The sequence below is a fragment of the Ochotona curzoniae genome, unplaced genomic scaffold, assembly GCF_017591425.1.
Source record: "Ochotona curzoniae isolate NIBS_2020 unplaced genomic scaffold, NIBS_Ocur_1.0 scaffold_1037, whole genome shotgun sequence".
NCBI lineage: Eukaryota > Metazoa > Chordata > Mammalia > Lagomorpha > Ochotonidae > Ochotona > Ochotona curzoniae.
The window spans coordinates 30,200,128-30,268,352 of record NW_024467083.1 but is presented as its reverse complement, the minus strand read 5'-3'; the positions used below and the strand labels follow the sequence as shown (position 1 = coordinate 30,268,352).

Below are 68,225 nucleotides of genomic sequence, written 5' to 3'. Positions count from 1 at the left end.
GGGTGCAGGAGCCCAAGAGCTCAGGCTACCCTCAACTGCTTTCCTGGCTGTAGCATGGAGCTAGACTGAAAGTGGAGCAGCTGAAACTCAAACCGGCTTCCAAATGCTATGTTAGCACCACAGGTGAAGGCCCAACCCACCACGCCACAGCACCAGCCCCTCATTTCCAACATTAATAAGCAAAAATGATAGTGCCAAAGAGTGAATTCTAAATCCAGACATTTCAAGTTCAGATCCTGATTTCTTCTGCTGTTTGCGTCATACCTTTGGGCTAATTATCAACTTTCCGTTGGCAGCAGTCTCTGTGAAATGGGAATAGTCCCAGTACCTATGTCATGGAGTTGCTCTGAGACAGGTGGGGAGCATGCAGGCCCCTATCCAGTCCCAGCACATAGGGGAGGGCTCCTGTAAAGAGTGCACGCACTAAGCTTTGGCTAAGCACTTGTAACTGTGAGGGTGATGCTTTCCAGGCCATTTTTATCGTTATTTCTCAGGGAAGGTTCTCCCCTGCCTCTAGCTTTGTTCCTTGGGGCGCTCTTAGCACAACACTTAAATAAAGAGGTCCCCGTTTTTCCCTGTCTCACTCTTTGCAAGGTATGTCAAGATAAGCCCCTTGGACAGGCTAGGTTATTCTTTTCACTAAAGCTTTTCACCCTTTCACCTGCAGCCTAAAAGTGCCTACTGAAAGTTCCCAAAAGAGCCGCTGCGAGCACCGCACAGGGTCTAACATACAATAAATACCAAATGAATTTCTAGCTAGAACAGCCTAATTCCCCCCAACTCCACAACATTCTGAGCCCTCCCACAACCCCGGGTTTGGCTAGCAGCGAGGCCATGGAGGTTGCAAGCGGTAGTGGCGATGCGCTTGAGCAGCACTGCCGTCCTTTGGAACCAGCGATGCGCCCGGTGATGCGCCCAAATTAGAAGTAAATTCTGCAAACATAGCTGGCGCAAAACACACGTCCCCTAAAGGGCAACCCCACAGTAGTGACCTCTCTGATGCCAGCTGCAAAAGTTAGTTTTGCCCAGCAGGGTGTCTCCGTTACTTTCATCTGATTCACGCCCAAGAAAAAGTCTTCACAGGGTTCCGAACCCATGGCCTTAATTCTGGGCAATGTTCTTTGGGGGGTAAGAAGTTTCTGTGGGCAGCCAGCACCCTCTGAGGAAGGGAGCCCCTGAGCGCCGTGCAAATACATCATCAAGCAAGGTAAAAGAAGCACATGTGGGAGACACCAAGAAGCACTACTTCAGTTTGATATGGTGCAACTGATGCGGTTTATTCCACGCCAAGGAGGAACTAATGCCACCAGAGATGCAGGTCCTTCGCGCCCGCTTGGGAGGTGGGGGAGAAGAGCGAGGACTGGGGCGACGCGGAAGGGCTCAATCTGTTTAACTTCAGCAGGGGGTTGCGTGAGCTTCCAGCCAACGTCCATCACGGCTCCTCGTCCTTCTCCAGGGAAATGTTCTCATCCACGGATCGTTTCCTTCCCCCGCAGCTCTGACAACGTGTTTGCAAGCAAAAACCCAAACACAGGTAGACTGGGGACTCCAAGACGCGGGATCTCCCCGCGGGGAGCCGAGCGCCCGGCCTTAGGCCCCGCGGTCTCTTTAAGAACAGAACCTCTCGGGACCGACCGAGCCCCAACCGACCCCTAGTTTTTAACCGAAACCTCACCCGGACTTCCCCCTCTTGAGTCAAATAAGCCTAACTTTGGATTTTCCCTCCCGCGCTGGCCAATCAGATTCTGTTGCCAGGCAGACTTGGGGCAGCCGCCGGTGCGAGCTCCGGCCGCCTTCTGTATCCGGGTGGTGGCGCCGACCAATGACGGAGCGGGCCGTCCGTGTAGCTAGGCAGATCGCGGCTGCCGCGACCATTCAGAAAAAGGAAAATAAAAGCAACGCACGAGCCCGCCGGGCCGGGGCTGTGGGGCTGGGCTCGAGTGGAGGTGACTGCCAGGTAGTTTCTCTTTCTCCGCCCTCCCCCGCCACCCTCTCTAGTGGCCGGGGTCGGCAGGCGTCTGTCCTGAGGTAGGGAGGGGGGCGACGTGAGCCGGGAGGAGAGCAGAGGAGGCGACGTGGGCTGTTGTTTTCCACAGCTTCTCGGCCCCGCGTGCACGTGCCCCAAATCGGGGACCCCCTTCCTCCCTGCCCTCATCGGGCGGCACCCGGGAGTGGGGCTGGGGGTCGGGAGCTGGCCGGAGGGGGGCGCGCCGCGGGGCTGGCGTGAGGGGGAGATGACGTAGGGGCCGGCGCCGTGGGCAGGGGGCGGCGGCGAGGCCGTGACAGGGTCAAGTCCTGAGAACTTGGGCCCAGTTTTTTTTTTTTTTTTCTTTCCTGGGCCTGGAAGACTTGAGTGCTTTCTGACCTCCCCAGGCAGATGCAGTGGGTGAGGAGGATATTGGAGAGAACTTTGTTTTTTTGTTTTTTTTTTTTTTTTTTTTTTTGTTTAGGGATGGGGGTCCTTGGTTTTGAGAGAGAGGAAGGCCAGGGCGAGGATGGGATTCCGAGGCTGCGATGTTAGTGTCTGTCCCCAACGTGAGCTCCCAACCCCTGTATCTTCCTGGACAGTTTCTCCCAGATGTGGGAGACATATTAGAAGGGGGATGGGGGCGACAGAATAGCGGGGAGATGATAGAGAAGGGCCTGGCAGAGTCATGGATTGGTTTCGGATTTTTTCGGAGAAGGCTGAGTAGTGAAGCAAAGACCCCTGGGAAATTCTGCAGGCTTTGTTTCTGTGTGGAGACCCCCAGAAGTGCCCAGGGCCCCCCCCTTCCCCGGGGTGAAGGGGTGGAAAGCCCATGTGGGTTCAGTCTTCAAGCCCCTCTCTCTCCCTCTCCCCTCCAGCCTCCATGCCGGCATGGCAGAAGAGGAGCCTGATGCCAAGAGCCCCAAGCGGGGGGCACGGGCCCCACCTGGGGGAGCTGAGGCTGGGGAGCCCACCACTCTTCTGCAAAGGCTCCGAGGTACCATTTCGTAAGTAGCCTTCTCCAGATCCTGCCGCAGGCCTGCACGTAGACCCTACCCCCCACCTTGTCACCCTGCACTACCTCTGTGGGGTGCTCTGCCTGACAAGCCTCTGAGCAGGGAGCCATGGGTGAGCACCTGCTAGCCATCCCTTCCTAGCAGACTGACAGAAGGGATGGGTGAACAATCTTTTGTGTGTGACCTGCAGCTTTTTCCTCTCCCCCCACAGCAAGGCCGTGCAAAACAAGGTAGAAGGAATCCTGGTAAGTGTGTTGGACAGCAGGCTGGAGAGAGCTGGAGTTGGTGGGGCAGGACCACGTTCCTGGCAGGTGGAAGGGGTGGGAGAGGCAAGGCGGTGTAGCCCACCTTGTCAGGAGACACCTGGCTGTGCAGCTTGCTGCCCACTGAGGGTGTGGACATCCATGGCCTCTCCCAGGGACCACTTGTATAGGAGCCCACAAGCTCCTTCCCTGTGTGCTCCCGGAGGGCTCCACAGAGTACAGGGAGCACTCAGCCAGCCATCATTTCTGTGGGTCTTGTGTGGGGAGCAGCCTGGCCTTACTGCTTCTCCCCACCTGTATCTCCCTACTCCCCTTCCCCCCTAGCAAGACGTACAGAAATTTTCAGACAACGACAAGCTCTATCTCTACCTTCAGCTCCCCTCAGGGCCCAGCACTGGAGACAAAAGGTAGGTTTGGTGGTAGGGTTTTAGCTGCCATAGGCTCTGGTTCTTGGTGAAGGGCATGCTGGGGAGGGACGTGATGGACAAGGCAGATTCTGGCTGAAGCAGATTTGATTCAGGCTACTGCAGTTGGAGTCTGGGAAGAATCAGCTGAAGCATTTGGTTCTGAGGCGTGCTTGTCCCTTTTCTTTCCCCTGTAGCTCTGAGCCCAGCGCCCTCAGCAATGAGGAGTACATGTATGCCTGCAGGTGGATCCGCAACCACCTGGAAGAGCACGCGGACACCTGCCTGCCCAAACAAAGTGTCTACGATGCCTATCGGTGGGTGGAGGGGATGGACAGGGGTAGGGAAGTGGACTTGTGGCCATGGCACTGACCCCTCTCCCCTAGAAAGCTCCTTATCTGGCTTCTCTTAGGTTCCACACACTTGATCCCTAGGGGTGCTCTGATCCTAGCTATCCTCCTCTGAGTACGCCCCCACTTATCTATTCCCCACCAACCCCATCCCTACAGGAAATACTGCGAGAGCCTCGCCTGCTGCCGCCCGCTCAGCACGGCCAACTTCGGCAAGATCATCAGAGAGATCTTCCCAGACATCAAGGCCCGACGGCTGGGTGGCCGGGGCCAATCCAAGTATCCTTGACTGGCCAGGGTGGGCCTTGGCGTACCTGGGGAGGAACCCCCAGAGTGTGGAGAGCCAGGAGTAGGAGCAGCCTGGCTTGCCTTGGGTGGGGCTTGAGGGCACACCGTGGCTGGGCTGCTCCTTGACTCACATCAGATACTGCTACAGCGGCATACGGAGAAAGACCTTGGTGTCCATGCCACCCCTGCCTGGGCTTGACCTGAAGGGCTCGGAGAGTGTGAGTGACAGCCTTACCCTCCTCCAGTTCTGTCCTGCCCTCCTGGGTGAATGTCTGAGGACTTGGGGACATGTTTGGGGAAAGTTTTGGGAGAGCTGACTTGGTAGCAGGCCTTATGAGTGTGGGTTCTAGGTACCTTCCGCCTGCCCTGTGTGGAGGCAGAGAACAAGAGGAACTTTGGGGTTTCTGGGATGGGAATAGGTAAAGGTTACTTAAGGTCAGAGAGGGACTGAGGATCATGCGGTTTGGTGTGCGAAGGAGGGTGTGTCCTTCCATACTACAGCCGGAAATGGGACCAGAAGTCACCCCTGCACCCCGAGATGAGCTGGTGGAGGCAGCCTGCGCCCTGACCTGCGACTGGGCAGAACGAATCCTGAAACGATCCTTCAGTTCCATCGTTGAGGTCGCCCGTTTCCTGCTGCAGCAGCACCTCATCTCTGCCCGGTCTACGCATGCACATGTGCTCAAGGCCATGGGGCTTGCTGGTGGGTGCCCCCTCCGTTCCAGCAGAGAAGCCCTCAGCCACTTCCACTGCCAAGGGCCCGCCCACGAACCAGGGTAGACACACCTTGGGGTCTGCTTTCTCTTCCAGGCAGCCCTCCTAAGACACACTCTAGATCTCCCGCTTTCCCACATCCCTCTCAATGAGTCAGGCCTTCAGCACCCCACCCCTCACTAGATTCCCTCTCCTGGCCACCCTTGCAGATGAGGATGAGCATCTGCCTCGGGAACGGTCGTCTAAGTCCAAGAATGGTGTGGAGCACGTGGAGAGTGGAGCACAAAAGAAGCCAGAGAGGCCGGCCCAGGTAAGGGGGCTAACATGGCTGCTTTGGGCCGGGGGCTTAGCATAAGTCCACCCTCACCCTGGGGGCTCTTGGGGCCTGCACTGGCTCTGATGCTGTTTTCTGTTGTGAAGCCTCCTAAGGAGCTGGAAGCCCGGGCCGGGGCTGCAGGCCGGGGCGGCGGCAGTGGCGGCAGTGGCAGCAGTGGCAGCAGTGGCAGCAGTGGCGGCAGCAACGAGCGGAAGAAGAACATAGTTGAGAGCTCGGCCCCAGCAGCCAGTAACCCCCAGGTTAACGCCCTTGTGGCCCGGCTGCCTCTGCTCCTCCCTCGGGCCCCTCGATCACTCATCTCGCCCATCCGAGTCACTTCTCCCATCCTGGCCCCCAAGCTTCCTTCAGGCACCCTGAAAGTGGCTACCCTACCCTTGCCCAGTAGGCCTGGGGGACCCCAGGCAGCTGTGCCCATCATTAACATGATCTTACCCCCCGTTCCTGCTCTGCCCACTCCCAGGCCTGGGCAGGTGCCACCCACAGGACTCCCTCCGCAGAGAGGTAGAGAGGTAGGCATAGGTGGTGACCCAGGAGCGCATGATAAGGGTGGCAAGAGGACAGCCGAAGTCCCCTTGAGCGAGGCGAGTGGGCAGGACACACCTGCTAAAGCAGCAAAACAGGATCTAGAGGAGACAGCAAGCGACGCCAAAAGGAAACGGGGGCGCCCGCGGAAAAAGTCAGGGGGCAGCAGGGAAAGGAATCCCACCCCTGACAAGTCAGCAGCTGCTTTGGTGGATGCTGCCCAGGCGTCTGCGCTGTCCTGGGAAACGTGGGGCTCCAGGAGGGAAACCAGCTCTGCTGGAGGATCAGGGACAGCGGCAGCGAAGTCAGGGCCCAAGGGAGAGGCCGAGAAGGGGGCAGCACTCACGCCTGGTCAGGAAGACGCCACTGCCTCCAGAGGAGGAAGGGGCCCCAGTTCTCGGCATGCCAAAGGAGAAGACAAAACTTCCCATGTCACCCCAAAAGTCAGCGTCATCAAGGGCAGCCGGAGCCACAAGGAGGCTCTTCAGCTGGCCAGGGGAGAAGCAGATCCTGCACCCCAGGGTCAGAAAGACTTCAAGGGACACGTGCTCCAGAGTGCTTTAGCCCACGAGTGGAAAGACCCCAAAGCAACGCCCCCATGATAGGCGTGTGTGGGGAAGAAGCCCTTTCATTCTTGCATCAACTCTGCCCGTCTGCCTAGTAGAGGTCCTTATCTGCACTTGCTTTTTCTCATGGCTCTTCCTTCCAGAAGGGAAGTCCTCTCTCCTCTCATAGACACAGCCGGGTCACCCCATCTTACACACTGCCTGGGTCCTGCCTCTGACCTTTCCAGCTCAGTACTTCAGTGTAATAGCCAATCTATATTGCCCTCTAACCTGGGCCCCTGTGCTGTCCTGGGGGACAATAGGGATGGGTAAGTGTGATGAATGTGAAGGTTAGGAAATCTTCTGGCTTTAAGTCATAGAAAAGCCTAACTCAAACTAAACTAAAAATAAAGTTAAAATTAAAAAAAAAAAAAAGAATAGAAAATAAAGGATTTATTGGCTCCTGTAACTGGAAAGCCCAGAGGTAGGGCTGGCTCTGGGTGGAGTTTGACCCAGTGGCTTAATGTGTCTCTAAAACAATGCTCCTTCTGCAGTCACCCTGGGGCTGCCGGGACTCCTAGCATTACATATTTTTACCCTTAGTCCCCACCCCCATTTCAACCAAAAAAAGAGAGGATATCTTTGTGTACCCCAGGGGTCCTAGCATAAAAGACCAGCCATGTCCACACTTGAACAATCACTCTGATCCTTAGCCTGATATATGCACATTGGCTATTTTACAACAGGGACTGCACCTTTAGGGAACAGGGTGGGATCAAGCTCCTGAGAATCATGTAGATGTCATAAATGGAAAAGGAGGGGACATTTGATGGGGAAGCAACGGGCCCTCAGCTGCTCCCCTGAAGTGCCACTCGCTTTGGCTTCTGTGAGGCACAGGTAGATGGAGGTCTGCCAGCCTGCTTCCCTTTCCTCTCAGGCTTGCAACTCCCTTGCTGCACCTGTAACTACTCCCCTCTGTCTCGTGAGGCAGGGGAGGGCAGTCTCATTCCCTGATAGCCACTCCTCGGTCTCCTCCTTTTGTTCTACCTGCATCATCTCAGATGTAGAGCCCCTTCCTGTTCTGGATTCAGCTTTCTCACTCTGCTGCATCCTCACTTCCCTTGTCCTTCACTCTGTTGCCACTTTTCATCAACTAGAGCAACTAGGGCAATTCGATTCCCTAGTCGTTTTGCTGAATTCATTCTGTATCCACCAGGTGTCACTATCCTGTCATGCATATGCCAGGACTTGGCCAGCCCTGTGGGGCTCCGGCTTAGGTGGTGGTTCTGCAGGTCAGGGAGCACCAATGCGAAGGGAATGCGGACCCTCCAGGCATGTCCTGGGGAAGACCTTGTTTATTGAGGACTAGGCAAGCTCTGTCAGGGAATCTTGGTTCTCGCCAAGAAATATAGATTTGTCTTTCAGGGAGACTTAATGAATTTCAACAACAGCAAAGATGTTTTTTTTTAATTATAATATGTAATATTTGATATCTATAAATAAAATATAGCATGAATAAATTATGAAGCTAATAACATGAGTGCCTATGGCCCATCTCTCAATTTACACAGTGAAACATCAGAAATGCCATTGAGTTTCTATTTCTCTTTATCCTGTCCCTATCCCTCTTAGAGGTAATTGCTGTCCATAATTTTGTCATTAATTGTTTTACATATATATATACAGACACATATAGCCATATATATATGGATTCTTAAAAAAATGTGTTGTGCTTTATTTTTTTTAGCTTAACAAAAACATCACACTCTTAACTGTCCTCTGCAATTTGCATTTTTCTCTATCATTGTTCCTAAGACTCATCCATGTTAACAGAATGCTATGCTTTATTCATTTACATCTATATATTCCACCTAGTGCATAAGCCATAAGTTACCCGTTCACCTACTACTGGATAATCTGGGCTGTTTGCAGTTTTTTGCAATTATAAACAGTGCTACTATAAACACTCGGGTACGATAGCGCTTCTATGTTCACAGTGAGGTTTTTTTTTTTTCTTTTTAAGATTCACTTCTTTTTATTGAAAAGGCAGATTTTTAGAGAGGAGAGACAAAGATCTTGCATCTGCTGGTTCCCCAAAAGGCCGCAATGGGGCCAAAGCTAAGCCTATCCAAAGCCAGGAGCCTGGAGCTTCTCCCAGGTCTCCTACATGGGTGCAGGGTCCCAAGGTGTTGGGCCATCTTTGACAGCATTCCCAGGCCACAAGCAGGAAGCTGGATGGGAAGTGGAGCAGCCAGAACACAAAACGGCACCCATATGGGATGCTGGCACTTGAAGGTGGAGGATTAGCCAATTGAACTATCACACTGGGCCCTCAGATTCCTAAAGAGGCTTCCAAGATGGTCCTTTTGATCTATATACTCACTCTGACTTGGAGTTTGCTCTTGTCTTATCCCCTGGAAGTGTTTAAATCAGATCAAAATGAAGAGTCCCATGAGAGTTTAGCAAAGCATCCGAGTGTGATAAAGCTATCTAATCTTTATGGTTCCCTGTAGCAGCTTTTGTAAGTATTCAGATTTCTTTAAGATGAAGATTATTTGAGCTTTCTGTTTCTTTTTGAGTCAGTTTTGGTAAAATGTGGGGGGGATTTTTGTTGTTCTTTTTGCAGGGAGGGGAGAACTCTCCCTCTTATATGAAGTCCATAGATCTCTTTAAGATTGATTTATTTATATTGGAAAGGCAGATTTACAGAGAGGAGAAACCAAGATTAAAATCTTTCCATCCATTGGTTCACTCCCCAAATGGCCTCAACAGTCAAAACTGAGCCGATCCAAAACCAGGAACAGGAGCTTCTTCCAGGTCTCCCACACAGGTATAGGGTCTACAGCTTTGACCCATCCTCCATTGCTCTCCCAGGCTGTAAGTAGGGAGCTGAACTGGAAGTGGAGCAGGCAGGAAGAACTGGTGCCATCGTGTCAGCCCTGCTTTCTTTTTCATCTCTGCTATGTGGGTAGTCCTACTCCCTGTTTTCATTCTTACTATTTACTTCTGCTTTCTTTCTCTTTTCTTCTTTGAGCAGGTGTACTAGAAATTTATTTTTCTTGTGAATTTTCACATGCTATTTCAGACATTGTTAATCTTCCTGTATATATTTTTTCCACTTCATTAATCATGACCTTACCCATAGTATCACTTCTGTATTCTTTATGCTTAATTTGTAGGCTATCTTGTTTGCTTTGTTTTGTTTTAAGATATATTTTTATTTGAAAGACAGAATTACAGAAAAAGAGAATGGTTCCCTCCACCAATTCACTCCCCAAATAGCCACAATGGCTGGAGCTGAGCTTGTCTGAAGCCAGGAACCTCTTTTAGTGTCTTTCACATGGGTACAAGTTCCCAAGGACTTGAGCCATCCTCCACTGTTTTCCAAGGCCATTAAGCAGGAGCCAACCAAAAGTGGAGCAGCTCCACTTCCCATCCAGCTCCATGCTGTGACCTGAGAAAGCAACAGAAGATGGCTCAAAGCCTTGGGGTCTTGCACCCATGTGGGAAACCTGGAAGAAGTTCCTGGCTCTTCTGGCTTCAGACCAACTCATCCCAGCCATTGTGGCCACCTGGGGAGTGAACCAGCCGACACTCTATAAATCTGCCTTTCTAATTAACAATAAATAAATACTTGCTTGCTACAACCTGGACGATACCAGAATCAAGCAAGGAGTCAGAAACTCAACCCAGGTTTCTATGAGGGGAAGCAGGGACCCAAGTACTTGAGCCATTACCTGCTATCTCCCAGGGTGTGCACTGGTAAAATGTGGAACTGGGAACAGAGCTACGGCTTAAAGCTAGACACCCCAGTGTAAGATGTGAGAATTCCAAGCAGTGTTTCAACTGCCATGCCAAATGCCTCGCCTGGCCCAGGTTAAACTGTTTACAGTGCTGATAATGGCACCTGTCCTCACAGCAAATGTGTTTCTACTACTGCTTGTTTCCCATCCTGCATATAGGTTTCAGCATGTTACTTTTTTCTCCTTAGATAATGAGATTATGTTGCTATAATTTATCTAGGATCTGATTACAATTTAATGAAAGAGACTTGTCTCTTATCCGTGTTGCCAGTAAGAAGAGTCTGTTACTGTAGGTTTCTAAAAAATTGTTTTGGTCCCAGCATGATGATCTAGTGGCTAAGGTCCTCCCCTTGCGTCTGCCAGGATCCCATGTGGGTGCTGGTTCGTATCCTGGCTGCTCTGCTTCCCTTCCATCTCCCTACTTGTGGCCTGGGGAAAGCAGTTGAGAATGACCCAAAGCCTTGGGACCCTGCACCCATGTGGGAGACCTGAAAGAAGTTCCTGGCTTCTGGCTTTGGATACGCTCAGTCCCAGCCATTGCAGCCACTTGAGGAGTGAATCTGCAGAAAAAAGATCTTCCTCTCTGTATTCTCCTTCTCTCTGTATATCTGTTTTTCCAATAAAAACAAATTTTTAAAAATTTTTTAAAAATTGTTCTTTTTAAGATTTTTTAAAAATGATTTCATTTACTTATTTGAAAGGCAGAGAGACAGAGCTTCTACCTGCTGACTCATTCCCCAACTAGCCAAGGGCCACTTAGACTGGAGCCAGCAGCCTGGAACTCTTATCAGGTTCTCCCACATACCAGGGTTCTAGGTACTTAGGCCATTAGCAGGAAGATGGATCAGAAGCAGAGCAGGGAGTGGTTCAGCATAACGGAAGTGCTACAACCTGGCTCAGTAAAGCTGCTGCCTACAATGTTGACAACACATATGGGCACATGTTCAGTGTGTCCTGGCTGCTCTACTTCCAATCGAGCTCCCTACTAATAACCCGGGAAAATTAGAAAATGGCCCAAATGTTTGGTCCCTGCACCCGTGCAGAAGAGCCTGATGAAGCTCCTGGATCCTGGATCCAGCCTGGCAGTTGTGGCCATCTGGGGAGTGAGCCATTAACTGAAGATGTCTCCCTGACCTTCCCCACCATAACTTTCAAACAAACAAAACCAAAAAATGTGGAGCACCCAGACTCAAACCAGTGTTCTAATAAGGAATATGCTGGTGTTCCAGGCAATGGCTTAACTTGTTGCTCAGATCTGGGTGTTGTGGCCATCTGGGGAGTAAACCACAGATGGAAGACATCTCTCTCTCTCTCCCCCCCTGCAACTCTGCTTTTAGCATTAAAATATTTTTTAAGAAGTCAATATTGTACCGCAGAAAAGCTATAAATTCAGAGACATCAGTTTTTACTTACTAGTTAGGGAAGAATTCATGGGAAAGGTAGTAAGCTTGAGTTAAACCTTGAAGGGAAGTAGAGCTTGGACAGGTGAATTCTAAGGAAGGTATTTCAGGAAATGCAGGGCTGTGGGGATATGGCATGGCAGTGCAATCCAGTAAAGAGAGATATGTAGGGGTAAGGCATGGCAGTGCAACCCAGGAAAGAGAGAAAGCTGTCGGGCACAAGAGGTGTGTAGGAACAGTAGAATAGTGAGAAGTAAACTGAAAGAAAGACACCAACCATTATAGTTCCCTGTTGCGTGAATGAATGAATGAATGAAAGGTCATGGTGTTCACATTAGAGGACAGAGGAGCTGGAATCCAAGGCAGCAGCCGGGCAGCTGTTACTAGCATATGGAAGGAGACGAGGACCAGGTCCAAGCAGCTGAGAGAGGGGAGGTCAGAGGCACATGGGAAAATCGACCACTGGTGACAGAACAAGGGGGAGCTCCCAAGGAGATCTCACCACCACTCTAGTTGACACAGGATCTGTTCATTCTAGGAGACAAGGCCATTGGCTTATTCTGAGATGGGTATGGTTGTTAGGCGATTATAATAAAGTAGCTTTCCATTCTGACTTTAAAATGTAACATGAAACAAATTATTCTCCTATAGTCCAAACACTCTAGTTGGTAAATGAAAAGCTAAATTGAGACTTGGGAGTGTACCTGCTGCTGCTTTTCCAACATTCTTCACTCCCTTTTTCCCCTAAATTCCAATCCCCACTCTCATTACGCTCCTACCTTACCTGCCAGTAAGGTCTTATTTTGTTCAAATATTCACTAAAATCAGAAGTCATCTTTTGCTATTAAACCAAAGAAAACTCTACATGCCTAGCCTATGGCTGAAAATAAATGAAAACAATATTTACTTCTGTGGTTATCATTTTCTTTAGTAATTAAGGCAAGTGTTGCATTTATAAAGTACACTAAGTTTGGGGTGGTACAGTGGTGTGGCAGGTTGATCCTCCGCCTGTGGTACTGCATCCCTAATGGGAACTAGTTCAAGTTCTGGCTGTTCCACTTTCGGTCCAGTTCTCTGCTTATGGATTGGCTCAGCTCTGGCTGTTGCAGAGTGAGCCAGCAGATGGCAGATCTCTCTTTCTGTCTCTCTCTTTGTAAATATGCCTTTCCAATAAAAATAAACATAAATCTTTTAGAAAGAGAGGAAAGAAGTTACACTAAGTGGGAGAATTGGGGTCATACATTCATCTGTGTGTTAACACCTCATGCATTGGTTCCTCATTAGACCTATTGCTTCATCTGGAAATATCTGGGCCATGACTTACAGCTTTCCCAAGTGCATTAGCAGGGAGCTGGATCGAAAATGAAGCAGTTGGGGCTAAAATCACCACCCATTTGGGATTCCAGTGCCACAGATGATGACTTTACTGGCTATGCCACAGCCCTGGCCCGATTAAAAATGTCAACTATAAAGGGTATTTACAATAGAATATGAAATAAGATACTCCAGTGTTACCAACTTTTGAGGAATGAATCAGCGGATGAAAGATCTTCCTCTATGTATCTCCTTCTCTGTAAACTGGACTTTCCAATAAAATAAATAAATCTTTTAAAAAGTAGCCACAACAGGGCCAGGCATGGTAGCCTAGTGGCTAAAGTCCTCATCTTGCATATACCAGGATCCCATATGGGCATTGATTCTAATCCCAGTGACCCTGCTTTCCATCCAGCTCCCTGCTTGTGGCCTGGAAAAGCAATAGAGGATGGCTCAGGGTCTTGGGACCCTGAACCTTCATGGGAGACCCTGAAAAAGCTCCTGGCTCCTGGCTTTGGATCTGCTTAGTTATGACTGTTGTGGTCACTTTGGTTTTTTTTTTTAAGATTTATTTTATTTTTATTGGAAAGTCAGATATACAGAGAGGAGGAGAGACAGAGAGGAAGATCTTCCGTCTGTTGATTCACTCCCCAAGCGGCCACAACAGCTAGAAGGCTTTAGACCGCCCTCCACTGCTTTCCCAGGCCACAAGCAGGGAGCTGGAAGGGAAGTAGAGCAGCCAGGATATAAACTGGCACCCATATGAGATCCTGGCACATGCAAGGCAGGACATTAGCCACTAGGCCACCACACTGGGCCCAAAATAAATAAAAATCTTTAAAAAAAAATTAAAAAGAGATAGGTCTCCTACTATAGTGACAGGAGGGGGCTCCAAGGAGGAAAGACCCTCTCTTTCTATATTATTTCCACAGGCAAGACTTGTAGCTCTTCCCCTTCAAGGGGAACCCCACCCCTTGAAGAAATATGTGAGATTTTTAAAAATGTTTTTAGTTGATCCAAAATGTATCAAGCCAGGATTACTTGTAACATATGTCTTCCTTCCTTCTCTAAAAAAGACCTTTGGGGGCCCGGCGCGGTGGCGCAAGTGGTTAAGGTCCTCGCCTTGCACGCCCGGGATCCCATATGGGCGCCGGTTCTAATCCCGGCAGCCCCACTTCCCTTCCAGCTCCCTGCTTGTGGCCTGGGAAAGTAGTCGAGGACGGCCCAAAGCCTTGGGAATCTGCACCCACATGGGAGACCCGGAAGAGGCTCCTGGCTTCGGGCATAGTATCGACCCGTTGCGCTCACTTGGGGAGTGAATCATTGGACGGAAGATCTTCCTCTCTGTATATCCGCCTTTCCAATAAAAAAATAATAAAAATAAATCTTAAAAAAAAAAAAACCTAGCCACTCTGTAGTGAATCTATCATAATAGTTATATTTAAAAAAAAAAAAAGACCTTTGATAAACATCTAAAATGTCCAGGTTGAACACAGCTGAGATGAAACTGGATCAAATACTGGTATTGTTTTTAACTAAACTATCACCTCAAGTGTTTGAGTGCTGCAAATTTATTCAACCAACCAAACAAAATAAAAATCAAAATGGCATAGCATATATTGTAAATAAATCAAAACAATGGTATGTGTAACAGAAAGACAAAGCAGTGGCACATTAACCAAAGCTAGCAGAATACAAAACAATGAATGTCTATTGCATAGTAATTAAACTGATAAGGGTTTCCAAGTGTGCCACGATGAAGGGGAGGTCACCGCGAAGGTGCTGATCTTGCCTGGGGAGTGTGGGAAAGGGAGCGAGTTGACCAGCTGGAAGTCCACTGCCACTGGAGAGTTGCCACATCTGGTACTGAGCAGGTCACGATTATTCACTCAGTGTTAAGATATAGTTTTGCACAGAAAGTGCAAAGCGCTTCTACTACAAAACTGAACCTTATGGCAATGGAGGTGTACTTGAGTATTTATATCCACAATGATGGTTTTTCCATGTACTTTTATGATAAAAAAGGGGGGGGTCAAACAGGTGTGTCAGCTAGAGGAGGTTATTAAAACCAGCAAAGATGTACAGCACAAGTTCTCTGACACTGGTATACAGAAGTATGCTTAAATTGGGTCACTCAGAAACAGTTTTCCAGAATGAGTGTTACTAAGACTCATTTTTGTAAAAGTTTTGCTAGGCAAAACTCAAATTAGCAAGAAAAAAAAAATCCAGTGTCTCCCCTACTCCCAATGAAATGCAGCTGTGATTTCATCTGTAAACTAATGCTCAGATGATTTCACATAATTTTAATCTCAGAATTCTCTGGGTGCACTGGAGATTGTAATAACCAAAAGTACTCCATTATGATTTTTGAAAAAATGATGTTTTAAAAATGTAACAAATCAGACTTAGAAAAATGATCAATTTTGTTCACAGTATCAGATTTGGCAAATTTGTTTCAAGTTAACGTGGTAAAAATCATAAATCAAGTCATCAACTCATTTGTCTCCCTTCTCATCTTCTTTCACCTACTGGGCGACTCCTCCATTGTGAGGGAGGAGTTGACCTTACCAGACACTTGACTAAATGACCATGAAGGAAAATAAGGCGCTTTCTTTTCTTTAGACTTATTCCAATACTTAAAAAATAAAAAATAAAGACGAAAGGGCTCTTTTGGCCTTCTGTTTCTTGACAACCACCAGAAAAAAATCATTTAATGAAATAAAGGGTTTCTTTGTTCTTTTTCTTCTTTTTGTAACACTTGAAACACTTGCCTATAAGAAACATGTAAGATAATGTATTTACGGCCATTGCTACAAGTTTATAATGTATTTTTCTATCTTGCTTTATATGTATGTTATATAACATTCAAAAAGAATTTTTTCTTGAGAAAAGGATACAAAATGCAAAATGCACAATTTTAACAACTGAAAATTGCCGATTGTTTGGCAGTACTTTATTATATTGGGGGTCTTGTCTTTTCTTGAGCTTCTAGTTAGCTAATGAATGAAAACATTAGACACTTTAGGTTTTAGTTGGGATTTTACACAGCTTGCATTTTCTTTGGTTCCTTGCTGTTTCTATTAACCCATAGCATTACTTCAATAAATGTTATAATGCCAACCTAAAAAATTAAAATAATAAAAAATGTTTTTAAAATTTGTTTGGAATAGGTAGAGAGGCAGATAGAGCCCTCCCATCCACTGGTTTATACTCTCAATGCCAGCAACAACTGGAGCTCTGCCAGGCTGAAGCTGGGAGCCAGGAACTCAATCTGGGTCTTTGAAGAAGTGGCAGGAACCCAACTACTTGAGCCATCACCTGCCGTCTCCTAGTGCACACATTAGCAGGAAGCTGGCATCAGTTACAGAGCCAGGAATAAAACCTAGGCACTCCAATAAGGATGCAGGTGTCTCAAGCAAGTCTTAGCAGCTATGCCCATGCCTGCCCTTGTGTGACATTTTCCACTCTAGGCCAGGGCAGGCAGTTACCCTAGTGGCTTAGATATCCCTTAGAAAGCCTGTATCACACATCAGGGTGTCTGGGCTTGACTCCCAGCCTGGCTCCTGATTCTAGCTTCCTGCTAAGCCAGACTTTCTGCCTCTCTGCCTCTCAGAAAAAAAAATAGCTAAACTCTGGGCTAAAGCAGGGTCATCACCTCTTGATACTTACACGATAGCTGGTTGGCAGCCGGCTAGGAGCTGCTAGGCTTGACAGGTGGACTGCAGTGGTGACAAATCCAAACTATCTCTGGCACTGTGTCCTGTTTCCCTGCTCGTGTTTCATCACTGTCCTCCTGCTTCTGCCTGGCTGATCTGCTTGCCTACTCATGGTTTGAGCAGCTTCCTACTTCTAGTCTTCAAACATACAAATTTTTTGGCCTTCAGGACACTCTCTTCTCTATTTTCCTGCTGAATCATACCCAATATCTCTTCTAAGACCTGATTTACATTTGCAAGAAGCTTTCCATGCATTCATGCACCGTTTACTGGGTGGCTGGCTGGGTCTTCCACACTGATTTTTTTTAAAAAAGTTTTCATTGGAAAGACAGCTTTACAGAAAAAGAGGGAGAGACCGAGAGAAAGATCTTCCACCTGCTGGCTTATTCCCTAAATGGCTGCAGATGGTGAGCACATCTGAAACCAGGAGCCAGGAGCTTCTTCGGGGCCTCCCACATGGATGAAGGGTGTCCAAGGCGTTTGGCCATCCTCACTGCTCTCCCGGGCCATAAGCAGCAAGCTGGATGGGAAGTAGAGTAGCCAGGACATGGACTGGTGGAGAGTTAGCCAACAAGCCATCATGCCAGCCTCATAAACAAGCATTTTCAAGCTTTTGGGTTTTTTCTTTAAATTTTTATTTACTTTTTTAAGAGACAGAGTTTCTAGCTACTGGTTCATTCCCTCGATACAGGCTAGAGCTGGGCCAGCCTGAAACCAGGAACTAGGAACTTAATCCAGGTTTCCCAGCTGGGTGGCAGGGACTCAAGTATCTGAGCCATCACTGCTGCCTTTCACAGTGTGTGTCAGCTGGAGCCAGGTATCAGATCCAGGTACTCATATAAGGCATCCTAACAGACATGTCAACCTCTGGACTAAATGCCCATCCCAACCTCACATTGCTTAGCCTGCCTCTCAATGAAACACTGAAGCAGAAACCTCCTTTTCTTTCATCATCTAATCTGTATTACTATCCTAATAAAAAAAAAGATAGTACTATAGGAGCCACCTGTACTCTCTATCCTCACCAAACCCTGTAAAGTGTTACTATCACCACATCCACTCTGCAGACCCAGAAACACAAGTTCAAAGACGTTACATGCTAAGTCTCCAACCTGTGTCGCAAGCATCCCATAGGTGCAGCAGTTCATGTCCTGGCTGCTCCACTTAATTAATCTCCCTGCATATGGCCTGGGAAAGCAGTGGAGCACAGCCCAGGTCCCTGGGCTCCTGCACCCATGTGAGAGACCTGGAAGAAGCTCTTTGATCTTGGCTTCGGATCAGTTCAACTCTAGCCATTGCTGCCATTTGAGCAATGAACCAGCAGATAGAAGCCTTCTCTTTCTTCTCCCTAAAACTCTTTCAAATAAAAATAAATAATTTTTTATTAAAAAAAGAGATCACTTCATTCATTCCAAATCAAACAGCTTATAAATGGCAGCAAAAGTGTGGTCCAAGACCTGAAAAAAAATCCTCGTACACACTATCAAGTCAAACCAAAGGCTGTTGACTGCGAAGTAAAACTCTAGGAAAGGTGTTAGGACACAGGTCTGTGAGGGTCTCAATCAACAGAGCAAAGGGACAGATACACAAAGCCAGCACTGGAGGTCCATCCACAGGACCTGTTTTTATTTGGTTAGCCCTCCATGGTTTGGTTTAGAAGAAGGAATTAGGACCCCTACATGCTTCTCATTTCACTCACCTCTCCCAACCTGGGCCTGTCCAGCCCCTCCCCGGAGGGCTCAGCTTCTGAATGCCAGAGGTCAAAGGCCTTTCCCGGCAGGTGGTGACCTCGGAAGGCAGAACCGGGGTCTCGAGTCCGGCAGCCAACGGGCGGCGGAAGACTGGCGCGGCCGGACAGCACCGTGTCCCCAGAGCCGCAAGGGGCGTCATCTCGGCTTCGTTCTTAAAGATGAGTCGGAAAAGGGTGCTGAGGGTAACTGTCTTTCCCGACCGGCCTCTCTCTCTCCTCCTTTTCCTTCTGGGCCTCCAGCGTCCACCCCACGACCTCATCTCCTAAGGCAGTCCCGTGGGGTAGGTAGGGGAGACAAGGGGAAAAGCCACAGAGGGCGACGACGGTCACTCGGCGGCGAACTCAGAGGACTTATTTACACAGGATGTGCAAGATGGAAGGACGCCATGTGTCACTAGTTCTCCTGCCGGGACACCCACATCCGCCTGCCCACCCACCCCACCACTGAATCCTGCAAATGTCACTTCCCTCGACTTCCTCAATCTCGCCAAGCCTTCCCTTAGTCCCGCCCCCAAGGGTTGGCCCCGCCTCCCGCCCGTAAGCTCCTCCCTCCCCGGCTTCCATGTCGCTCTTCCACGCCCCCTTTTCTATTTCTGAACAGGCATCGCTCGGGCAGCTCACTCCTTAGATTACTCTGAGAGCTGTGGGGCCCTGAGCAGGACAGCGAATCCCAGGAAGAAGACTTTGGCTTTTTTTTTTTCTTTTCTTTCAGGGTTTTTTTTTAGGGACGGGGAGGGGAGGATACTCTTGGTTATGCTGAGGGAGGAAGAAGAGGTGTGTGGCACGGCTCGACTTGAGGCCGCGTGAAGGCCCCCTCAGGCGGCGCCGCGGACAGCCCCGCAGCCGGGGCCTGGTGCAGCCGCCGCGGCCGCTGTCAGGGAAGCGCAGCGGCCAATGGAGCCCGGGAGCGGCCGCTGCTGCTGAGGCGGCGGTGTCGGCAGTCCGACCCCGACCGGCCGCACCCCCTCCGCGGGGGTCCCCCGGAGGTAAGCCGCTCCTCCCCCGTGAGTCACCTTTGCCCGGTCGGGAGGGGTCCCTCTCTCCCGCCGCGTCCGGCACAGCCTCCCTCAGCCTGAGTTCGACCACCAAACTGCCCCCCCCCAGTGGCAACTGCACCCTGAGTTCTCGGGTCTGGGGTCTTCCTCCGGTTTTTTTTGTTTTTGTTTTTGTTTGGCTTCTTCTTCTGTTTAGCTCCTCCCCTCTAGCCCGGGGATTCCCCCCTCCCCAACCTCGCTCTCTTACCCGTTGCCTTCGTCCCGAATTGATTGTTTCTTTTTTTTTTTTTAAGTCGTTAATCCTTCCACTTTAGACGCCTCCCATCGTGTCCATGCTCGTTCGGCCTGCAGGGTCTGGGTCCCTGCCCCAAAGCTTTGCCCCTCTGCCTGTTTTGCCTCGCATGCCCGAGGCCTGTGCACCCTCAGCGCTGGGTCCCCCTCCTTCCTCTGCTTCGGATTCCATTACCTCACCGTCACCCACCCACCCACCCAGCTCCTGGCTCCCCTCTTCTCAAAGGCTCTCGGGCCCTCCTCCCCCGTCCTTGGGGGTGTTTTATGATCTCTGGAACTTTCTCCCGCTTCGCCTGAGCCCCTCCTCACCCCATCCCTCTACAAGTTTGTCCTGGTAGGAGATACAGAAGATCTGACCAAGCCGCTTCCCGTTCAGGATTTCCAACTTTGACACTTGCCCTGGAGTTGCGGATGTTTTCCTGATCCTTGTGACACATGGTGGTTTTTTATGGGTTTTCTGTCACACCATCGCCATAGAGCCCTGATTTCAGGATCAGTTCAACCTTGAACCAAGAAACGATATGGGGAGGAGGGAAGGGAGCAGCAGCTGTCTCAGGCTTTTTTTTTTTCCCCTCTGGCCTGGAGGGTGTTTCTAAAAGACAGGAAGTTTTGAAGAAGTCCCTATCAGGTTACACTTGATGGACTGTTCAGGAAGATGCCGAAGAGGGCCGGCACGGGAACTGTGTGGGGCTGTGAAAAATGTTGTGGGCTTGTGTTCAAGCAACTCCAGAGGTTGTTGGTGGTTTTGGTTTGGTTTTGGGCTTTTTTTTTTTTTCACCTCTATCCATGATCCCGGAGGATTCAGTTTACTGTCTGTGGTTTGCTGGAATAGTTTGGGTTGATTTCCTAAGAGCTCGGGCCGTGGTGGGTTGGGGAGGTGGCTTGGAAAAGGGATATGAGACAATGGAAAGAACTGGTACATTCAGCGTGGGGACTCCGGGGTTCAGCGTGTGATGTCCCCCTTCTTTTTGGCCCACCTAAAGGCATCAGTGCAGTTTTTATTGACATGTCAGGACCAGGTTGGAGGAGGGCAGGGATAGAATAGATTTCTTTGTTTACCAAACATACTGGTTCCTTGACTAAAAAGTATTTATTATTAGTGATGAGTTGTCCTAAAAAGTTTGCTTGGACTTAACCTTTCTGCTAGATCTAAGGTAAAACTAGGGGTGTCAGTCAGCTTACGAGATGGGATGATCCAGCTGTACCTCTTTCCTCTGCCTTGCTTCCCCACCCCCCCCCACCCCCGTTCAACAGCCGCGCCCCCCTCTGCTGTTCGTCCCATATGTGATCCATCACTCTAGATTCTTTGCATGGAAAGTGTGTTTGTGAAAAAGTCCTTTGTGGAAGATGGCTGGAAGAGGGAGTCCGGAGCACGCTGGGGCTGGGAAAGCCAGCTGCTGCCCTGGCTGGCACATCCTTTTCTTCACCAGGGATAGTGTAGAGGGCGTCTGAAATTCCACTCATTTCCCAACTCCAAGCCTGTTTAGGAGTAGTTAGGCCATCCTGTTCTGCTCATCCCATCTTTCCCTTCTCATTAGCCAGGACAGTTTCATAACACACCCTCCCCCCCCCCCATGTTTAGGAGAAGCCTTAATCCTTGTGAGCACCTGCAACCAGCAGTTATATTTCCCCCAGATTCCCTGTTTTGTTTCTTTGGCTGAGCTGAGCTCCCACTGCATGAGAGTGGTGTTTGTTGGACACCATCCAAAGCAGCAGATTGACATGGGGAAGAGGTTTGGGAGGTTCCCTTCAATAATGCAAGGGGACAAGAGAGGGCCTAGTCCAGGCATCTTTGGAATCAGCAGCAGGGAGGAACAGTGAAGAGGGAGAGGTGAACATACAGGTTACTCTCTTTGCTATCTGTTTCTTCAGGGGCTCTCAGAGCTGGCTTGGGCTGTCTGGCTGGAATCTGCTTATACCAGCTTTATAGCCCTACACAGAGTCCTCAACCTGATTCAATATTGACTTACTACGTAGAGACCACTGTTCTCCCTCCCCTCCCCCTGGTAGCTTGAAATGCCCTCTCCCCTCAAGTCAACACCCTCTCAGGCCTTGGGAAGCCTGAGCCAGCTTGACTACATGGCCTTCAGTTTCTACAAAGAGAGAGGGGTACTCAGTACTCAATTTTATTGAGATAAGAGGGGAAAGAAAGATGGAAACTTAAAGTTTTGAAGGGCTGGCTCTGTGACTTAAGGAGTTGAACCACTGCTTGTGCTACCAGTATCCCCTCTCGGAGTACCAGTTCAAGTCCCAGTAACTACACTTACATTCCAGCTCCCTGCTAATGTACCTGGGAGGCAGCAGGCGATGGCCCAAGCATTTGAGCCCCTGCCACCCACATGGAAAACCATGATAGAGTTCCTGGCTGCTGACTTCAACCTGGCCAAGATCTGGCTGTTGCAGGCATTTGGAAAATGAACTAGCAGGGCCCGGCGCAGTGGCGCAGTGGTTAAGGGCCTCACCTTGCACGCCCGGGATCCCATATGGGCGCCGGTTCTAATCCCGGCAGCCCCGCTTCCCTTCCAGCTCCCTGCTTGTGGCCTGGGAAAGCAGTTGAGAATGGCCCAAAGCTTTGGGACCCTGCACCTGCATGGGAGACCCGGAAGAGGCTCCTGGCTTCGGATCGGCATAGCATCGACCGTTGCGCTCACTTGGGGAGTGAATCATCAGACGGAAGATCTTCCTCTCTGTCTCTCCTCTCTGTATATCTGCCTTTCCAATAGAAAAATAATAAAAATAAAAAATCTTTAAAAAAATAATGAACTAGGGCCCGGCGCGGTGGCGCAAATGGTTAAGTCCTCGCCTTGCACGCCCGGGATCCCATATGGGCGCCAGTTCTATCCCGGCAGCCCCACTTCCTTTCCAGCTCCCTGCCTGTGACCCGGGAAAGCAGTGGAGGACGGCCCAAAGCTTTGGGACCCTGCACCCGTGTGGGAGACCCGGAAGAGGCTCCTGGCTTCGGATCGGCATAGCATCGGCCGTTGTGCTCACTTGGGAAGTGAATCATCGGACGGAAGATCTTCCTCTCTGTCTCTCCTCTCTGTATATCCGCCTTTCCAATAAAAACATAATAAAAATAAATCTTTAAAAAAAAAATGAACTAGCACACAGAAGGTTTCCCTTTGTCTCTCTCACTCTTGCCCCATCCCTCTTTCCTCCATTTCTCTGTCTCTTTATAGATTTATTTTTGTCAGAAAGGCAGATCAGATTTACAGAAAGAAGGAGAAACAGAGAGAAAGATCCTCACATCTGCTGGTTCACTCCTCAAGTGGCCACAACAGCCGGAGCTGAGCCGATCTAAAGCAGGAGCTTCCTCCAGGTCTCCCACATGTGTGCAGGATCCCAGGGCTTTGGGTCATTCTCCACTGCATTTCCAGGCCACAAGCAGGGAGCTAGATGGGAAATGGAGCAGCTAGGACACAAACTGGTACTCATGTGGGATCATGGCGGTTGCAAGGGGAGGATTAGCCAATTGAGCCATCACAACAGGCCCCGTTTTTCTCTCTTAAGACAAAAAAAGTTAGACCTTAAAAACATGAGGAACTGGGACTGGTGCAGCTGCTCAGCGAACTAGTCTTGATTGAAGGTGCTGACATTCCATTTGGGCACTGGTTCATGTCCCAGCTTCTCCACTTCCCATCCAGCTCCCTGCTTGTGGCCTAGGAAAGCACAGAGGTCCAAATCCTTGGGATCCTGCACCCATGTGGGAGACCAGGAAGAAACTGCTGGCTCCTGGCAGCAGATCAGCTAAGCTCTAGCCATTGTAGCTGTTTGGGGCAGTGAATCAGTGGATGGAAGATATTTCTGTGCTTTTCTTTGTAATCTGTGTTTCCAGTAAAGATAAATCTGTAAAAAAAGGAAAAAAAAAAAAAGGAACTCAGTTAACAGAAGCAGCAATTGAGGGTGATATGAAGTCCCTTATAAAAAGCAACCCCTTTTTAAAAATCACTCAGGAAGGGCATTTAGCTTAGTGGTTAAAATGCCCATATCCTGGGTCTGACATGGTGGCCTAGCTGCTAAAGTCCTCGCCTTGAACGCACCGGGATCCCATATGGGTGCCGGTTCTAATCCCGACAGCTCTACTTCCCATCCAGCTCCCTGCTTGTGGCCTGGGAAAGCAGTTGAGGACGGCCCAAAGCCTTGGGACCCTGTACCCGTGTGGGAGACCTGGAGGAAGTTCCTGGCTCCTGGCTTCAGATTGGCGCATAACTGGCTGTTGCGGCCACTTGGGGAGTAAATCATCAGACGGATGTCTCTCCTCTATGTATATCTGACTTTGCAATAAAAATAAATCTTTAAAAAATAATAAAATAAAATACCCATATCCCACACTGAGGCACTTGAGTTCCAGACCCGATTCAGCTCCAATTCCCTGGGAAGAACTGATGGTGGCTCAAGTAACTGAATTCCTGTGACCTACATGGGAGCCCTGGGTTGAGTTCCTGACTCCTGACCTCTTCCCCAGACCAACCCCTGCCACTGTGGGCTTAGGGAGGGGCCTTGTACATGTTCTCTCTCTGCCTCTCAAATGAAAAATTTTAATATTATTAAAAAATACATGCACTTAGTAGCAATTTCAGTGGTACTAAAAACCAGTTGGCTTTCAATAATGAAAACCAATATAGTCCCTTTTCCATTCATTCTTTTTTTTTCCCATTCATTCTTATTCCCTCAGATCCAACCTCCAGGGTTCTGAGGTAACTAGAAATAAACTTTGAGGGAATAAATTTACATAAAATGTTTATGCCTTTATTAATTTTGAAAAACAGAGAGAGAGGTTTCTTCAACCTTTAGTTCACTTCCCAAATTTCTACAACATCCAGAAGTGGGCCATGCTGAAGCCAAGAGCCAGGAACTCTGTCGTGGTCTCCCATCTGGGTGGCAGGGTCCCAAGTATTTGGATTATCATCTTCTGCCTTCCTGGGGGGGCATTAATAGGAAGCCAATTCAGGACTCAAACTGGCATAGTGACATCACCAATGATTACTTAACCCACTGTGCCTGGCCAGCTCTTCTATATCTTGAATTATTGTTACAAAAAAGGATTTGTAGCTATTGGAGATTTATACCTCTTGTTTAATTACATCTTAAATTTTCTTTCTACGTGGTACCTGTGTGATTTTAAATAATATATTGTAACTTCTCTTTTCCATTAACTTTAACAGTCCCTCTTAAATAACCCCTTAATAGATTGAAGATTTTGGCTCCTCTATCCTTTTTTCTCCTCACCTTTCATGCCATCTCCAAGTGTTCTTGAAAAGGAGGAGAAGATTGAGCATACCTGCCTACTTGGAGGCAGAGGATTGTAACAGATGATGTCGTAAAGGCCGTTCTGTGAGAATACGGGAACAGATTCGTCTGAATTAATCCTATTTCTTTGGTCTGTGGAAAAAGATTTGGAGGGAATGGTAACAACCTGGGTGAGGGGGTTGGTTTGGGACTGTTTACCTTCCTCTCCTAGCAGAGGTCAATCCATTAGTCCTATTGGAAGCCCTTGGAAAGATGTTCACCTAGAATTTTGGTTGCTAAGACATGGGAAGCCAAGTTAAGCAACAACATCCCCTCCCCCCACCAGATTGCTGTACAAACACTTAAAAATTTTTTTTTAAAGATTTATTTAGCTTTATTGATAGACAGATATACAGAGAGGAGGAAAGACAGAGGAAGATCCTGCATCCTATGAATTCACTCCCCAAGTGACCGCAACGGCTGTAGCTCAGCCATTCCGAAGCCAGGAGTCAGGAACTTCTTTCCGGGTCTTCCACGTGGGTGCAAGGTCCCAAAGCTTTGGGCCGTCCTCTACTGTTTTCCCAGGCCACAAGCAGGGAGCTGGATGGGAAGTGGAGCCACCAGGATTAGAACCAGTGCCCATATGGGATCCCGGGTGTGCAAGGCGAGGACTTTAACCACTATGCTATCACACTGGGCCCACTGTACAAACACTTAATTGCTCAGTCACACAGAATGCATTTATGTATGTGTACACATACACACGTGTGCTCTCTGTGAGCTTCCGAGCCCCTGCTGCTCATCACACTGACTCAGATGTTCAGACTTGACTAATTGACCCAGCTCAGAGCTGTGGCGCCTGCCCAGTGGTCAACACTCACCGTACTCTCATCTCCTTTTCCTGGGAGCCAGCAGCTAGGCTGGGGGGCGGGGGAGGCCTCTTGGTTTCCCCTCCAGGCTCTCTGCAAGGAGAGTTTAGGATCCCAGTATGGAGCCCAAGTTGTCTGAGCATCCTTGAGGGCCATCAGAGTCACTTGATACTAAAGATTTGGGTTTTCTTCTCTCGCCTTTTTCTTATTCTTCTGGTTTACCTGAGTAAAGGCAGTCAATACTGAACTTTGTTCTCTTCTGCTTTCTAGATCTTTCACTTTCTTCAGAGCGTTGACTATCCAAAGGTCTGTGTTCCTTGCATTTGAACCTGAATGAGTTGATGTAAGGGACCCTCCTGGACTTCAGTTCTAGAGAACTTCCTCCCTAGTTCTTTCTCCCTAAATTACCAAAAGCAGTCCAGCCTGTCCTTTCCGTATTGCCTTCTCCCTGTGACTGGCCTTAGATGCCAGCAGTCCCGGGAGAGACAGGCAGTTCAGTCTGATGGCTTCTCAGGGCAGGGCTACTCCTACACGAAAGGTGCATGATTTCTCCCACATCTCTTGACTCCTGGCTGCCTGGGGAGTTTGGCTGCCAGAGCAGGCAGTCCTCTGGATACTGTGCTATGGAGTTCCTAGCTGAGCCCAGAGTTTTTATTTTGCCTGTGGGATTAAAGAGAGAATGGAATCCTTACCTGCATTCCTGATATACCAATAAGAACCCTGGTATACCAGTTAGAATTAACTGGGGCAAGAATTGACTGAACTAGTCAGGTTTAAGATGCTGTATATGGGACAGTATTTAAAAGTTTTGAGATGTGGTCTTTGAGGAGCTATTGGTGACTTGGAAATCTCTGGAGGATAGGAAAAGGGAAGGATGTCCTAGGCATAGGGAGACTGAGAAAAAGGCTTGTTTATATAGGATGCTTGAGCAAACCTGATCCACACAGACCTGAAAGGTAGTGGGCCCCGCTGATTTCCAGTGACCCTCTGACAAGCTCCCTTCTAAAGGAGCAGCAGGGTATTAGAGTGTCATTTTTCCCCTGCAACCCATTGTTGTGAGCAGTGGCAGACCCACACAGGCAGCCATGCTGGTTTCACTGCTCAAAAGGTGCTGCCTGATTTTGGAAGACAGCATAGTGAAAGAGTTGCCACCTTCTTTCTCATACCAAGGGACCATCACATAGGGAAATTAAATTTGTGTGTAAATTTCTTGCTTGTCAGAGATGGGTGAAAGATAAAGTAGCTTTTTTTTTTTTTTAAAAAATCTTAAATGATGATCTCAGAATCTCTGAGAACAGAAAAGTTCCCTTTCTGTCTTCCCAAATAATTTTAGTGGTAACTGAGGGAGTTAGGAAACTGGATTGCAATTGCATTAGGCAAATGAAAATAACCTTGACATTTAACATTTCAGAGAAGCAGGTAGAGGCTCAGGAGGGGTGGCAATATGAAACAGGGTCTCCCAGAGTGACTAGGGACCCTGTATATTGAATCTGTGTCTTCCACTTATCCAAAGTATACATGTCCAGGGTCACCAGGACCAAAGAAACGTCAGGGATCATTGGAAGTCCAGTGTGTTTAGGCACAGTCGTCTTTGCTGGAGAAGCCTCTGGGTTTATTATTGGCTGTAGCCAGTTTTTGGAGCTGATGGAATTTTTCTCTGTGCTTCACTGGTTCTCCTGATCTGGATTTGGTAAGGTTCTAAAGGGTCACTCTTGGAGGGTGGCGGCTTTTGTTGGCAGTGTCGAATTCCCTTCCAAGAGTGCCTCCAGAGAGGGTCCTGAATTATTTAATTCCCATTGCTCTCTATGCTTTGAAATTTCTAAACCCATGAATCTCAGTCTGATTTCCTTTTGTCATCTCAGAGTCTCTCTAGTTGTTGGAGTTGGTGTGTGTAAAAGTATGAAAAGTAGTGTTGGGGTGAGAAAGATTTCTTTCATGAGTGTAACGCTAATTCACTTTGCTTATAAATACGTGTGTACATGCTCACACAAGTATACTCACACACTGTTTACTAACCTTTTAGGTGTTTATAGATGAACCAGCATTTACTGAATACTCCTATGTGCAGGGATTACGCTGGATCCTTTTTCACACATGAAGCTACTTATTCCACACAGCAGCAATAAGATTTAAACCCCCTCCTGTCCCTAGTTTATAGTTGAGGAAACTGAAACCCAGAAGATAGCATGGCTTGTATAAGTTTGTACATCTCATAAAAGTAAATAAAGATTTTGAACCCCAGGCAGTTTGCCTCTAAGTGCAGGGCTCTTTCCTTTGTTCTTTCTATGCAATCATGAAGTCAGACCAGCACAGAAATGCCACGGCCTCCATAACGTGGGTGGTGATTGTCTCCTAGCTCCTTTCCTCTGAATGAAGCCCAGCATGGTATATGCTGGGCCTTGTTCCCTGGGAGCTTTGAGTATAAAAGAGAATGTAAAAGGGGATCTAGAAAACTAGATACACAGGGCTGTAACTAGAAAAATGCATCAAAGCATTAATACTAAATAAAGGTGACATGTAGGGCCTGTGTGTGGAGTGCTATGTTGGTAGGAAATACAGCTCGGAAGAAAAGATGATAGGGAGGCATTTAAATAGGGACACGGAAAGAACAAGAGAATAAAAACATATTTGAAGAGTTAGGGGGCAAAGGAATGAGACTTGAATTGCAGGATTTGTAAACCTGTAAATGTGACACATGTATGTGAAGTATCCTTTGTTCAGAACAGAAGCTAGGCCGAGGAAGTGCGAATAATGCAGTGATGACAGGTGAAGGCAATGAGGCAGAGCTTCCTGGGAGGAGCTGACTGCTCATCTGATTCTGAAAAGAGTCCAGGAAGACAAAAAGAGGAGGTGCCTGGGAAAGTTTCCTGGCAAATGGAAGACTTGAGGATGGTACCACTAACCAGTGTGTGTATGTGTCTCCCTCTCCTTCCTCCTGTAGCTTGGAAGCTCGAAGTCTGGCTGTGGCCATGGGAGACACAGTAGTGGAGCCCGCCCCCCTGAAGCCAACTTCTGAGCCTACTGCTGGCCCACCAGGGAGTAATGGGGGCTCCTTGCTAAGCGTCATCACGGAGGGGGTCGGGGAACTTTCAGTGATTGACCCTGAGGTGGCCCAGAAGGCCTGCCAAGAGGTACTGGAGAAAGTCAAGCTTTTGCGCGGAGGCGTGACTGTCTCTGGCAGAGACATCCCGCAGCAGTTGGTCAATGGGGATGGTTTGGACACCGAGATCCGTTGCCTAGACGATCCACCTGCCCAGATCAGGGAAGAGGAAGAGGAGATGGGGGCCACCGTGACCTCAGGCACAGCCAAAGGAGCAAGAAGACGGCGACAGAACAACTCAGCCAAACAGTCCTGGCTGCTGAGGCTGTTTGAGTCAAAACTGTTTGACATCTCCATGGCCATTTCATACCTGTATAACTCCAAGGAGCCTGGAGTTCAAGCCTACATCGGCAACCGACTCTTCTGCTTTCGCAATGAGGACGTGGACTTCTACCTGCCCCAGTTGCTTAACATGTACATCCACATGGATGAGGATGTAGGCGACGCCATTAAGCCCTACATTGTCCACAGATGCCGGCAGAGCATCAACTTTTCTCTGCAGTGTGCCCTGTTGCTTGGGGCCTACTCTTCAGATATGCACATTTCCACTCAGCGACACTCCCGTGGGACCAAGCTGCGGAAGCTGATCCTCTCAGACGAGCTGAAGCCAGCTCACCGGAAGAGGGAGCTGCCCTCCCTGAGCCCAGCCCCTGACACGGGGCTGTCACCCTCCAAAAGGACTCACCAGCGCTCTAAGTCAGATGCCACTGCCAGCATAAGCCTCAGCAGCAACCTGAAACGAACAGCCAGCAACCCTAAAGTGGAGAATGAGGACGAGGTAAAATCCTGGGGAGGGACATCGAGGCAAGGTGGCAGAGGGCTGCATGGAGACAGTGTCTTCCTTACCTAGGGTTCCTGTGTCCTTTCTGTACTTCCCTCTGTCTCATTTCACTGATAAAAGCATGGAATGTTAGAATGGAAAAAGACCTTTAGAATTCATGTATTCCAACTGTGTCATTTTACAGAGGAAGAACTGAGGCCCCGAGAGATAAAGTGACTTGCCATGGGTCATGTAGCCAGTGGCAAGGCTGATACCCCTGTGTCCCAAGTTGTTTTTGCTAAACTGTACTGACCTTGCAGTAACTGCTGCCTGAGAACCCTGACTGAGCCCTGGGGTGGCTCCAGAGCCTCTCAGAACAGCAGCCATGGGGAAAGACAAAGGGGCTGTGGTCCTGTGTGTGCTGGTGGAGAAGAATGCTAAAAAAGAACATCAGCTTCATTCTGACCGCTCCTTCTCATATTCCCTCTCCCCCACTCCCCGAAGAGCCTGCCTTTTGCCTGGACCTGGTGAGGTTTCTTCCCTATCCCCGAGGTGTTGACAGGACGCCCTTCTGCCTGCCTTTCCGGGGGGGCCAGTGTGCCTCCCTGGTGTCTTTTCCCTGTCATTTGGGGGACACACAAAAGAACGAGAGAAGCTGTCTTGGCGTCCAGTCAACTTGGTGCCTAGAGTAAATCAAGGGCCTGAAGACTTGAAGAAGAGGAGGCTACTACAGTAGTAGAAAGTAGCCAGCCAAGAATACAGAGCAGAGAGAGATGGCCACATCACTAGGCTGGACTCACCTTCCACTCCACATCTGGACAAATGGCAGGGAAAGCCACCCAGTGGATGGCCAAGTTCAGTGACCTGGTCCCACCCAGACAATGGTGTCCTAGTCCTTCCCTCTGACTCACCATTGGCCAACCTCCCATTCTGGCTGCCAGCCCAGCCTAGGGGAAAAAAAAAGGAGGGGGGAGTGAAGAATTTGCATTGCTAAAGAATGTGTATAGCTGTGGTCCTGGCATCTGTCTGCCTGTGCCAGGCACATAACACACCCACATTTTTGGTACAGTGGTGTTTCTTTAAAGTGGAGAGAGCTCAGCATGACCAGGGGAGACTACAGTCTCTCCGATTTTATATATATATATGTATATATGTATATTTAAGATTTATTTATTTTTATTACAAAGTCAGACAGAGAGGAGAGATAGGAAGATCTTCCATCTGCTAGTTCACGCCCCAAGTGAGCGCAGCAACTGGTGCTGTGCCGATCCGAAGCCAGGATCCAGGAACTCCTTCCAGGTCTCCCACACAGGTACAGGGTCCCAAAGCCTTGGGCCATCCTCGACTGCTCTCCCAGGCCATAGGCAGGGAGTTGGATGGGAAGTGAAGCTGCCGGAATTAGAACCGGCATCCATATGGGATCCCAGTGTATTCAAGGCGAGGACTTTATCCGCTAGGCCACGCCGCCAGCTCCGATTTTATATTTTATTGTGCTAATTTAATCATGAGTAAGTGAAAAACTAACAGTTATTAAGCACTTAGTATGAGCTAGCATTGTACCAGGCACTTGACATTTCATCTTCACAACAGATGTAAGAGACAGGTGTTATTTCATCAATGATGAAATGGAGGCTGGGCGAGGCTAGATGGTCGGCTTACAGCTTCTCAACCAGCAGTGAAAGCGCCAGACCATGCCCCGGACCCACAGCTGGTGCTGGGTAGCATTCAGCTGGGCTTGGTAATTTCTTGGCTTCTACTTCCTCATGTTGCCAGCTGACAGAGGTCCCTGGGGGAAGAACAGCCCAGGCCGTGGCCATCCATTCTTCTACATCCAAGCTTAGGCAAAAGCTGAGCTTTTCTCGGAATTAAAACAAACCATTTTCATTTTCTGTTTGAGCTTGGCAGCAGAGCCCAGGACCAAGAAGGGAGGTTGTTGCAGAACAAGAAAAGTCATCTTGATGCTGCTGGATCTGAAGCCCGGAAGGGTTAGAGAGCTGCCTCATCTTGGGGTCAAGTTGATAGCAGTCAGAGTGTGCACAGCTAGAAGGGATTCCTCAGTGCCCCTGGCCAGGCCGGCCTTTGTTGTGTCCGTTTTGTGGTCCTCATCCTAGGACCAGAAAAGCCAAGACCTTAGAGTTTTTCTTACTCTGTCCTGGTCCCTGGTGCCTTGTCCCTCTTCCTTGCATCCACCCTTGCTCCCAGGTGGGATTATGGGTGACACCAGAGTAGGTTCTCCAGCTGCCCTTCTTCCCAGCTGGCCTCCTTATCTCAAGTCACTGGATGCTGGAAAGGAGACACAATGGCCTCAGGCATTCCTGGTTATCTGATGCTGGCGAAATCAGATACCCAAACCCACCCTGGCTGAGAGAAAAAACAGAAATACATGCATGCAGAGCACTAGCTTTCTAAACTTTAGGGTCTATGGCACAAGGGTTTCTCCCAGCCCCCTTGGCATGTTGAGGATACATCTATTGAAACCTTTGTGCCCTCACATACCCAGACACTTGGTTTTCCTCCTCTTCCAATTCCCTTCTCACACAGCATTCATTTACTTGGCAAATATTGAGCTTGTAAAAGGCACAAAATCCTGTGCGAAAGGCCGTAGAGGACAATGGACAAATCGCTGTCTTTTGCCTCTAGGAAGTGAGGTAACATGGAAACCTCAACATCTAGGGAACCATTCCACTTGCGACTGCTGAAAAGTCTCCTGTTCAGGAGCAGAAAGAATGAGCCTCACTTAGAGCAAAGCTCACAAATTTCTAGGGCCCAGGGGAGACCTGTTCCCAGCTTCTCCTCTCCTGAGCTCCTGCCGCCAATGGAGTGGTGGAGGAGCTCCAAGAAAGGTTCAGGCTGCTGGTCCCATCCTCCTGCCTGCCTACACAGCTCTCCGCCCAGACCTCACAAAGGCTCCAGCAGCTCTTCCCGAAGACTCCTTCACACTCTTCCACCACCTTCAGAAGGCTCTGGTGCCAAGTTCTTTTTCAGCCAAACCCTTTTTCAAAGCCATTTCTGTCAGCCTAGTTAGGGAACTGTTTTGTCATTTGTAACCAAATGGGAACTGTTTTGGCGCAGGGTCAGGGTGCAGGGAGCACTGATTTCTCTGCCACTCCGGCACCCAGGGTCACCACACTCCTAGATCAGCTTGGTCACTTCAGGACCGCAACCTTTACACAGAGAAATCAGCTGCCTGTCAGTGACCTGGAAGCCCTAGTGGGCTTTTTGGCCCCAGCCCCGGTGATGTCAACTCTCTGGCCTCAGCTTTACTCCCTGGAACTGACTCAATGTGAGTGACTCAAGCTGGGGGAGTAGGAGGAGAGGACCAGGTCAGGATCCGCCTCCCCTCCCCCAGGGCTGTTAATGAGTCCAACAGGACCTATCTTGAAGAGCAACAGCTGGAGAGTTGCTCTTGACGCCAGCATCCTCCCTGCTGTGATGTCTTTAACCAGCAGACATTGAGCTGCTAGATTATAGACTCTGCTATGTCCTCACTGCCTTAACTCTCCCTCCCTCTTCTGCCCAAAGTTGGAAGAGTTGTTTTAGGGGGAATGGTTCCCGATGTAGCTTCTCCCTCAGAGAGCCCCCTCTCCAGATTCCTCAAGGAAACACCTGCCTATAGGACCTTAAGCTAAAACAAAATTGTGCAGCTGAATTAAGCAGGTGCTTCACTCAGCGACCACATGCCCTTATGCCAGGGACTTTTGTCTCTTAACCTCCACCCTGCAGCAGTGTGCACCCAGGCTGCCCACGGGGCCTGGTTAGACGGAACCCAGGGTGAACCCTGTGCTTGTGGGCTGCCCAAGGACAACAGGAAGAAATAGGGTGACGTTTAGATAAGTCCTCACCTGCCAGCAAATCAGCTTTCTCAGATGAAACTTAGCCAGAAACCAACTTCTCAACTTAGGTAAATAATAATAATAATAAAAATAATATTGAGTGTCCTGTGAAACAGCCTGATGGAAATCCTAAGGAGGCTTATTAGGAATGAGAGCAGTGTCCTGCCTGAGGGTTCAGTCTGAGTCTGGGTTAGAATTTGGCAGGCAGTTTCAAGATTGGGGTTAGGCTTCCCAGGCTTATATAGAGGCTAAACACAACTGTCACTGGAAGTTTTTTTGTTTTGTTTTGTTTTTTTAAGATTTATTTATTTATTGGAAAGTCAGATATACAGAGAGGAGGAGAGACAGAGAAGAAGATCTTCCATCCGATGATTCACTGCCCAAGTGAGCGCAACGGCCGAAGCTATGCCGATCCAAAGCCAGGATCCAGGAACTCCTTCCAGGTCTCCCACACGGGTGCAGGGTCCCAAAGCTTTGGGCTGTCCTCAACTGCTTTCCTGGGCCACAGGCAAGGAGCTGGAAGGGAAGCGGGGCTGCCGGGATTAGAACCGGCGCCCATATGGGATCCTGGGTGTTCAAGGCGAGGACTTTAGCCTCCAGGCCATGCCCTGTCACTGGAAGTTTAAACTCCTCTTCCTGAGGCTTCCAAGAAGGTGGAGGACCACCACAAGGGTTCCAGGACAGTGAGGAGGCATGCCTCTGGTTAAATTCCATCTTCTTTAGGGTCTCCAGAGTAGGGTTTGATGTAGAGAACAGGGCACTCAAGGCCTAACTTTAGGCTTTTGTCCTAAAAGGAACATTCCTTCAGGAGAGAGTAGAATGGATTAAAGTAAAGATCGAAGCCTGCCTTGTCCCCACAAACCTAATGAACCCCAAATTCTGAGCTTGCCCCCCTACTGCCCTGCAGGTGTCAAGAATCTGGGCAAGTTGGCATTTCTGGATTGACTTCCCTTGGTTAAAGCAGGAAGGTAGAGCTACACAAGAGAAGCAGTTGTGATCCAAGGTGGAGCTAAATTCTTTGCCTTTGTCTCTCTTCCCCTCCCTCCCTGCTCCCCCTTCCTCCCCTCGTCCTCCGGCCCTTTCCCAGGAGCTCTCCTCCAGCACCGAGAGTATTGATAATTCATTCAGTTCCGTAAGTGGGGCCAGGCTGGGGACTGGGTGGCAGGATCCCCCGACCACAAGCACGGCCGCATTTCCTCTCCGTCCCCAGGCCTTCCAAGCTCCCAGGCCGAGGCTGGAACTAAAAGACCCGTTTTCTTCCAGGGAGATCAGCTCCTTCCTCCCAGACCCTCCTGAACCAGGAGGTGTCATTCTGACCTCTGCTGCCTGTGCCCTGCTTGCCCAGGTTGAGACAGCTCAACTTGGCATTTGAGCCTTCTCCCAGAGACAGGCTGCGGCGCCACTCCACCCTCAGTTCCAGGTCTCTGGAGCAAACAGCCGAGGGAATTTAACTCCTGGGTTGCAGCCAAGAACCACTTGGCAGAAACCCCCAGGATCCTGTTTCTCCCACCCAGAATCTTTTCCCCGTGGCTCCTGCCGTCAGGCCATCAGACGTTTGTTCAGAGTCTGTAATGCTAGGCCCTGTGCCGCGTGAACTGACTCCAGAGCTTTAAGGAAACTTCTACCTCCCCCCACAACTGATCTGCTTTTTTAAGCTTCAACCACATTTCTTCAGGATTCAAGTTCTTGCTCCCCCCACTCCTGCCCCAGCTCACTCTCCAGGATGTTCCTCCATCCTCATTCTCCTTTCTCCTTCCCTCTGGACTAACCCCTTCCCGCTGGTCCCCCAGGGGCTTAGACCTTGTTCCTGGGCAAAGACGTGAGAGGAAATGCTGGACCTTCTGGGAGTTTGGATGATTTTTTTTTTACGTTTGATTTTTGATTTGTTTATCCAATCAGCTTTCTATGTTCTGTGCTGACCTGTGTTTCAGTCCTGATCCCTGTCCCCTCCCGTGTGGCAGGGCCCCTTTCTCACATCCACCTGACCTAGGGGTCCAAATGCTGATTCAAGGAGGGGAGGGGATCCCGCCTTTGCTGACCTGAGCTGACTGATGGCAGCTGAGTGGAGGGGCCCTATGGCAGTGCCGATGACCACCGGAGCTGGATGAAAAGGCAACTGGGTCTGCCAGTTCCCGCTTTCTCAGGTCCCTAGGATGATACGAAAGCCCAACTCTGTGTTCTTCCTTTTCCTTTGCGCTTATCAGCCCTGCCCCCTAAAGCATCCATGACTGACTGCAGGTCCCCTTGTCTAGTGTTCTGAGCCTGTCCCACTGGGGTGAAGGCTGAGGAGAGATGAGATGTTTCTTGGAATCCTGGCAGTGCTAGAACCTCCCAGTTTTTAAAAGAAGCTCCTTTTCTCCCCCTGCAATGTGAAAGATTCAGGGTAGATACCCTTAGGAAACCAAACGAGACGCAGAAAGCAAAGAGGAAAGCCCAGTGAGTAGAAAGATGATTTCTTCAAGAGGAGGAGATGCTGTTCTTGTGCAGCCACAGCAAGAGGGGGCAGCTGCCTCCACTACATGTCCCTTATGCTAGGAGAACTTGGTCTAGGGGAAAATGCTCTTCTGTCTAGCTGGGTCCGTCCTTTCCCCCAGCCCACCCTCACTCCCAAGACTAACTCTGCCCAACCCCTCTTTGGGGATGATTGTGGTGCCCAGGGCTGAGGAGCCAGATCTACAGCAGGGAGGTAGGAGAGGCCTTCAGGGTCCTCCTCTAGTATACTAGATGGTGTTATCATTGCATCATTCACTTCCTCATCGCTCTGTTCTGCCATCAACCTGTTCTTTCTCTCTTGTCTGTGCCCTCACTGATGCCAGCTCTGCCCCTCCTCTGCATGTGCATGGATCCTTTGTAAGAATCGGGATAAGGGACAAGGGGATGCCATGAAAGCAACAGCAGTCATCTGAATGAAAGGGAACTGCCCTAGCCTTGTGAGGTCCCTCAGCAGGAATGCAGCCCAAGGAACCAGTTGGGAAGAAGGACAATCCCATTCTTGAGATGGGTCAAGCAGTCCAAGTGTAAGCAGCTCTTCTCAGACCTGGCTAACTTCTCCAGATGGTGTCCCCCCGCCCTTGAGACAATCCTTGAGGATACGAGGTTCTGGAAAAGAGTGCTACAGCTTAGAGAAATAGCTAGAAGAGAAGGGATGTGCTAACTGTCCCAAATCAGACTGAGTGGGACAGGGATCACCTACAAGGGCAAAAAAGGCAGCTCCTTCCTCGAGTTCTCTTGCACTGCCTCTCAGATCTGCATGATTAAGAGAAATCGAATGGGTGGGTCTGTTTTGTCTATGGTTTTTCACCACCTCTTGTTTCTTCCCCAACCCCCTACAGCCGGTCCGACTGGCTCCTGAGCGAGAGTTCATTAAGTCCCTGATGGCAATTGGCAAGCGACTGGCCACTCTCCCCACCAAAGAGCAGAAAACACAGCGGTTGATCTCAGAACTCTCCCTGCTCAACCACAAGCTCCCTGCTCGAGTCTGGCTGCCCACTGCTGGCTTTGACCACCACGTGGTCCGCGTGCCCCACACACAGGCTGTTGTCCTCAACTCCAAGGACAAGGTAGGTGGGCTGCAGCCCAAATTCTACCTCTGATCCAATTCTGTTCCCATGGGTGTTGAGAGTTTTGGCCTATGCCAGTGATGTATCTTCCAACATCCTAGACTCTCCTCCTAGTTTATCCTGTTTGTGTCAGTCCTGACTACCTCGCTGTTGTATTTCTGAGCACCCTCTTCTCCTGTCCTGCTTCTTGGACTGTTCTTGACCAAAGGGGCCTAATCTTTTCAAGCTCACCCCCTACTGTGTCTTAGGAGAATTGCTGTCCACCCTGTCCTTGAAGTTGTTCATGGTAGCCCTTCTGCAGCCCTCTGTAACTTGTAGATATCTCAGGAATAGCAGCCAGGAGGGTATAGAAGTACTTTGTGTATAAGACATTTCTGATCAGAGTGGGCAGAAAGGAGAGAAAGATGCCCAGCTTATGTCAGAGAAATGAGCTGAAGTTGCCTGCTAGTCAGAATGAGTCGTCATGGCTCCCTTGGGTCAGTGCTGAGTCTCATCCCAGGCTTGGTGGTGGCAGCAGCTCCATGGATTATGTCTTTAGAACTAGACCCCAGAGGCTTCCAGACCTAACAGGCTGTAACTGGTAGACTGGGGGAGTTTTGCCAAAGTAGATCATGTTCTGTACATTTTAAAGATTCTTATATTCTGTTACCCAAATTCTTTATGTAGATGATGGTAGGACAGTTTCCTGCCCCAGATACAATGTTTCAGGATAGTATCAGGGAAGCATGAGTAAGGGCTGGAGCTTGGAGAGAGCCCCAGGAAGCACCATGTTAGCAGAGTGGAGATTTAGGGGACAGTGGAGGTGACAAATTGCAAACACGGGGCTGACTTTTCCCCTCAGGCTCCTTACCTGATCTACGTAGAAGTCCTTGAATGTGAAAACTTTGACACCACCAGTGTTCCTGCCCGGATCCCCGAGAACCGCATCCGAAGCACTCGGTCTGTGGAGAACCTGCCCGAGTGTGGTATCACCCACGAGCAGCGGGCAGGTAGCTTCAGCACAGTGCCCAATTATGACAACGACGACGAGGCCTGGTCAGTGGACGACATAGGTGATCTGCAAGTGGAGGTGAGGGAGCCCCCAAGGAGGTAATAACGGAGCATAGCACTCGTTCCCCAGGAACTTTCAGGATCTGTGAGGGAAGGTCACACACCCGGGCAGGGTGAGGGCTGAAAGGTTGGTGTAGGGAGGGAGGAGGTAAAGAGGTGAGAGGGGAAGCTCGGAACAGCTCTAGCCCAGAATAGATTCAGGTGGAGCTTGTTCTTCCACAGAAGGAATCTAGGTTAAATGTGAGGAACAACTACTGGGTCTAGAAGAATGAGGGAAACTGAGTAAAAATGGTGGACCCTACTCTATAGAGTCACCTTATGGAGCTGGAAATAAAAAGGCCTTCATTACTTCGGGAGTGAATGAGGGCTTTTATGCTAACCTGAGTACCATGTGCTTGCGAACAAGATGGAATCCCAGCCTGCAAAGAGGCTGTGCCCCAATAGGAAAGAGAGCAGGACCAGGAAGCAGGGAGTTGTGGTATGGCATGATCCAGTCTTTGGGGAAGATTGGGCACTATGGAAACACCAAAGGGTGAGGGTGGTACCTATTACATACCTGGGGTAGGCGTCACAAAAAAATGTCACGGGGGATATAATCTTCTGAAACCTGAAACGTGTAGGAATTACCTAGTCGAGGACTAGAAAACAAAAGGTAGGCCCATTTTAAAAACTGAAAGAAATTTTGTGTGGCTGAGATGTGTGAATAGGAGGTAAAAAGTGGCAAAGGCTGAGATTATGGGCCAGACTAAAATTTGAATTTTATTCCAAGGTTAAGGAGGCCAGAGCAAGAGGGTTTTTCTAAATATTTATTCATGTATTTGAAAGGCAGGGTGGCAGAGAGAGAGAGAAACACAGAGAAAGCATCTGACTGCTGATTTACTCCCTCAGTGAGCACACCAACAAGGGCTAGGCTGGGTTGACGCCAGCAGCTCATCCACATCTCCCACATCGGTAACAGGAGCCCAAATACTATAGCCGCTTTTCACTGCTTTAGCAGGGAGCCAAATAGGAAATGGAAGACCCAATACTCAAATTAGTGTTTACCTGGTTCAGTTGCAGGTGGCAGTTTAACCCACTGTACCACAGTGCTGGCCCCTAAAACAAGATTTTATGGAAGGTCATTCACATAACCAGCTTTTACTTGTGCAAATGCAAAATCTCAGGGTGAGCATTATGGCGCAGTAGGTTAAGTTGCTGCCTAAAGCACCACCACCCCCTGTGAGTCCCAGCTGTTCCACTTCTTCTTCTTTTTTTTTTTTTTGGAAAGGCAGGAAGACAGAGAGGAAGAACTTCCGTCCAATGATTCAGTCCCCAAGTGGCCACAATGGCTGGAGTTGAGCCAATCCGAAGCCAGGAGCCGGGAGCTTCTTCCAGGTCTCCCATGCAGATTCAGGGTCCCAAGGCTTTGGGCCGTCCTCAGCTGCTTTCCCAGGCCACAAGCAGGGAGCTGGATGGGAAGCAGGGCTGCCGGGATTAGAACCGGCATCCATATGGGATCCTGGCACATTGAAGGAGAGGACTTTAGTTGCTAGGTCACTGCACTGAACCCAGCTGTTCCACTTCTAAACCAGCTCCCTGATAATGCACCTGGGAAAGCAGTAGAAGATGGTCTAGGGGCTTGGGCCTGTGCCAATCATGTAGAAGACCTAGATGAAGCTCTTGGCACTTGGGTATGGTCAAGCCCCAGCCATTAAAGTCGTTTGGGAAGTGACCCAGTGGACGGAGAATCAATCTTTCTCTCTCTGGCTCTGCCTTTCAAATTTTAAAAATTATTTAAAGGAAGGATCTTTGTCTTTGAGCTTACAGTCACATTGGGAAGATTACACAAAGACATTTAAAGAGAAAAAAAATATCCAGTGTAGTGTGCATGAGGTGACAAATGGTATCAAGGCAAAATGAAGGTGAAACGGTCTCATACAAAGGAAGGAGAGAAGGAACTTGATATGGGCCTTTGAGGGGAGGATGAGATTGAAGAAATGAGCAGAGGAATCTAGTCTTAGAGTTGCTTTGAACCGTAAGGAAGGATGGAACTGTCAATGAGACTGAAAATTCAGGTGTCTGCAACAGTCATGGCAAACTACTGCAGAATAATTTAAACTTCAGATTTCATTCCCAGTAGTTCTTGTTCTCACTGCTGGTAGAACGTGGGAACCTTCCTTTTATGAGACACCCCCAGGAAATTCTGACAAAGACAATTCACACTGAATGAGAATAATTGCTATCAAAGTCGAATGTGAGTCCCAGGCACTTTGGGATCCAAGTGGCCAGGATGGTTTATAATTAGGACGGGCTTTTTGGTTTTGGGTTTTTTGGTTTGTTAAGAGTTATTATGGCTGGTACTATGGCATAGCCAACAGAGCAGCTGCCTGCAATGCCACAATCTCATTTTGGCACCAGTTCAAATCTGAGCTGCTCTACTTCCAATCCAGCTTCCTGCCAATGCACCTGGGAAAAGAGTGGCAGATGACCCAAGTCCTTGGGCCCCTGCCACCCGTGTGGGGAGTCCCAGAAGAAGCTCCTAGATCCTGGCTTCAGCCTGTCCTGGCTTCAGCCATTGTAACCATGTGGGGAGTAAACCAGTAAATGGATAATCTCTCTTCCTTTCTATTCTTCTCTGCCACTCTGCCTTTCAAATAATAAATAACTTTTTTTTAAGTTATTTATTATTTGAAAGGCAGAGTGACACACAGGGAGAGATAGAGAGCTTACATCCACTGATTCACTCCTCAAATGGCCACAACAGCTGGAGCTAGACCAGATGGAAGCCAGGAGCTCCCATCTGGGCTTCCCACATGAGTGACAGGAACTCAAGTCTATCTGTTACCTCCTAGGCCCATTCCTAGGCAGCTGGGTTGGAAGCAGAGTAGCCAGGACTTGAGCAAGCACTCCAATGTGGCATGCAGACAATTCCAAATGGCTTAACCTGCACCACAGCACCCAGAGGAGGCTATTTGGAAGAGAGGGGAGAACATGCCATGGGATGGCGAGCAAGCATTTCTGACCATCACTCCATGCTCTTCCCAGCTCCCTGAGGTACACACCAACAGCTGTGACAACATCTCCCAGTTCTCTGTGGACAGCATCACCAGCCAAGAGAGCAAGGAGCCTGTGTTCATTGCAGCGGGGGACATCCGGTATGGCCAGGCCCCACGTTGCATCCCTCTGTTGGGCACCGCCTGTCTCCTTGTCCCCTTTCCTGCCAGCTTCTGTCTCTCCCTTTTCTCTCCTTTTTCAGTCCTTGTCCTGAAGCCACAAAACTCCAGTCAGTGAAGATATAGATTGAATAATTACTTGGGTTACTACAGAAGGAAAACCAAGTTCAAAAGGACTCAGAGGAGTAAGGGGACCAGAGGAAAGACTTCTGTATTTTTTTTATTATTTTTTTAAAGATTTATTTTTATTAGAAAGTGACATAAAGAGGAGGAAAGACAGAGAGGAAGATCTTCCATCTGATGGTTCACTCCCAAGCGGCAACAACAGCCAGAACTGAGCCAGTCCGAAGCCAGGAGCCAGGAACCTCTTCTGGGTCTGCCACACAGTTGCAGGGTCCCAAGGTTTGGCCCATCCTCGACTGCTTTCCCAGGCCACAAGCAGGGAGCTGGATGGGAAGCAGGGCCGCTAGGCTGTTGCGCCAACCCAGGAATTCCGTATTTCTTTAAGTGGAATCTCAAAGTGTTATGTGTTGACATCAAAGAAGAGGCAGTACCCTGTTGAAAATACACATTCTTGTCTTATGTGTTATTCTGAATCAGTCTTGGTAGAGGAATGTGGAGGACCTGTTAATCTGCATTTCTTAAAAGACTGATATTTATTTGAAAGGCAGAGCAACAGAAAAGGATAGAGAGAGCTTCCATCTGTTGATTGCACAAATGCATGTTGACTACCAGAGCTAGATTAGGCTAAAGCCAAGAGTCAGGACTCCATCCAGGTCTCCCATGTATAGGACAGAGGCCCAAGTACCTGGGCTGTCAACCACCACCTCCCGGGCACATGAACAGGATGTTGACTTAACTTGACCCAGCTCTCCCCTATGGATGCAGGTATCCCAATAGCTCTGCACCACAAAGCCTGTGCCTGGGGAGTCTGCATGATTATAGACCATGGGGTTAGCAAGAAAGCAGTATCGCTGGCTGTGTTTCCTTCCACAACCTTCTCAGTCTCTTTGTGTGTCCAGAAGCTAGGAAGCAGTGCAGGAAGAGCCAGTATAGACACGGACCCGAGGCCCTGGGCTAGCCCCTCCAAGCCGGTGCTCTGTTTTCTTCCTGCCAGGCGACGCCTTTCAGAACAGCTGGCTCACACCCCGACAGCCTTCAAACGGGACCCAGAGGACCCTTCTGCAGTTGCTCTCAAAGAGCCCTGGCAGGAAAAAGTGCGGTGAGTTGGTGGGCAGTGACGCCTACTCCCTACTCAAAGCAGGTGCTCACCTCACATCTCTGTCGTGTATCAGCCCCCAAAACTCCAGGCACCCTGGCACTCCAGACTCTTACCTTAAGGAGTGATAGCTTTGGACTTCCAGTAGAAACTCTGAGTCCTTCTCCTCACCCAGGCGCCACTCTCTGACACCCTTTACTTCTCTCCTCACAGGCGGATCAGGGAGGGGTCCCCCTATGGCCATCTCCCCAACTGGCGGCTCCTGTCAGTCATAGTCAAGTGTGGCGATGACCTTCGGCAGGAGCTGCTGGCCTTCCAGGTGTTGAAGCAGCTGCAGGTAAGAGAAGGAGAAATAGAGATTTGGCCTAGTTCCAATACACAGGAGATGACCACAGAGGGTGTTCTGCAGGGAGTTCTGCTGGGAACCAGCTTCCTGTCCAAAGAAGCGCATTAAACAAAAGCTGTTTCCCTTGGGAAACACAGCCAGAGGAACAGCTCCACAGCGGCCTCTTTTGACCTGTTTGTGAACTGCACCTGCCTTGTCCCAGGACATAACTCCCAGGTGCTGTGCTGGGGGTGTCCTTTAGAGCACAGCTTTCCAAACGGTCTGTGGCCGCTGGATTACAGTGTGCCAAGGTATTGATCCCCTGGGCCCCCTGGGTTGGTCACAAAGTAGTAAGTTCATCTGGTTAATCCAGTTCGTGGTACTGCTTTTGATACAGTGAATGAGATGCTTCTTGGGACAGCCCACCTGCAGTAGCAGTGTGCCTGGGTTTGCATCCCAGATCTGTTACCACTTCCAGTTTCCTGCCGGTGTACCTCCTGAGGGAGTAGGTAGTGGCTTACGTACTTGGGTCCCTGCTCCCCATGTGGGAGACCCACGTAGAGTTCAGGCTCAACTTTGGCCCAATCCAGCCCTTCTGTTATGGGTATTGGGGAGTGAATTAAAAAATGGGAGCCCCTCTGTCTGACTTTTTGTCTCTCTGCCTGTAAAATAAATGTCTTACAAACTAATTTTTTAAGATTTATCTACTTGAAAGGTAGAGTAAGAGAGATTAATTGATTTTCCATCTACTGGTTTATTCCCCAAATGTCCACACAACAGCCAGGTATGGGCCGGGCCAAAGCCAGGACTGCATCCAGGTCTGCTCCATGAGTGGCAGGAACTCAAGTACTTGGGCCATCTTTCACTGCCTTCTGGGTGCATTAGCAGGAAGCTGCATCAGAAGCATGGAGTATCCTGGACCATCATGGGGTGTGGACATCCTAAGCCACAGCTATACTCACTGCACCACAAAACTCTTAATAACTTTTTAAAAACAAATAAGTAAATATGTCATTTAAAAAAAAATTATAGCATCTTTCTTTGGACCTAAGGTTTTTTGTTTTTTTGTGTGTGTGTAGGTGTGTGTGTCTTTTAAGCTTTGAAATTATATTACTAACCCTCCACTCTCTCTGGTTGTGAGGTAATAATGAGATTTCCCATTCTCTTTCTTGGCCCTGCTGCCAGTAAGGTGCCTCTCGCCCATATACCTTCAGCCAGTTTCCTGTTTTTTGTTGGGCCCCGGCCCCCAGGAAGATCAGAGAGTCATACTTAATGGTCAGAAATCCAGGATCATCAAGACAAGTTGAAAAAACGAGGAGGTTAGCTTCCTCCCCTAGTGTGGAGAGAGATGTATGTCCTGACCCCAGTGTGTTTCCTCCTCACAGTCCATCTGGGAACAGGAGCGAGTGCCTCTTTGGATCAAGCCATACAAGATCCTCGTCATTTCGGCTGACAGTGGCATGATTGAGCCAGTGGTCAATGCCGTGTCCATCCACCAGGTGAAGAAACAGTCCCAGCTCTCCCTGCTCGATTACTTCCTCCAGGAGCATGGCAGTTACACCACCGAGGCATTCCTTAGTGCCCAGCGCAATTTTGTGCAAAGTTGTGCTGGCTACTGCTTGGTCTGCTACCTGCTGCAAGTCAAGGACAGGTAGGTGACTTCAGCCTCTCCCTCTCTCCTGTCTTCAGGGTTCCCTCTGTAATCCTTCATGGGTAGCTCTTAGTTAACATCCTCACCATCTTCCATTGCCAGGAAGTAAAGCTGGAACAAGCCACCTGTGCCTAGTAGAAACTGATGTGTTTGCGTGGTGTTAAGCCCAGGAGGCAGATTGATAAGGGCTTCAGTAAAAGAGCAAAGAATTGAAGGGTTTGTGGGAGAATAGAAGGCTTGAGAGAGCAGGATCTTAAAGGATGTGGGAAAATGAGGACAAAGAAGGCAGGTGGCAGGGGAACCACATTCCTTAGGATGCAGTGTGGTGGAAGTTTGGGCTGCACTGTATGACGGGGAGCCATGACATGGCAGTGACATCAGACAACTAAGCTGAGGCCATTTGATTTTGCCAGCAGAGCAGAAACTTCATCCGGCCTTTGGAATAAATACCCAATGGCACCCTCGGTGAGGGTGAATATCATTGGACCATTAGCAACAGCACAAGAGGTAATGGGACCTGGCATGAGAGCAGAAAGAAGACAAGAAGATGGGATAGGACAGCATTGTGGCACAGGGTGTTAAGCCACCACTTATGATACCAGGATCCCATTCTGGTTTAAGTCGTGGTTTCTGAACTTTCAATCCAGATCCCTGTCATAGCACCCGGGAAGACAGTTAAAGATGGCCCAAGTACTTGTGGTCCTACATGAGAGACCCAGATTAAATTCCTGGCTTCACAGTCTGTCCCAGCCCCAGCCACTGCAGCCATTTGAGGAGTGAGCCTAAGGATGAAATCTTTATCACTCACAGTTAGTTATTCTGTGCTTTCAGATACATAAAATAAATTTGGGGGAATAAAAAGGTGAGGGTGGGTATAAGACAGTGCAGAGAAGAGGAAGTTAAATTTTCAAACTGGGAGCTCTCTTTACTCCAACATGTGACTTCCCCAACTTTTTAAAGTGTCTGTTATTTTACCCAGAAATGTCATTTCTGTTAACACCACATGAGGAACAGACATTTGGCTTAGCAGTTGATAGGGGCTGGTATTCTGGCATAGCAAGCAAAGCCACCACCTGTAATGCCAGCATCCTATATACACATTGGATATCATGGCCTGGCTGCTTCCGCTTCTGATCCAGCTCCGTGCTGATGGCCTGGGAAAGCAGCAGAGGACGGCCCAAGTACTTGAGGCCTTGCACTCACATGGGAAACCTAGAGCATGCTGGCTCCTGTAGCCAGTGGATAGAAGAGTTTCTCTGTCTCCCTCTTTTTTTTTTTTTAAGATTTATTTATTTTTATCAGAAAGTCAGTAATACAGAGAAAAAAAGAGACAGAGAGAAAGATCTTCCATCACTGGTTCAATGCCCAAGTAGCCACAACAGCCAAAGCTGAGCCGATCCAAAACCAGGAGCCGGGAGCTGCTTTTGGGTTTCCCAAGTGGGTGCAGGGTCCCAAGCTTTGGCCCATCCTCAACTGCTTTCCCAGTCCACAAACAGGGAGCTGGAAGGGAAATGGAGCAGCTGGAACACAAACTAGTGCTCATATGGATCCCAGTGCATGCAAGGCGAGGACTTTAGCCAGTAGGCTACCATGCTGAGCCCATTCTCTGTCTCTTTTTCCCTATATCTATAATTGTGACTTTCAAGTAAGTAAATAAATCTTTAAAAAATAATAAATGACAGGCTTGCTGCATCTTCTCTTGCAATTCGTGGGTTCAGTCCCCAGTTCTGGCTCTTGCCTCCGGCTTGCTGCTGATGTGCACCCTGGGAGGTGGCAGTGATGACTCAGGACACTGAGTTCTTGCCACTAACATGGGAAACCAGGTTTTGTCTCCTGACTTCAGCCTCCACAACCACTGATGACATTGAAGGATTAAAACAGCAGATGGCAGTTCTCTACCTTTTCCTTTTTCTTAATTTGTGGGCCTGACATGATAGGTTACTCGCTAAATCCTCACCTTCCACACACTGAGATTCCATATGGGTGCTGGTTCATGTCCCGTCTGCACCACTTCCCTTTCAGCTCCCTGTACTGGGAAAGCAGCTGGAGATGGTCTAAAACCTTAGGACCCTGGGCCCGGCACGATAGCGCAGTAGTTAAAGTCCTCCCCTGAACGCGCTGGGATCCCATATGGGCGCCGGTTCTAATCCCGGCAGCCTTACTTCCCATCCAGCTCTTTGCTTGTGGCCTGGGAAAGCAGTCAAGGACAGCCCAAAGCCTTGGGACCTTGCACCTGCATGGGAGACCCGGAAGAACTCCTGGCTGTTGGCTACAATCAGCTCAGCTCCGACCATTGAAGCCACTTGGGGAGTGAATAAGCTGATGGAAGATTTTCCTCTCTATCTCCTCCTCTTTGTATATCTGCCTTTCCAAAAAAATAAATAAATAAATCTTTTAAAAAAAAATCCTTAGGACCCTGTACCTACATGGAAGACACAGAAGCAGCTCCTGGCTTCGGATCAGCTCAGCTCGGGCCACTGCAGACACTTGAGGGAGTGAACCAGCCAATAGAAGATCTTTCTCTCTCTGTAAATCTGATTTTCCAATAAAAATAAAATAAATCTTACTATTTATGTATTTGTTCGAAAGAACATCAGAAAAAAAAAAACATCAGAGAGAAAAAAAGATCTTTCTTCCATTTATTGGTTCACTTTGCAGATGACTGCAACAGCCAGGGCAGGACCACTCCAGAGCCGGGAGCCAGGAACCCAGAACCCATCCTGGTCTTAAACTGGACAGCAGGAGTATCTGTCCCATCTGCTCCTGCTTTTTTTCCCAGGAGCAAGTGGGACTTACACTCCGCTTAAGGTTTTCCAGCATTGCAGGAAGCAGCTTCACCTTCTGTGCCACAATTCCTCTCCGCCTTTAAAAAATAGTAGTAACAACATCTTATGACCTTTATACAGCCTAAACACACACCCAGGTGAGGCATGTGAGTAATCAGACCACCAGGGCCCTGCCCTCTAAGGGTGGCTGCAGACAGCAAGAGCTGTGCCCTCCCACTCCTGTGACAGCACCTCACCTTGGGTATAGGGCAACTGTCCTTGGAAGGCAGCACACCGGGCAGTGCTGCCCAAGCTCTCAGTGGCAAGGTAGCCCATGAAGAGCAGCTCAGGAGAAATCTCATGTCTGTGTGATCCCACCATGGCTTGACCTTTTTACATTTAAACCAAATGGAAACCTTGCTAGACAAGGTTTTCTTCCTGAGGGAATTACCGGTCAGGTAATGCTTAATTCCAGTCATTCCACCCCCCAGGCCTGCAGGTGGACCAGCAGAGCCAAAGGGAAATGTCATTATTCATGGAGAAAGCAGTTGGAAGCTTCAGAGTGTCCCTGCCGAGTAAGGATATGGAACACAGGAGCCTAGGCCTCAGCTGGAGTGAGTCACCGAGCGGCTGAGACAGTGCGCATCCAGCTTTAGGGCCTTCCATTAAGAAACCAGCAGGCTTGGAAGACGAGTCTTAAAAGGGTGGTATGAGCAGGGATCTACCTAATAAATAGTTCATTCCACAACAAAGAACGAATGTGGTGTGGCCATGAGTGGAATCAGCCACTAGAAGGAAGGGACAGCAATGGATGGGGCCCTAAGCTAGGATCAGGTTTTGTTGTGTTGTTTTGTTATTGATTTGATTTTAAAGGCAGAGACAGACAGATCTTCCGTACACTGGTTCGCTCCCCAAACACCTGCAGTGGCTGGGACTGAGCCAGGCTGAAGCTGGGAGCCTAGAACTGTGGCTCTTCCCTATAGGCAGCAGGGAACCAAGTACTGCTGCTGCCAAGGGTACATGTTAGCAGCAGACTGGCATGGAATGTGGAGCCAGGACTCAAGCCCAGGCACTGCACTGTGGGATGTGGGCATCTCAGTGTCTTAACCCTGTGCTAGACCATTCAATCCAGGCCAGCCACGTGAGTCATAGTAATATGATAATTACTTGAGTCATTAACAGTTCTCAGGGTCTTTCTCCAAAGGAAGCTTGAATCAGAAGCCTGAGCCAGGGATCAAACAGGTGCTCCATTGTGGGGCCTGGGTGTCTCCACCTGTCTCCGCCCCCAAGCCGGGAAGCAGGTCTCCAGATCTGTACCTGCTTCGCAGAGTCCCAAATGGCTTTTCCACCAGAGCTGACTCCATCCATTAGAAAAAAAAAGACTTCCCCTCACTAACCTGGGGACCCTGAGCAAACTAGGTCTTCCCCTCTCAGCTTCCGATTCCTCCTCACCTGTAAAGTGAGAGTGGACTGACATCTCCCAGGACCTCGTGGCTCCCAACACTGGGTCCTGCCACTAAATCCTTCATATTAAAAAAAAAATCCTTCATATTTCCTCAGAGGAAAGGTCTCTGGTGGCACTGTTTTTCCACTTGGTCCATCCCAGTAGCCCCAGAAAAGGTGGCCCTCAACAGAGTCGCTTTGACACCCAGGACAGTCATGCTGCATGGGCCGGGGCTTACCTGTGTAGCCTGTGCATTGTTCTTTCTACGGGCAGCTCCTGTGGGGACCGCACAGAGCTTGAGTCTATCCCAGCACGCTCCCACGGCCGGCCTGCCACACCTACCTCCTCACACTGTTACATGAGGGACTGAAAACTGTCTCGTTGAAGTCCTAATGCACAGTTACCTTGAGAGCCCACTCGGTCTGCTTGTCTCTGGTTCCTGCTTCCTGCTAACAGGGCTGCGATGTGTAAGGGACTGACAATTCAAATAACATGCAGATGGAGGTAGCCTTCCCGCCGAGCAGAGGGCACAGCCTCTGGGGCCTCAGAGATTTCCTTTCCTTTCTGGACTCTCATTTTAGTTTTTTGTTGTTATTGTTTCTATTTTTCGTTTTATTTATTTTTCTAAAGCTCTGGATTCTCTACTAGATCATTTTGGGTACTTGAAATGGGGGGGGGGGGGTTCCTGTTTCGTTTTTAAGATTTCTTTTTGTTGGAAAGGCAGATTTAGAGAGAAGAGACAAATATCTTCTACCTGCTGGTTCACTCCTCAGTGGCTACAATGGCTGGAGCTGAGTTGGCCAGAAGCCCACAGCTTCTTCAAGTTTCCCACATGGGTGTAGGTTCCCAAGACTTTGGGCCATCCTCTGCTGCTTTCCCGTAAACAAAAAGCTAAATGGATGTGGAGCAACCAGAACAGGAACCAGAGCCCATAGGGGATCCCAGCACTCGCCAGCAAAGGTCTCGCCAGTTGAACCATCACACCAGTCCCATGTTTTCTTCCTGCCTTTTTACTGCTAACTGTAGTAGATCCTAGGAACTGGCCATCCTGCTGGTATCACAAGGCCTCGATGAGACTCACTGCCATCTCTTCCTTCCCCCCTCCTTCCTCAGACACAACGGGAACATCCTCTTGGACGCAGAAGGCCACATCATCCACATCGATTTTGGGTTCATCCTTTCCAGCTCGCCTCGAAACCTGGGCTTTGAGACATCAGCCTTTAAGCTGACCACTGAGTTTGTGGATGTGAGTCAAGAAGAGGTGTCCCTGCATTCCTCCGTGCTGGGAAGGGGAAACATGGCAGGACCAATTGCACCTTAATGGCCGCCAGTCAGTATGAAGCAGGGTTTCTTGAGAGCTTCCTGCCTGGCAAGGAAGTGGGGAAGTAACAAAGTTGGGCGTGATCGCCCTAAGGAAAGGAAGGAAGAGTTCTGGCAGGCATTGGGACACAAACAGGGCCCATCCAAGCACTAGGCCCCTTGCACACACAACTCTCCTCCTTATCCAGGTGATGGGCGGGCTGGATGGAGACATGTTCAACTACTACAAGATGCTGATGCTGCAAGGGCTGATCGCCGCCCGCAAGCATATGGACAAGGTGGTGCAGATCGTGGAGATCATGCAGCAAGGTGGGGCTGGAGAGAGGCTGGCCGCCTGCGGTGCTGTGGGCTCCTGCCTAGTTGGGGCCCTGAGGTGCAGGACTTGACCAGGGGCTGCGGGCGGGGCTCCCAGCTGGGATCCAGTGCCTTATCTCCTTCAGGCTGCTCCTCTGACCCAGCAGAGCTGGGTCTGGGGGACAGTAGGGAACAGGCAGCACGAGCTGCCTCTTGGCCTCGCCTGGGAGAGAACAGTCCCTTTGCAGCCTCCTGGGTCCTTCTGTGCTCCCTGTCCTGTGTCCACCTCTGCATTTGTTTCTCCCATCACTGTCTGCTTCCCAGCTCAGGGGTGTCTAGTGTCCCTCCTCCACACCCCCATGCCTCATTCCCTCCAACCCAACTGCCCTGGCCTCACCACCCTTCCCCTCTCCCCAGACCTCACTTCAGGTCTGACTGCCCTGGCCTCGCCATTCACCTCCTCTGCTCCCAAAATATCTGCCTGAAAATATTTCCTATCTTGCCTTTCTCTTCCTCCTCTGCGCTGCCTCCTTGCCTTCCCATCTGATCTTTGGCCCAGGAACCCTTCCTCTCGCTGCCCCTGGGCCCTTGCCTTTACCCCACCCGCCAAGGCTCCAGATGGACCTGGACCTGAGCAGCCAGTCTCCCCTCCTCCCCATCCCTGCCCCCACCCCACAGGTTGTCGCCGTTGCTCAGGAGCAGCCCCGTCTGGCCCCGTGAGGACGGTGGCCCAGGTCATCTGTGAGTGTCAGACGTAGCATAGGCAGAGGCCTGCAACCAGATAAGTGTCCAGCGCAGGGCCCATTCCCCAGAGCCTCCCAACCCCAGCCCTCACTGGGGAAAGATGTCCCCATGTGCCCGTGTGCCCCCAACCCCATCAGAGGGCTTAGCCTGGAATGAAGGTGGGCTCACAACAGGACCTTTCACCAATTCCTTCTCCCTGTCTGCCCAAGCAAAACTGCATCCACTGTCAGGGCTCTTGAAGGTGGGAGGAAGGGCCACTGCAGCCACCCAGGGGGCTCACTTCTTCCCCACTGGCCTCCTACAACCCTGAGTCCCCCACTCCCTCCCCCAGGTTCTCAGCTGCCTTGCTTCCACGGCTCCAGCACCATCCGCAACCTCAAGGAGAGGTTCCACATGAGCATGACCGAGGAGCAGCTCCAGCTGCTGGTGGAACAGATGGTGGACGGCAGCATGCGCTCCATCACTACCAAACTCTACGATGGCTTCCAGTACCTCACCAACGGCATCATGTGACACTATGGGGGGGCCGGGCACCCTCCCCATGAAAACTGTTTGAGAAACCCCACTACCCATCCACCTGAGGGAAACAAAGGCAAGAAATATAAAGGATCATGTGGTAACTGTGAGAGCTTGCCAGCGGGGTGGGAGAACCAGCCCCAGGGTGCAGACTCGCCAGGGCTCTGGCTGCCCAGCTGTCAGTATTACCACCTGATGGGCTCCAGGACTCACAGCCCACCAGAGCACAGAGGTGACGCTCCCTTGTGAGGGACCCCTTCCGCTCCATCCCTCGGTCCCAGGAAAGGAGGGAGGAGTAGGTTCTTGGTACTTGATTCTGTGGTTGGCCTGTGGCCATGCTGCTGCCCCTCCCAGGACTGGTTCCAGGCGAGTTCTCTTCCGTAATCTCTGCCATGGAGCCCCACACTTGCTGAGGTTCCCCAACACAGGGGTGAGGAAGGGAATTACCACAACCCCTCCAGTGTATTGAGGGTATTGGCCTAGCTGTGGTTCCTTCCCCTGATCCCTTCCCGACACCCAGGGAAACTGCTCTCAATTTTTTATTTTTGATTTTTGTTTGAAATAAAGTCCTTAGTTAGCCACCTGTGTCCTTTGTGAGTTGGGTTTTGAGGGCAGGAGGGTCACAAGAGAACAGATACCTCAGTGCCTGAGACAGGAGGCGATACACACAGCTGGAAGACCTTTCCTTGTGTCCTGGTCCAAGCCACCTTGCAAAGGATGCTCCCCCAGTGCTGGCTCTCCCCTGCCCGTGCAGCCCATGCTGTCTGAGTCACAACAAGAATAGCCTGGATGGGGATTCCACCATGAGCAGTTTTAATGGTCCAGCTCTCTCCCTCCAGTTTCTCCCACTGTTAGTATTATTATTACTACAAGAATAAAGCATTCCTGAGAGCCTGTCCCCTCCTCTCCCTTGGGCCCCCAACAGGACTCATTCCCATCAACACCCCCTCCCTACAATTTCTGGGGGGAAAAGTACAAGTGAAAGGCACTGCAGGAGTCAGGGGCTTGAGTGCCAGGGAGTGGGGCAGAAGGGGCAGGAGAGGCTAGCACGTGGCCCAGTTAAGGACCACTGCGGTCTGTCCTAAGGAGTCCACTGGGGGGGGTGTCAGGACACCCTTCCCCCAGCCCTACCCTGAGCCCACCCTCCACCGCCACTTCTCACTGGCGGTCTGCAGCAGGGGCATTAGTGTCGGGTTCAGAAAGGAGGCATGGCAGGCCACTCGTCTAACAAACCAAACCCCAAGGGCTTGGGGAGGGGGGCTGCACACAACTATAACCCTCAAAAGCTTTCCCGAGAGGAGAGGAAATGGACAAAGTGTGAATGTTAATGGAACACCCCGGTCCAGGGACCAGGTGGCAGCAGCAGTGAAACCCAGGCTCCTGGCAGATGGGGCAGTGAGCAGTCCCAGGCTTGGCTGGAGGCTTAGTTGTCCCCACTGCCTCCCTGCCGTGCCCTGATGAAGGCCATGCCATGGGTGCGGAAATGGGTCTTGAGGTTGAGCGGGCTATCACAGCTCTTGCCACAGACCTTACAGGTCAGTGGGCCTCCAGAGGTGGCCAGTGGTGAGTCCCCACCCTCTGGGTCAGACCTTGCTGGAGGGGGGGCCTCCTCCTCCCCCTCCCCGAGCCCCAGAGCGCCTGATCTCCCCACACCCCGTCTCTTTTTGTGGCTGATGAAGCGATGGCGGCTCAGAGAGCCAGGAGAGGCAAAGCACAGGCCACAGTCGAGGCACTGCTGGGCACCACCATCCACCCTCAGGCCTGCCAGCAGGTTCGGTTCTGTCACCGAGCCACTGCTCCCATAGCGCAGCGGGCCATGGCCTCCTGACCCAGGGCCACTCCTGGGGGACTTGGCAGGAGGTGTTGTGCTGTCAGGCTCCTCACTGCATGAGTCAGAAGACTGGCGGCGCTTCCGTGCTGGCCCCTGGAGCAGGGCAGAAGAAATGGCGTCACCATCAGTCCCACGGCCCCGGCAGTCTCCCACTTCCATGTCCCTAACAGCAGGTCGAGCCTCTGCCTACCTGGGCTCTGGCACCAGGGCCCCGAGCCAAGGCATTCCCTCGGCCGGGGGACTGGGCCCCAAGCGGCAGGCCATGCCGCACCTGGACGTGCTTCTCCAGGATCAGGCGGCTGCTGAAGGTCCGCTTGCCCTCTGTGCAATACCTGCAGGGCAGGGAGAGTGAGCAGCAGGGTGGCAGTGCCCAGCTCAAGGCCAAAGCCAAAGCCACAGCCAGGAGGGGCAGGAGCTACCAGAGCAGAGGTCAGGCTCACAGGTAAGCAAAGGGATGCCCTTGGGGTCTGCAGGGGACACACCTACTGGGTAGAAAGGGTGGATGGAATGGGGTGGGCAAGGGTTACCTGCAAGGATACACTCTCTTGATGCCCTCATGGTTGACCCTGACATGGCGCCTCAGACTGGGGGCGGAGCAGAAGGAGCGCTCACACAGGCGGCAGGGAAACTTCTTCACAGACTAGGAGAGCAGCAGGTGGGAACCTCAGTGCCTGGTGATGGGTACGGCCTGCCTGCACCCACCCACTGCCCGCCTGCTCACCTTGCCATGCTCCTTCTTCATGTGCGCCACGTACTCATCCCGCTCAGGGAACCAGGAGTGACAGAGGCCACAGGTCCAGCCGCCGGGCCCACCGCCGCCCCCCTTGACACCTTTGCTGCCCAGCTCCCTCCGGGGTCGTTTAGTTGAGCGGGGGGGCTCTGGGGAGCTGGGCACCTCCTCCTCTTCAGAAGATGACGATGACTCCTCTGTGGCCGCCGCTGCCCCTCCCTGAGACACAGCCAGCTCCTCCGGCTCAGGCTTGGGGGTTAGGAGTGCACCCCCAGGTCCCTTCCCTGCAGTCTCCTCCACACGTCCAGACTGATGAGTGTTCTGTTAAGAGGGAGATACTGGGGAGGACTGCTATGGGGTGACCTTGGCTCTCCCACAGCTCCCCACTTCCTCAGGGCTGTAGGACTGCCAAGTCCCCGCCTGCCTCCCCACGCTTCTACCTTGAGATGTTCCAGCATGGTCCGCTTTTGGGCAAAGAGCAGAGGACAAGATGGGCACTTGAAGACACTGACACGCTGGGGCAGCAGGTGCTGGTCGAAGTGCGAGGACAGGAGGGGCTTGTGGGTGAAGACCGTGTCGCACATGGCACACTTATAGATGAGCCTGCAGACAGGAAGGGTGGTGTGCCCCTCAGGCAGAGCTGGCCACCACTCCACCCCCAGTCTGTCCTCCAGCCCTGGCCCCCCTTCTCAGATATCCGTCCCAAGTCTCACTTGGCCTGCTGGGAAAGGAAGCTGGGGTGCTGGGAGTAGAGATGGGCATGGGCACTAGGTCCAGACTTGAAGGCCATGGGGCAGATGGGGCACTTGTGGAAAACCTCGCAGTGCGACGCCTGGATGTGAGACTTGATGGAGTTCACACCCCCAAACACCACTGCACAGCTGGGGCACCTGGGGGAGGAAGCAGGAAGCACCATGGCAAGGCAGCAGAGGGCATCTCCACCCCCCACACCGTTGGTCCTCCAAGAAATGGGGACCAGGGAGTGGCCGCAAAGGCCCAGGCCTGCCAGGGAGGTGGCCTTCGTAACCCTCGTCCCTGTGGGGAACAACCAGAAGACAGAGACAGGAGAACATGGGCTCTCCTTGTGCGGCCAGCTAGCAAGCTGGGGCCAGGAGAAATGAGACCCTCAGGTCCCACGAGGGGCCGAGGAGACAGGGCAGGAGAGGAAGAGCAGGCAGCACCTGTATCCTACACGGCGGGAGAAATGCAGACAGGCCTCACGGAGGTGGGCCTGAAAATTGGCTTGCAGGAAGTTGCCCCCACATTCAGGACAGACATGAGGGGCTCGGTTCTTGTGCACACGCTGGTGGGCGCTGAAGCTGCAACGATTGGGCAGCATCATAGGACAGCTGGGGCACACCTGTCAAGGGGGTGAAGCACGGCAGGTCAGGGGATTGAAGGCTGTCTCTCCCCCCCCCGCCCCCTTTCCCTAGCAAAGCCCCCAGTAGCTTCCTAGATCCTGTCCCCAACAGCACCTGGCTATTCCTCTCCCCCCTCCACCTCAACCCAACTCACATTGCTGGTGGCCCCAGGAGCAGGGGGCCCAAGCTGCTGGAAGTGGGCTGCCATGCCAGCCTTGTCCCGGCACTGCTCCTTACACTCCAGGCAGCGGAAGCACGTGTACGCTGAGGTGGCGGGAACAGTGGGAGGCTCTGTTGAGAGTGGCAGCACCGGGGGCTCAGCGACAGCTGCAGTTATGGCAGAGGAGGCGATAGCCCCCTCGCCCTTAGCCAAGGCAGGCAAGGCCAGAGGTCCAGGGGCGGGTGGGACAGCCACGGGGAGCAGGGGTGTGATGTCCGGCTGCCCCACCATCTGGTCGAGGGCTACGGGCCTCATGACCAGATGCGAGCACTGCATGACAAGCCCCTTGTCCTTGTGCTCGCGGGCATGGAGGAGTAGGCTGCACTTGTTGAAGAAGACCAGGCGGCGGGCACAGTGGTTGCAGGTGACCTCAATGCGCATGCTGCGGCGGTCATAGTGGCGGGCCAGGCTCTTCTCCAGGGAGAAGGCGTCCCCGCACTCGAGACAGCGGTAGCCTGTGGGAGGCAGGGCCAGCCCAGCCTCAGCCGGTGGGCTCAGGTTTGGCCGGTAGGCAGGCAGCAGGTTCTTGCTGTTGAGGATCTTGTTAAAGGCTTCCACCAGGCTGGACTGGGTCCGGGAGATGACCGTACCGCCCCCACTCCCGGGCACCGGCTTAGAAGGCTGCACCATCACCACCGAGGCACCATTTACCTTCTGGCCCCCAGTGCCCAGTCCCGCCCGGCCCTCAGCCTTGGGCAGGGCTTGGGGCACCAGGCCAAGCACATTCTTAGCCACAGTCTTGGGGCTGGTGGCCGCTCCCCCAGGCAGGACCACGGCCTTGCGGGCCACGCTGGCAGCCATGAGCATGGCTGTGCTGGCATTCTGGATGGTGGCCACAGGCAGCACGGTGCCCTTCAGCCTCGTGCCATCCCCCAGCTGTACACTCACCACCTTTGGCCCTTCGGCAGGGGTCGGGGTGGCGGGGGATAGCTTCAGGAGGCCAGCTTCAGCCACAAAGGCTCCTTCGGCTGGGGTCCCAGGAGGATCAGGGTCAGAGGGGACCCGGGTGACAGTCCTTGTGATATTTCCGCAGGATGTTTTAATGGTCTTGATCCGCACCTTGAGGGGCCGGGAGTTCGAGGAGCCAGGAGAGTCATTGCTGTCCTCATCCGCAGCTTCGGCTCCGCTGGAAGCGCTCTGGGGGCTTCCTGGAGACTTGTCGTCCTGCCCCCCTTCTTCCTTCAGGGGCTTCCGACTGGGCGCTTTGGGGGAGGTGAGAGGGCTTTGGTGCCCTGGAGACTGCTTAAAGAAGGACACCCCAGCGACCTGTGGAGGCGAATCACTGGCAGGGATGGCTGTGGCCTCGGGGCTGGAGCTTGGGCCTCGCTGAGCAAGGCCCTGGGGGTGCTGGGGGCTTCCCGGCTTCAAGGTCCCCAGCAGTGGGGCAGAGCCCGGCGGGGTCCCCAGCAGGCCAGGCCCATTCTCAGAAACCAACTCAAAGGCAGAGGGGAAAGGGGGCGGGCTCATGGCCCCCTCCCGAGGCGGGGAAGGCGCAGAGGGAGGCAGGGGATCCGGATGCTTCTCAGGCTCAGGCCCGAAATGGGCAAACAGGTCCAAGGGAGCTTTGCCTTCCATGGTTTTCTCTTTCCAGGCACCCCCACTGGGAGGAGCTGGAGAGTGGGGGGTTCCTGGAAGGGAGGGCTCGGGGCCCCCAAAGCCATTCTGCAGCAGCCGAGGTCCTACAGCACCATCCCTGGTGACACCACCAGGCCACACCCCTTCCACTCCGGAACCCCCAGCCAGGTTCTCAGCCTGCTCAGGACACCCCGTGTTCTTCACAATGACGCTGACGGTGGAGATGTCCGATGGTGGCAGGCCATGGTCAGAGGCCTGGGCTGGAACGGCAGGGTCAGGCCCAGCAGCGGCCGCTGCTTTGTCCTCGGAATCACCTCCCTCACTGGCTTCCGGCTTCCCAGGGCCACCTGGCCCCTCATTTTCCTCTGGCCCAGAATGGATAGCTTCATTTGCATCAATGTCAGGGATGTCAAAGGCAGCAAGGAGATCGTCGAAATCAGGGGTCTTCATGTCCCCCATAGTGGCAGGCCCCAAACCTACTGAAAACAAGGAGAAACTGCAAAGTCTGACATGGAGATCCTGGTGCCCCCCCCCCCCAGGCACTGTGTCAAGGTTGCCCCCACCGTGCAGTCCCACAACAGCCCAAATCAGGAGTGATGACTTAGTGTGCGAACCCTGGGAGAACTGCTTGGCAAAGGGAGGTGTGGGACAGAGGTACAGGGGGCTCAGAGAGCAGCCTGGCTGACACCAGCTCCCCAGGCCCTGCGGTGGCCGGCTTGGAACCAGCACCCTGACAATGTTGCACACAGTCACACCCTCCATGGATCTCCCAGGCTCAGCCAGGGGTCTCAAGGCCCGGCACACCACTGGGCAGAGATCTACAGCCAGAACTTAGGTGGCACAGCTCTGTCACAGCCGCTGCTGTGGGGAGAAACGACATCGCGGCTTTCCTTCCGCTCTCTGGAGGAAGGGACAAGAAATCCACGCGCCACAGGGTTCCTGTGAGCACAGAAGGAAGTTGTGAGCGGTCAGGCCCAGGACCAACTTATCATTCATTACAGCTGGGCATCAGGTCAAGGGGAAGCTGGGAAGGGACAGGAACTGGACCGCTAAAGCAGGGCCAGAGGCGCGGACCATGCAGGGCCTCACTGGTACTGAGAGGTGCGCTGGGTCAGGAGGGAGAAATGGGCTCCAAGAAATTGCGCTAGGACCAAGCATAAGACACAGGAACAAAGAGAAGGGGGGACGGTGACAACAGACTGGTCACCAAGGGCCCCCACCTAGGCCTCTCCAGGCACAAACAGCTGCTCACTCACCTACCTTCCCGAGGGCTTCTCCCTCCCTCCCCGGCTTGCTCTCTTGCTCACGCAGCACAGCTGCCACCCGGGACTAGGCTGCTCCCTCGGGCCTGTCACCTGTGCTCTGTGCTCCCAGCCCAGCTTACCCCCTAAACTACGCACCGCATCCTTCCCGGTGTCCTTGGCCAACAACTGTCCAAGACTTCTCATCCAACCCTCAACTCAACCCAGCCTGCTGCAAGACCAAAAAAATAATATATATATATATAAAAGAAAACAAATTTAAAAAAAAAAAGAAAGGAAAAGGAAAAACCCCACAGGTGCATGTGGCACTAAACCAGTGAGGAGGCCCTTGGCTGATCCAGAGGACTGAGGAGCGCTCCCTCCTACCTTCCTCGCCAGGACACGAGCCATTTCCCAGGCCAATTCTCTCACCTCCATCCAGCCTGCAGACTGTAACTGGAGACAGTCCCAGCAGGTGGCAGCTGGCATGGCTGGGACCAAGGTGGGGGTGGGGGAAGGGTACCAACTCAAGGAAGAAAGGGGAGTGGGAATCTGCCCCCCCCACACCTCTTCACTTCACAGTGTAGCCTCCGGCCTTAAACAAAGCCCTCAGCCCGGGGCCTCTGACCTACCCCAGGGCTGGGCTCCCCATGGCCTGGCTCCCTCTCCACCCACAGAGGCCCCGAGCTCCCTTCCCCTTCTGGGCCTCAGAGGAGGAGTGGGCCGTGGAGACTCAGGAGAAAACACCTGCGAACTCACCTCCCCCTCTGGCTTTCAAGTGACTTAGAGGTCATCTGATAGCCACCACCCGGGGGCTGCGGGCAGCTGGCCGTGCGGCAGGGCTCAAGGTCCCAGCGACTCCCCCACCGGCTGGCCCAGGCCTTGCGGCGGCTGCTCTCTCCCCGCAGTCCACAGGGCCCAGGTCCCGGCTCCTCGCTCCACCCCGCGCACCCCCGCGCGCCTCCAGCCCGGTCCTTCCCCAGGGACTAAACAGGAAGAGAACGGAAGGGCCCGGGAGGCCGGTGGGGGGCTCCAGTGCCCTTTGCCCGGGCCCAAGGCCTGCCGCGGAGAGCAGGACGAGGGGCCCGGTGGCGATTAGGCTGCGGCCAAGCTTGGGCAGCAGGCGGAATTAAGTCCTTGCCATCTGCCGAGCGCTGCTGGAGCGGGGAGCAAGTCTGAGGTTGCGGGGAGGAGGTGGGGTGCGCACAAGAGAGAAGCCAGACCGGGAAACTGAGGCGCGCAAGGGGGATAGGGGGGCTTGTGTATGCCGCGACCCCCACCCACCCCCCAAGCTCCTTCCCCGCAGTACGCCAGGCAGGCCGGGCCTCGGCCAGGCCGGGCCCCTTGGGAGCTGCGGCGCAGCACCTCGGGGCCCAGGACCACCACCGCTGCGGCAGCCGGGGTGCAGGCAGGCAGCGGCGGCGGGGCGGCCTCTGCAGCCGCAGCTCGGGCCCCGCTCGGACCTGGTCCCCCTCCGCAGCCTCGTCCCCGCGCCTACTTGCAGCAGGCAATGAATCCGCAAGGCGCCCAGAGGGACGCGGCCCCCACCCCCGGACACTGACCTGCACCCAAGTCAGGGGTGCCGGCTCCGCGCCGGCCTGGCCCAGTTCCTCCCGCCCCCACCCCCGGGCGGGCGCGGACACCATTTTGGGTCGCGACATCCCGCAGCCTCCAAGTCCCGAGGCGCGCTTCGGGGGGCGCCTTCTCGGGCAGGGGGTGGGTGGGGTGGCGGCAACAGGACTTGGGGGGTCCCCGACCCTCCTTCCTCCTTTACCCGACTAAGGGGGCTGTGCTTTTCAACAGGCGGAGAGTTTTCGCCCATCCGCCCCGGGGCTGGAGGCGGTGTCCTGGCCTTCCAGGGGGCGGCGCGGGGAGGGGGGGTAGTTGACCAAGTGGGGGAGGGGCGGGGGCATCTACCCGCCCCCCCGGGGGGCGGGGCTAGGGCGGGTATCGAGCGCAGGCACGCTTACTTGTTTCGCTGCTAGCGCGGGCCGAGAGCCAGCAGTCTATCCTGCTCCAGCCGCCGCCGCTGCTGCAGCCACCGCTGCAGCCGCCGCCGCCGCCCTCCCCGCCGCCGCCGCTACTTCCTGCTTCTCTCCGGTCGGCCTCCTCCCCCCCCCCCCGCCAGCTCCCTCCGCGCTCCAGGTCTGAGCTGCCCGCTTTCACACTCGCCATTGGCCGACGTCCACGTCGCTCAGGCCTACACCCCGCCCAGCCTCGCTCTGGGTTGGCCTTGAGGACTGCCGCTCGGAACGATCCCCCTCTGAGGATCCTTCTCCCCATTGGCTGAACCGGGGCCTACCTGCCCCTTTTCTGCGCATCTCAAAAGTAATTGGCCAGAGCTAACCGTCTCTTCGAGAGAAGCCCGCCCCTCTCCTTGCCTTCCTCCCTCCAGGGGGCGTGGCCGTGTCGGCTGCGTGCCCGCCCCTCTCGCTCCCGATTGGCCGCCGGAACCCTGAAGCGTCTCCTCACTTAGGCACATTGAAAGGACGCTGGGCTTCGGTGTGCCGGGCGCTCGGAGCGGGCCCGGGGCCGCCAGGAGGGAAGCCCGGGTGGGTGGGTCTGGTGGCGCGGTTTCCTCAGCCTCAGAACCGCACGTCAGGGATGCCGCCTGAAACATGACGTCATCCGCTGGCCGTCTCCGCGCGGCCCCGCGGCTGTCTGGACCGTTCTGGAACGTGGCCGCAGGCGGAGGGGCCCTCCGAGTTCTTGCTTCGGAGGTGGCGGAAAAGGCCCGGGATCTGGACCCCGCAGAGAAACCGGGACCGGCCCCGCGGGTCGGGCTTGCGGACCGGAAGTGGGGCAGAGGTGACGTGCGGAGTGCTGGCGTGGCCGGGCCGGTTCCGCCGGGCTCTGCAGGCCGTGTGGGGATAGGCCGCCCGCGCGCCAGAGGGAGGGCCGCCCTCCCCCGCCCCGCTGCCCACTGCGGGGCTCCCCCCTCGACCGCGCCCCCGGCTCGGGGCGAGATTTCCCGCGCTTTGCCGTCCCGCCCCCGGGGGCGTGGGAAAGGGCGGAGCTGCTGCGACGGGAGTCGTGCGTGACCGCCCCGCGCCCCGCAGCCGCTCGCGGGCGCGTGCGTTTGAAGCGCGCTGCTGCCGCCCTGCCCGCGGACCGTGGGCTCTCGGGCGCGCCTGGCTGCACCGGAGCACGAGCTGGCCCAGGGGAGTGTCGGACGAATCACTCCACCTTCCCGAATTTGTTTTTTCATGAGTCAACTGGGAATTGTGATATCCACGGCCACGATGCCTGTTGTGAAGATGAAAGAGTTTGCTATGTCCAAGTGATTGGCAAATGGCATTAGCTGCCCTCACTGCCCAGCTGCCGCCTTCTTTGAGACTTCCTGCTCTGAATGACTAATGAAGAGGACAGTACTGGGAACCACGCTGAATTCCCACCTCCTCCCTGGAATCTGCTACGGGACCGGAGATAAGAGCTCGGTGTCCCTGGTATCTCCATTTTACTGAGAAGGGAACTGCCGCAGATGGCTTGGGTTAGGTGACCTACACTGACAGTGGAGTTGAGTTTTTTTTTTAAGGGTTTTTTTTTTTTTTTTTTTTTTTTTTTTTTTTTTGGTACTAGAAAGGCAGGTTTCCAGAAAGGAAAGACAGAAAGATCTTCTATCCTCTGGTCCAACCCCCAAATGGCCACAGTGGCCAGAGCTGAGCCAATCCAAAGCCAAGAGCCTCAACCGGGTTTCCTTTATGGGAGCAGGGTCCCTAGGCCATCCTCTACTGCTTTCCCAGGCCACAAGCAGGGAGATGAGTGAAAAGTGGAGCTGCTGGGACACTAACCAGCACCCATATGGGATCCTGGCAGATTCAAGGCAAGGATTTAGCCAGTAGGCTATTGCACCAGGCCCTTTTTTTTTTTTGGTATTGTTTTGTTTTTAAAATTCATTTTATTTTTACCGTAAAGGTAAATCAGATTTACAGAGAGAAAAGACAAAGTTTTTCAGTCTGCTGTGTCACTCCCCAAATGGCTGCAACAAAGTCAATTAAAAGCCAGAACCCTGGAACTTCTTCCAGGTCTCTCACTTAGGTGCAGGGTCCCAAGGCTTTGGGCCGTCCTCAACTGCTTTCCCAGCCCACAAGCAGGGAGCTGGATGGGGTGTGGAGCAGCAGCCTGAACATGAAGCGGCTCCCATATGGGATCCTGGCACTTGAAGGGCAAGGATTTAGTCTCTGAGCCATTGCATAGCACCCAGCTGTCCCACTTGTAACCCCATGCCCTGCCCTGGCGATTGCCATTGCATTCTGCAAAACCTTTTCTTTTGATTTGAGAGGCACATTTACAGAGACAGAGTCTCCATATGCTGGTTCACTCCCCAAATGGCCACAACAACTGGAGCTAAGCTGATCCTAAGCCAGGAATCAGGAGCTTCTTCCAGGTCTCCATATGGGTGCAAGGTCCCGAGGTGCTGGGACGTCCTCCACTGCTTTCTCAGACCACAAGCAGGGAGTTGAAAGAGAATTGGACCATCCAGGACACAAACCGGCACCCATATGGGATCCAGGTGCTGCCAGCAAAGGATTAGCTTGCTAATCGACAGTGCCAGGCCCAGGACTATATTCTACTGTCCCTCTCCCTCATCACCCTTGTCAAACAAGGAGTCCCAAGAAAATAGACATTCATCCTACCTCCTTAACACTGCTCAGCTCCAGCCCCAGCTAGGCCCATGAGCACAGCCATGGCTGCTGCCATGTCCAGAGCCAACTGGGCTGTTAGCTGGAGATTCCTCACCCTTATCCTGCCCTGGAAGAATTTCCTTCCTATAAAACTGATTGTATTTCCACCTTTTAAAGCCCTTAGTCCTGTGCCTGACACAATAGCCTAGTAGCTGAAGTCTTCACTTTGCATGCGCTGGGATCCCATATAGGTGTCGGTTCATATCCCCACTGTCCTCTTCCCATCCAGCTCCCTGCTTGTGCCTGGGAAAGCAGTCGAGGATGGCCCAAAGCCTTGGGACCCTGCACCCGTGTGGGAGACCTGGAGGAAGTTTCTGGCTCCTGGCTCCTGACTTAAGATCAGCTCAGCTCAGACTGTTGTGGCCAGTTGGGAGTGAACTGGCAGATGGAAGATCTTTCGTTCTGTCTCTCCTTCTCTCTGTAAAATCTCACTTTCCAGTAAAAATAAATAAATACATAAATAGAAAACCCTTTATCCTCTCCAACTGCCTGCATGACAAAGACCAAATTCCTGAGCCACCTCTCTGGTCAGCAGCCTGCCTGCCATGCTCCACCTGGCACCCGAGCCCACTGCAGTGCTGGATGCCCTTGACCCTCAGCCCGTGGCTCTAACAATTCACTCCCCTTTCTTTATCTGCCTGGCCAACTCCTCTTCCTCCTGACAGTGGGGCCTAGCAACAGTGGTGTCACGGGATCAGCTCAACTGCTAACCCACCCCCAGCCCATCCTCTCCCACCAAGCCATTTGGTCTACCAAGCCATTTGGGAAGTCAAACAGTGAACTCTTTTCTCTCCCTGTAAAAAAAATTTTTTTTCCAAATAAAAAATTGATTTACAGAAATAAATAGACCTTTAAAAATATTTTGATAGGCTGGATACTCTCAAATACACTTCAGAAGTAAACAGAAAAGTGTAATGAGCCCAAGGGGAACATCAGTACCTGGAGCAATGGTGGAATCAAGGCCACTGAAATTGTGTCTGTGCCCTGCTCACTCCCCTGAGCACTGTGCAAGCAAAGGTCTAGTGCTGCCTGGGGCCACGGCAGAGCAGAGCTGCGGCAAAGGCGCACAGCCTGACCTCACCCACGCTGGAGAGCTGATAAACTCTGACTGAGAGGCAAAGAAAACTAACTGGCCCTTATTTTTTTTTTTCTTTTTAGCATTGTTTACATAATTAGGAGGGATGCATTGAGAGGGATGCACGCCCTTGGGGCCTCCAATCAGGTTGGGGAAGGTCAGGCATGGAGGAAGGTGGGTAGGACAAATGTCTCAATTCTCATTCTCTTTTGTATCCCCAAGGGATGGGGACTGCTCCTTGTATTCAAGGTAATAATTTTTTTTAATTTATTTTTATTGGAAAGTCATATTTAGAGAGAAAAAATGACAAAAAGAACTGTTGTCCACTGATTCACTCCGCAAGTGGCTGCAATGGCCAAAGCAGAGCCAATCTGAGACCAGGAGCCACAAACTTCTTCCAGATCTCCTACACGGGTGCAGAGTCACAAGATTTTGGGCTGTCCTCTACTGCTTTCCCAGGGTACAGGCAGGGAGCTGAATGGGAAGTGGAACAGTTGGGACACAAACCTGCATCCATATGAAATCCTGGCGCACGTACGGCAAGGACTTTAGCCAGTAGGCTACTGCGCCAGGAAAAGTTAATTTTTTTTAAAGATTTGTTTATTTTTATAGCAAAATCAGATATACAGAGAGGAGGAAAGACAGAGAGGAAGATCTTTCGTCTGATGATTCACTCCCCTAGTGACCGCAACAGCTGGAGTGGAGTTGATCTGAAGCCAGGTACCAGGAGCCTTTTCCAGGTCTCTCACATGGGTTCAGGGTCCCAAGGCTTTGGGCCATCCTCGACTGCTTTCCCAGGCCACAAGCAGGGAGCTGCATGGGAAGTGGCAGAGCCACCAGCATCAGAACCAGCGCCCATATGGGATCCCGGCACATTCAGGGCGAGGAGTTTAGCCACTAGGCCACCACACTGTGCCCAACTCTGCCTTTTTAAAAAACTGCTGCCCCATTTACCAACTTGACTCCTTGCTTGTGGCCTGGAAAAGCAGTGGAGGACGGGCCAACACCTTGGGACCCTGCACCCAGAAGAGGCTCCTGGCTTCAGATCAGCCCAGTCTGGCCATTGTGGTCACTTGAGAAGTGAATCATCAGATGGAAGATCTTCCTGTCTCTTCTCCTTTCTCTATAAATCTGACATTGCAATAAAAATAAATAAATATTTAAAAATAATTAAAAATAAATACATTTTGGGCCTGGCGCGGTGGCGCAGTGGTTAAGGTCCTCGCCTTGCACACCCGGGATCCCATATGGGCACCGGTTCTAATCCCGGCAGCCCCGCTTCCCTTCCAGCTCCCTGCCTGTGGCCTGGGAAAGCAGTTGAGGACGGCCCAAAGCTTTGGGACCCTGCACCCGCGTGGGAGACCCAGAAGAGGCTCCTGGCTTCGAATCGGCATAGCATCGGCCCGTTGCGCTCACTTGGGGAGTGAATCATCGGACGGAGGATCTTCCTCTCTGTATATCTGCCTTTCCAATAAAAAAAATAATAAAAATAAATCTTTAAAAATAAATAAATAAATACATTTAAACAAGAAGAAATGACGCCTAGCAGATGGGACAGACAACTGTAGACACGTCAGAGTCCAGGCTCCAGTCCTAGCCTCCGCCAGTTCCAGCTTCCTGTTCACGCACACCTGGGGAAGCCACAGGCGATGACTCAGGTGGTTGGACCGCTGCCAGCCATGTGGGAGATCTGGCTCCAGTTCCCAGCTACTCACTTTGGCCTGACCCAGCCCTGGAATTGAACTTATGAATGGGAGTTTCCTGTCTTTCTGTCTACCTCATGGATCTCATTCTCACTTCTCTCTTTGCTTCTCAAATAAATTAAATATTTTTAAAGGAAAGAAAAACAAACAAAAAAAGACGTCATGGTATAGCAGGCCAAGTCTTTGCCTGCAGCACTACTTCGTGTTGCAACTGCTCCACTTCCCATCCAGCTCCCTGCCTGTGGCCTGGGAAAGCAGTTGAGGTCGGCCCAAAGCCTTGGGACCCTGCACCCGCGTGGGAGACCTGGAAGAAGTTCCTGGCTCCTGGCTTCAGATCAGCATAGCATCGGCCATTGCGCTCACTTGGGGAGTGAATCATCGGACAGAAGATCTTCCTCTCTGTCTCTCCTCCTCTGTGTATTTCTGACTTTCCAATAAATCAATAAATCTTAAAAAAAAAAAAAACGTGGAGTAGCCAGTACTAGAAATGGCATCCATACGGGATATTGGCCCTACAGGTAGAAGCTTAACTTACTTTACACTATGGCCTTAATTTTATGTTTTTCCTAAAAAAGAAAAAAAAAACCAAAATAGTAATTGCTGAAGGCTTCATAAATATAAGCATATTTTCCATTCGCTCTGTGTGTGACATGCCCACCTACCCAGTGGCCCACGGTGTGCGGGTGACTTCTACTGCAGCCAAAGTGCAGCTGGGCGGCCAGACCGAAGCACACCTCAAGCAGCGCCCCCTCGTGTTCTTCCTTAGAATGCCAGGCTAAATCTCAGCTCCAAAGCAGTCTCAATGAGTCTGGCTCCTCTGGATGATGCACTTTCTTCCTTAACTCAGGATGTGCCCTCTGTGCCACTCCAGTGATACTCCGTCCCCAGCTCTGCATGTCGTCCGTCTCTTTACATTTTGGTGTCATTCACTTGTGAACTTCACTGAGAGCACGCTCAGCCTTGGGAGGGCACGGATCTTATCTTCAGTGGACCTGGCCATGAACCCCCAAAGTCACCCACTGGGTAACCACGTGACCTCAGCATTCCTGAATCGCTCAAAGCTTCAGCAGCTTCATCTGGCACATGGCGACAACAGCAACAGGAGCCTCTGAATCTGGCGCAATGGCTCCTGGCTAAATCCTCACCTTGCAAGTGCCAGGATCTCTATCACTTTCTCTGTAAATCTGCCTTTCCAATAAAATCAAATCTTTAAAAAAACCAAAAACAGGAACCTCCAACGTTTTTGAGAGAAGGAAGTGGAGAGAAAATGCCTAGGTGGCTGGTACAACGCACGGCACATGACAGGTTCACTGTGCCCTGCCACACACCCACCCACACACCGACCCAGTGACCCCAGGAGGGAGGCGCTTTCTTCCCCAGCTGCTGGGACGCTGCCAGGCAGACAGCCCTGGCTCTCACACAGGCGCCTCTCCGGAGAGCCCACTCACATTTGTCCTGGTGAACTGCATCCAGTGACTAACGTGATATTGTTGCATAAAAAGGTAGTCCTCCTGCCTCAGCTCAAAGCATGATTCATTTTTTTTTAAAGATTTATTTATTTTTTTTTTTTTATTGGAAAGGTGGATATACAGAGAGGAGAGACAGAGAGGAAGATCTTCCGTCCGATGATTCACTCCCCAAGTGAGCGCAACGGGCCGATGCTATGGCGATTCGAAGCCAGGAGCCTCTTCTGGGTCTCCCACGCGGGTGCAGGGTCCCAAAGCTTTGGGCCGTCCTTGACTGCTTTCCGGGCCACAGGCAGGGAGCTGGAAGGGAAGCGGGGCTGCTGGGATTAGAACCGGCGCCCATATGGGATCCCGGGCATGCAAGGTGAGGACCTTAACCACTGCGCCACCGCGCCAGGCCCAGCATGATTAATTTTAATTTAAAATTTTTTAAAATTTTTATTTGAAATGCAGATTTACAGAGAACAGAAAAGAGAGATCTTTCATCTGCTGGTTCATTCCCCCAGTAGCTACAATGGCTGGAGTTGAGCCTATCAGAAGCCAGGAGCCTCTTCTGTGTCTCCCATGAGGGTGCAGGGTCCCCAGGCTTTGGGCCATCCTCCACTGCTTTTCTAGGCCACAAGCAGGGAGTCAGGTTAGTAAATGGAGCAGCGAAGACAAACCAGTGCCCTCTGGGTGCAGCATTATTCTTTTGAGCCACAGCACCAGCCCTAGAACATAATGACTAAAAATGCAGCTTGGGGGCAAGTGTTTGGCACACTGCTTAAGACATCATTTGGGAAGTCCACAGCCCATATCAGAGTCCCTGGGTTCAACTCCCAGTTCTGCTTAGG

The 68,225-nt window shown here is 51.6% G+C and overlaps 3 protein-coding genes across 12 annotated transcripts; 2 read left to right on the top strand and 1 right to left on the bottom strand.

Moving 5' to 3' along the window:
• The first annotated feature begins 1,886 nt into the window (after positions 1-1,886).
• RFX5 (regulatory factor X5) lies at positions 1,887-7,951 on the top strand. 3 transcript variants are annotated; one of them, XM_040998822.1, is made up of 10 exons: positions 1,887-1,957; positions 2,845-2,973; positions 3,194-3,227; positions 3,570-3,652; positions 3,847-3,966; positions 4,159-4,278; positions 4,424-4,505; positions 4,789-4,990; positions 5,211-5,311; positions 5,422-7,951. In XM_040998822.1, the coding sequence occupies exons 2-10, from the start codon at positions 2,858-2,860 to the stop codon at positions 6,460-6,462; spliced, it is 1,899 nt and encodes a 632-aa protein (XP_040854756.1). In that variant the 5' UTR covers positions 1,887-1,957; positions 2,845-2,857; the 3' UTR covers positions 6,463-7,951. The 3 variants fall into 3 exon arrangements, with proteins under 3 accessions (XP_040854756.1, XP_040854755.1, XP_040854757.1); XM_040998821.1 differs by lacking the exon at positions 1,887-1,957 and adding an exon at positions 1,986-2,028; XM_040998823.1 differs by lacking the exon at positions 1,887-1,957 and having other exon boundaries at positions 2,928-2,963; positions 5,422-7,950.
• An 11,182-nt stretch (positions 7,952-19,133) lies between these two features.
• On the top strand, positions 19,134-51,609 carry PI4KB (phosphatidylinositol 4-kinase beta). Of its 6 annotated transcripts, XM_040999237.1 has the most exons (13): positions 19,134-19,374; positions 28,714-29,650; positions 34,553-34,597; positions 36,798-37,025; positions 37,867-38,094; positions 41,100-41,209; positions 42,345-42,449; positions 42,660-42,783; positions 44,157-44,422; positions 49,745-49,877; positions 50,140-50,260; positions 50,924-50,986; positions 51,321-51,609. In XM_040999237.1, the coding sequence occupies exons 2-13, from the start codon at positions 28,742-28,744 to the stop codon at positions 51,500-51,502; spliced, it is 2,514 nt and encodes an 837-aa protein (XP_040855171.1). In that variant the 5' UTR covers positions 19,134-19,374; positions 28,714-28,741; the 3' UTR covers positions 51,503-51,609. The 6 variants fall into 6 exon arrangements, with proteins under 6 accessions (XP_040855171.1, XP_040855173.1, XP_040855172.1 ...); XM_040999238.1 differs by lacking the exon at positions 50,924-50,986 and having other exon boundaries at positions 19,165-19,374; XM_040999239.1 differs by lacking the exons at positions 34,553-34,597; positions 50,924-50,986.
• Positions 51,610-51,644: 35 nt separating this feature from the next.
• On the bottom strand, positions 51,645-60,523 carry ZNF687 (zinc finger protein 687). 3 transcript variants are annotated; one of them, XM_040999235.1, is made up of 9 exons: positions 60,434-60,523; positions 55,582-57,701; positions 55,248-55,426; positions 54,780-54,956; positions 54,507-54,669; positions 54,058-54,387; positions 53,864-53,976; positions 53,527-53,668; positions 51,645-53,429 (listed from the first exon to the last, which is right to left on the bottom strand). In XM_040999235.1, the coding sequence occupies exons 2-9, from the start codon at positions 57,679-57,681 to the stop codon at positions 52,929-52,931; spliced, it is 3,705 nt and encodes a 1,234-aa protein (XP_040855169.1). In that variant the 5' UTR covers positions 57,682-57,701; positions 60,434-60,523; the 3' UTR covers positions 51,645-52,928. The 3 variants fall into 3 exon arrangements, with proteins under 3 accessions (XP_040855169.1, XP_040855170.1, XP_040855168.1); XM_040999236.1 differs by having other exon boundaries at positions 55,582-57,698; XM_040999234.1 differs by lacking the exon at positions 60,434-60,523 and having other exon boundaries at positions 55,582-58,390.
• Between the last annotated feature and the right edge of the window lie 7,702 nt (positions 60,524-68,225).

What these genes read in the sequence shown, in the direction of transcription:
- RFX5 (XM_040998822.1), top strand. Translation starts at nt 2,858, where the DNA reads ATGGCAGAAGAGGAGCCTGATGCCAAGAGCCCCAAGCGGGGGGCACGG. An exon ending in AGGCTCCGAGGTACCATTTC is followed by an intron (nt 2,974 to 3,193) that starts GTAAGTAGCCTT and finishes CTCCCCCCACAG; the next exon opens with CAAGGCCGTGCAAAACAAGG. An exon ending in AGTGTCTACGATGCCTATCG is followed by an intron (nt 3,967 to 4,158) that starts GTGGGTGGAGGG and finishes CCATCCCTACAG; the next exon opens with GAAATACTGCGAGAGCCTCG.
- ZNF687 (XM_040999234.1), bottom strand. Translation starts at nt 57,984, where the DNA reads ATGGAGGGTGTGACTGTGTGCAACATTGTCAGGGTGCTGGTTCCAAGC. An exon ending in AAGAGAGTGTATCCTTGCAG is followed by an intron (nt 53,669 to 53,863) that starts GTAACCCTTGCC and finishes CCTGCCCTGCAG; the next exon opens with GTATTGCACAGAGGGCAAGC. An exon ending in GCCCTGGTGCCAGAGCCCAG is followed by an intron (nt 53,430 to 53,526) that starts GTAGGCAGAGGC and finishes GCCCTGCTCCAG; the next exon opens with GGGCCAGCACGGAAGCGCCG.
- PI4KB (XM_040999237.1), top strand. Translation starts at nt 28,742, where the DNA reads ATGGGAGACACAGTAGTGGAGCCCGCCCCCCTGAAGCCAACTTCTGAG. An exon ending in AAGTGGAGAATGAGGACGAG is followed by an intron (nt 29,651 to 34,552) that starts GTAAAATCCTGG and finishes GCCCTTTCCCAG; the next exon opens with GAGCTCTCCTCCAGCACCGA. An exon ending in GACGGTGGCCCAGGTCATCT is followed by an intron (nt 50,987 to 51,320) that starts GTGAGTGTCAGA and finishes TCCCTCCCCCAG; the next exon opens with GTTCTCAGCTGCCTTGCTTC.